At 42.3% G+C, this 72,089-nt stretch overlaps 1 protein-coding gene across 1 annotated transcript; it reads left to right on the top strand.

Annotated features, from left to right (window-relative positions):
- Window positions 1–19,518: 19,518 nt before the first annotated feature.
- On the top strand, window positions 19,519–63,125 carry PTCHD1 (patched domain containing 1). Its single transcript, XM_032803094.2, has 3 exons — window positions 19,519–20,153; window positions 34,708–35,368; window positions 61,435–63,125. Exons 1-3 carry the CDS (start codon window positions 19,734–19,736, stop codon window positions 63,087–63,089), a joined length of 2,736 nt encoding a protein of 911 aa, XP_032658985.1. The 5' UTR covers window positions 19,519–19,733; the 3' UTR covers window positions 63,090–63,125.
- The last annotated feature ends 8,964 nt before the right edge of the window (window positions 63,126–72,089 follow it).

Raw genomic sequence — 72,089 nt, 5'->3', positions numbered from 1 at the left:
GCCAGTTAAATCTTTCTCTCTTGTTTTCTATTATCTATTGCTTTCTTTAGCACATAACAGCAATCAGCTAATTATTCTGATCCTGTAAACCTTTATTTACATAAATCCCATTGATTTCAATGAGATTACTAATAGGAGAAATGGCTGTTCTTATGTGTAAAGGTTTCCCAGAGCAAGCTCTATAAAGTTTACCAGTAATATAGCATTACATTTTCTAATCACTGTAAAAGCATCAAGAAATTACCCTCACAACACTCCTGTAAAGTAACTCAGTAAATATTATCCAAGTATTAGAGATGGGGAAACAGATGCAAGATGCCCAAGATCACACAGTGAATCAGTAGCAGAACTAACTCTTAGCAGATTCTAGTTACCTGTCCCATGCTCACACCATTAGACCATGCTGCATCATTAAATGATCTATAAACTATGTGATGAAATACAAACACAGATCATTTGAAGATGGGAAGAAAAGCCTTCTAAGAAGCCAAAATATGCAATTCATTTATTCTTAATCTGAAAATCTCTCATATGATTGCAAAGTATATTGCCCCTATGACTTAATATGCACCATAGCCACAGGTGAAAGAATGTGACTGAAGGTGATGATTCTGAGTCAGAAATACATTGTCCTAAAACTGGGCATCTGTTGTTTATATTTACATAACTGGTTTTACTAACAACATTAGAGACACAAAACCAAAGCAATAGACTAAAGGGAAAACAAGCCAGGTAGTGAAAAAAACAAAGGTGGAGAGGCATGCTCACCATAAGGGAAAGCAACAAGCTATGCAGGCAGTATATAAATAGATTAACATACAAGTTATTCAGTCATTACCCAGTATCTAGATATTCAGCAGATGAGTATCTTAGAAATACTATAGAGGAGAAAACAGATTATATTTCTGTTTGTTAGTTATACACTCACCTACACAGGACTGCCTTCTGGTGATCAGGGGCCCCAACCCTACAAAGACATACCAACTGAAGTCATTGGGACTATGCAATGTGTATGAGTCTTTGCAGCATCAGGGCATAGGAAATTAACTGACCTACCAGTGGTATTCAATCAGGCATTGTCTAACACCAATTGTCCTGGTGTCAGCCAAGAATTAGCTTTCTTCTGATTGAAAGAGATTGTACTCTTGGAGCTGGGGAACTGTCCACCGTGCTGAAAAATAAGTCCACTATTAATCTTTGGATTTACATCCTTAAATATTAAACCAGATGCCAATTACTGTGTTTGCATATGGTGAATTTACATATTCAATGTGTCTATTTTATGTAAATAAAAATAAACAAATGAAATAGTCAAGATGTATGGACAGAGTTATTCTTTCCCTGCCAAAATACTGATGTCTGCATACTTTAAATATCTACAGAACGTCCTAGTTATAGTCTGTGGCACTGCACCCCATATTCTTTATAGTGATAATATTATGATAATGCCCTAGTTATGATGTATTTTATACAAGATAAGTCATGTGAGATGTCATCAAAAAGGTTATGATTTGCTGAATATGGTTATCCTATTTGTATGCATGTATCATTTTTGTATCTGAAGTTATGAATATTGACTATGTATCTATTTCAAATGTAGTTACACCTGGGTAACGCCCACTAAACAAGATGTTTTCAGTAGATGGCTGGTTGGGAAGGGCCTATCTGGGCAACGTGTCATTAAGAAAAAACAATAGGCCTTAGGAGAAGCTTATCTCCCCTCTGGTGAGCCTTCCTGTGAATGCTCCAAACAGCTTGTGAGTGATGGCAGCTATGACTGTACAAGGACATGTAATGAGACCACATGTCTATAGCCACCATCTTGGGTGTTAGTATTTTTCCACAGACTGGTCTGGGAACCAAGCTTTAAAACAAAGGGTTCCTGCCCTATGCAAAATCTATACAAGGCGGGGAGTGACATCATCTGGTATTCTTCGCTCCCCACCCAAGAAGACACTTGAGGAACAAAGACTGAACTGCGGGAAGTGCTGGACCCAGGCTAAAGGGATTTTTAGCCTGTGAATGAAACACCTGGGGATTCCAAGCTGTAAAGCGAGTGCAGCTTGCTCCTTAAGAATCTGCAGCCTGCTTGTATCATCTCTTAGAGTGAGAATCTGCTATTCATATCCAATTCATTTAGTATATTTAGTTAGCATTTTTTGTTTATTTGCTCGGTAATCTGCTTTGATCTGTTTACTATCACTTAAAATCTACCTTTTGTAGTTAATAAACTTATTTTTGCTTTATCTAAACCAGTATGGGGAATCATAATTCAGGGGCAAAAGGCTGTTGCATATTCCTCTCCACATTGAGGGAGGGGGTGAATTTAATGAGCTAACACTATACAGTTCTCTGTGCAGCGCAAGATAGTATAATTTTGGGTTCATACCCCAGAGAGGCTGCGTGCCTGAGGAGCTGGGAGTAGCTTTCCCATGCAGGAGCTGGTCAGAGAGCCTATTTGTAACTGCAGCTGAGTGTGTCACTATCTGTATGAAGGCTGATGAAAGTGCAGGCTGCAGGGCTTTGTAGCTTGTCACAGCAGTACAGAGGGAGAGGGAACCCAGGCTGGTGGGTCAGGGGGCTCAGTGGCACTCCAGTTCCAGGTGGCACCCGTCACATAGTCTACCCTGACTATAACTTGTTTGCCATTGTACTCTTAAACCAGACTAACTGAACATTTTAAACAATTAACTTTGATAGCTAGATGATGAAATCCTGTTTCCTCCAAATAACATGTACATGAATGCTGCCATATCCCGTCCCCTCCCCCCCCGTGTCTCTTTGGGTCACTTTTACATCTCAGATAGAAAAACTGTTTTCCTAACATTCACACAGGAATCAGGATTACCATTAGGATGTGAATTTTGTATTTGTGAACAAAGGACATTATCTCTAGACCTGTATCTTTCATAGTCATATAGCCTTTCATTTACATTAATATGTTTAAATCCATTCACAGCACCTTCATTAAAATTCATGTCCTTGATAAAATATTTGCATTCTGTATTTTCTAGTAACTTCCATCACCCACCTATCTGATTTTATGCTGTTTAATGTCAACTGGAGTGGTCCACCCTAAAGCCGGAGTTATTATGCAGTTGAGTCTGCTTGTTCTGTCTGTTAAAATGTAGTAGGAAAGCTGCAAGTTGACTCACCTTTTTATATTAGCTGTTCCCTTTCAGTACACTGGGATCATTAGGCTGCTTTTTAGAATACAAACATAATTCATCTTTCTGCAAAAAGGATACTTTATTTTCCCCATTGTATTTGGTGAAGGAAAGACCCTCCTAACAGATCCGAATCAGTACGGACATGGATGTCTATTGATAGCCTGTGTTCTAAAATAAACAGATTAATGGGCATAGTGAACAATCTGGACTGTCAAATGCAAGCTGTATGCGGTGAAGTCAAGAAATACAGTCAGAGTGGGATGCTGTGCTCCAACGATTTTCATGTAAGAGGTAAATCCAGATGTAATGTAACATTTGAAGAGCTCTGACTGGAGCTGAACTGTGTTTTCATGCAGCCTTGGCCAATGTGAGAGTAAGTGGAATCATTTTCCCCACTATACTGAGGCTTCATACTAACACAAAGCACCTCACCCACACACCTTTTTCTTTCTGTTTATACTAATGGTTCAATCAGGGGATCTCCAATCCAATTTTAGTATCATCATGGCCAGAAGCAGGCTAATGGAGCATTTCAGAGATGCCCATGAAACTGCATTTCTAGCAACCTAGGGCACTTTCCTTCTTTTATTACACTCCATAAAAGATAAGTCACCCAGGCTTTCTCTTAGCAATTGTCATGAATCAGCAAAGAGCTGCCAAAGAGTGACCATCAGGGAGCACCCAATAAGGAATCATGTGCCAGCTGTTAAAGTATATCTTAGTGATTTATGTTCTTTTTATATATCTACTTATGTGGAAGGAGGAAAATATCAGAGGGGTAGCCGTGTTAGTCTGGATCTGTAGCAAAGAGTCCTGTGGCACCTTATAGACTAACAGACATTTTGGAGCATGAGCTTTTCGTGGGTGAATACTCACTTCGTCGGATGCATATCTGGAAGGAGGGACAACCCAGGGAGAAGCATGGGGATTTGCATTTTATAGAACACACTGCAAAAGAAGATATTGTCAAGCAGTATTTAGCTTTGTGGATTGATTTAATTTTTGTTTATGCAAAAAGGGGAGCCAGTTAATGTGATTTCTCCCCAAAATGTAAACTTGCAAGTTCAGTTGGATTCTCTGTGTTCTATTACAGATGGCAGACCATCAATCTCTGAGGGAAGTAGGGAACACTTTGATGTAGATCCAGAATTGAAGCATTAGTTCATTCTTTAGCCCTTTTCTTCCATTATCTGTGATTAACATAAGGGGTTCACCTACCATAAATGAAAGACAGTATATGAAATTTTTCTTGCCAGCAGACCATTTCAGCAAGGGAAAGCAAAACTATGCCCTCCTCTAAACTGTGTCTGCCAGAAGTTAAGACGACCGACAATGAAATCTATGACTGCAAATCATGAGAGGTATAGATACTCCTCAGGAAGTGTGCAGTCTCCTTTTTATTTTGCAGGTCCATGAAGAAGCACATCCCTTAGAAAATCTCAGCCCTAATATTGTCATCCTAACTCCCTGAAGGGGACATTCTGCGGCATTCTGAACATCCTTAAAATTCTTCTCCCTTAATCAGATCCTTCATTGGATTTCTTTTTTTTTTTCCTGGTGTTATCACGAGGATAATAACAATCACTCTGTTTCAGTGTGGTGGTGGCACTTGCTGGTGGGTTTAAGAGAGATAGCTAGCCCCATAAAGTTGGCTCTGCTCCTTGCTGCCAGCTGAGAGAGACACAACAGATGGGAAAGAGAAAGCAAATGAAGAACAAAATTAAACAGTGTGATTAATTTTATTCAAAAAGAGAAAACATGTATTGCATCAAAACAAAGCTAAAAATGCAGCAATATCGATTTCCAGTGTAAGCAATTGCTGTAGTTGCCACAGAGATACTATGTGAACATGGATGAAAAATGGCGGAGGGGGGGTACTCAGCAAATAATCTGCCTATCAAAATGTGACCCACACTGTGAAGAAGTTTGAGATCCTCTGCTCTGTTTTATATGTTAATTGCAAGCTGTCTAAGACTAGAAGTGTGAACTTTCCTCATTCACCATCAGTAGGGTGTTACCTTTAGAGCCTTCTCTGCACAGTCAGTTTCTCAATTGACTTTTAAAAACATCAGCTCAGCTCACGAGTGCACAGCATAGTTCACTGAGGGGATGTAAAGATGGTCACTGTGCTTCTGTGCACCTGGGACCTCTGGAGCTAAATGCATGAGCCTCTACTGCAGGAACCAGCAACCTTTGGAATGCAGCCCATCAGGGTAATCTGCTGGCAGGCCACAAGATGTTTTGTTTATGTTGACTGTCTGCAGGCACAGTCCTCCCCCAGCTCCCAGTGGCCGCAGTTCGCCGTTCCCAGCCAATGGGAGTGGCGAAAAGCAGTGGCCAGCATGTCCCTGTGGCCTATGCCACTTCCCACAGCTCCCATGGGCCAGGAACAGTGAACCACAGCCACTGGAAGCTGCTGGGGGGGAGGGGGTGTGCCTGCGGACAGTCAACTTAAACAAAATGTCTTGCGGCCTCACAGCGGATTACTCTGATGGGCCACATGCCAAGGCTGCGGACCCCTGTTCTACCACATGAGCTAAAAATCATATGGCCCTTAGCTAAGGCTGTAGAGCAGACTCAATCTTTAAGTAGTCTCAGTGCCACTAGAGGGGCCCGAACACCACACACACAGGTGGTGTGTGGGTTACACTCCCACCATAAATGGGCCAGCCACATCTCAGTTTTGTCCCCCAGCACAAATTTGAGCACCTTCTTCATTAGTTCTTAGGTGTCATTTTCCTTCATATCCCCATATGGATGCTGGGCCAGATTTTCAGCTGGGTAAACTGATGTAGCTCCAGTGACTTTGATGGAACTGATTTATACCAGTTTAAGGCTCTGACCCTAAATCACAAAGGCTTAATCCCCCCAACATCACTTAAAATCTTCCTTTTCCTCTCAATTGTCATCACAAAAATCTTTAGTGTCATCCTCATCCTGGATTGCTGTAAACCCATTCTCTTCAGGCTCCAGCTGAAGCTCACATCACACAATTTGCTCAGTATCCTATTATAAAAATCACCTGTTTTTTCCTACGCTAAGACCACAGTCAGACACTCCTAAGCTGTCTGCACTGGCACCCTAAACCTAACAAAACAAATATAAGGTATTCAAATTACCTGCCACAGCCTTCCATACCTTTCCTTGTCACCTTTTATGTCCTTCCATGCCCTCTTTGCACAGCCAAAGATGCTATTGGGATGCTTTCCTTCATGTCTACCTCTTTTAGCTTAACAAAGAGAATATTATAAGGAGTGGCATGATCTCAGTTTACAAGTATTTACACGGGGAACTAAAATTTACTAATAAGGCTCTTCAACATAGCAGACAAAAATGTATGATACAATGGTTGGAGTTGAGGATAGACAAATTCAGACAAGAAATGAAGCACAATTTTTATTTTTAACACTGAGGGTAATTAACCATTGTGACAATTTACCAAGGGCTGAGGAGGATTCTACATTAGTGGCAATTATTAAAAGAAAGATTGGATGTTTTCTGAAATATATCCTTTAGTTCAAACAGGAATTAATTCAGAGAAGTTCTATGACCTGCGTTATCTAGTCTACGCTCTCAGATGAGCACAGTGGTCCCTTACGGCCTTAGAAACTGTGAATCTCCTTACAGCTATCTGTGCTCTGTTTTTAAATGGAACTCGCTCTTTATGAGCTAAATCTAACATGTTAGCAGATGAACCAAACTCCCAGGGTTCTCAGTAGATGAACCAAGTCCCAGACTAAATCCTTGCGTGTTGTCAAACAACGGATCATGTGAGTCCTTTTGCTTTGATCTGTAGACCCTTACAAAACATGTCCAGATGTGCAGGAATCCAAGAAATAGAATAACTATCTCATTAATCATAGAAGATGTGTAACAATAATGACTTGCTGAACAGATGCTCTTTTGTGATATCTCAGTTTACATACTCGATAAGCTAAAGACATCAACAAGTAGACAATGAGAATGAAAAGAGTAAGAAATTCCATAAACAAATATAGTATATACGGAGATAAATTTCTAAAAGATAGGTGGAACAGAGATGCAAAGCTGCTCCCTGGCTTGGTGCTGTATTAATCGATTCGTTACCTTTCTGTAGTACACTGATTAATCTTTGACTGATAATCTTTGATTAATAAAAATTAAGCCTGCTTACCTGACCTTATTACTAATAGAACTGAACCTTTATCTAACAAATGTCTTCCACATCTATGTTTTCTCAAACCTAACTCTTATCTGCCCAAAAGACATACACTGTAACCTCAAAAGGGAATGCACACGCATATTGTCCTCTCCCTCATTATGCATATTCCTAGCCCGTCCAGCCCACTGTGTTGTCATCTCTTCCTGTTGTTCTTTTCTTGATTATGTGTCTGGGGTATGAAACATTTTCTAGACATTTTGTGGAGGGAAATAATAAATAAATAGAAATCATATTCTTAAACTGCTCTAAAAATGATTTGTGATCTTAAAGTTGGTATTGTCTAATTCATGGGAAGCATATGTGCTCTGGGCAGCAACAAAGAGATAAAGGAAATCAGTCCAGATCTTAGAACATAAGAATGGCCACACTCGGTCAGACCAAAGGTCCATCTAGCCCAGTACCCTGTCTTCCAACAGTGGCCAATGCCAGGCCACAGACCAGAACAGAACCTGAACAGAACAGGCAATCAAGTGGTCCATCCCCTGTCGCTCATTCCCAGCTTCTGGCAAACAGAGGCTAGGGACACCATCCCTACCCATCCTGGCTAATAGCCATTGATGGAACTATCCTCCACGAACTTATCTAGTTCTTTTTTGAACCCTGTTATGGTCTGATTCTTCACAACATCCTCTGGCAAAGAGTTCCACAGGTTGACTGTGCATTGTGTGAAGAAATACTCCTCTTATTTGTTTTAAACCTGCTACTTATTAATTTCATTTGGTGACCCCCAGTTCTTGTGTTATGAGGAGTTATTAACACATCCTTATTTACTTTCCTGACACCTGTCTTGATTTTATAGAGCTCTATCATATCCCCCCTTAGTCATCTCCTTTCCACGCTGAAAAGTCCCAGTCCTATTAATCTCTCCTCATACAGCAGTCATTCCATACCCCTAATAATTTTTGTTGCCCTTTTCTGAATCTTTTCCAATTCCAATATATCTTTTTTGAGATGGGGTGACCACACCTGAATGCAGTATTCAAGATGTGGGCGTACCATGGATTTATATAGAGGCAATATGACATTTTCTGCCTTATTATCTATCCCTTTCTTAATGATTCCCAACATTGTGTTTGCTATTTTGACTGCCACTGCACACTGAGTGGAGATTTTTAGAGAACTAGCCACAATGATCCAAGATCTTTTTCTAACAGCTAATTTAGACCCCATAATTTTATACGTATAGTTGGGATTATGTTTTCCAATGTGCATTTCTTTGCATTTATCAACACTGAATTTCATCTGTCATTTTGTTGTCCAGTCACCCAGTGTTGTGACATCCTTTCATAGCTCTTTGCAGTCTGCCTTGGACTTAAGTATCTTGAGTAGTTTTGCATCATCTGGAAAAAGGGATAAAAAGTGAGGTGGCAAAATCTGCAGATCATTTATGAATGTGTTGAACAGGACTAGTCCCAGTATAGACCCCTGGGGGACACCATTATTTACATCTCTCCATTCTGAGAACTGACCATTTATTCCTACCCTTTGTTTGCTATCTTTTAAACAGTTACCAATACATGAGAGGACCTTCCCTCTTATCCCATGACAGCTTACCTTGCTTAAGAGCCTTTGGTGAGGGACCTTGTCAAAGGCTTTCTGAAAATCTAAGTACACTATATCCACTGATTCTCCCTGTTCCACATGCTTATTGACCCCCTCAGAGAATTCTAGTAGATTGGTGAGTCCTGATTTCCCTTTACAAAAACCATGTTGACTCTTCCCCAACAAATTATGTTCATTTATGTGTCTGACAGTTCTGTTCTTTACTATAGTTTCAACCAGTTTGCCTGGTACTGAAGTCAGGCTTACCAACCTGTAATTGTCAGGATCACCTCTGGAGCCCTTTTTAAAAATTGGCATCACATTAACTATCCTCCAGTCATTTGGTACAGAAGAAGATTTAAAGGCTAGGTTACAGACTACAGTTAGTAGTCCTGCAATTTCACACTGAAGTTCCTTCAGAACTCTTGGGTGAATACCACCATCTGGTCCTGGTGACTTATTATATTATAAACAGGGGTCAGCACCACCATGTTGTGCAACAGACACTTGACAAAATTACTGGACTTAGTTACAGGCATGCGGAGGGGAGCCTCTAGGCTGGAGCAGAGGGTTGGGAGAGGGGAAGGGCTCCGGCTGGGGGTGCAGGCTCCTAGGTGGGGCTGAGGATGAGAGGCTTGAGGTGCAAGAGGGTGCTCTGGGCTGGGTTCGAGGAATTTGGAGGGCAGGAGGGGGATCAGGGGTGCACACCCCATGCAGCACTTACCTCAAGAAGTTCCTGGATGCAGCAGCATGTCCCCTCTCCAGCTCCTATGCAGGGGCATGGCCAGACAGCTCTGCACATTGCCCTATCTGCAGCACCACCCCGCAGCTCCCATTGGCCATGGTTCCCGGCCAATGGGCTGGGAGCCACGGAGTCAGTGCTCAGGGAGGCAGGACAGAGGCAGCAAGCCTGAAGAGGCCCCTGGCCATGCCTCCGCCAGCAACAGCAGGGATGGGAAGCCATCCGAGGTGACCTTGAGCATTCCCCACAGACCTCAAAGTTTTTACCACAGACACATTGCTGACCGTTGTTTATCAATTATCTTCTTGCAAAGATAAGTGCTAGGCCTCAGCTAAGCGTAACTATCTATGAAAGGGCATTGCAGAGCCTCCAGCTGCTTGTGAACTGCTCTTCTCCTTTAGACCATAGCACACCTCAGTTGGAAAGTAGATGTTATGAACGGCTGTAGGAGTGTGTAAGGCCTCCGTCTATCTCAGAGGGAGGCCACGCCCCCTCACTACAAGTTCTCTGGAAGAGCACAATTCAGAGGGGAATTAGGATCGGGGTCTCCGCCACTTGGTGGGGTAACTCAGTATTGAGTCTAGGAACTCAAGTCCTCCAACCAGACAGGGCACCAGACACTTAGGGGACTGTAGCCTACAGTCTGGGTAAAGCAGCAGTGTTCATAAGCCAGGGATGGGCAAACTTTTTAGCCCGAGGGCCACACCTGGGTATGAAAATTGTATGGTGGGCCAGGAATGCTCACGAAATTGGGGTTGGGGTGCGAGAGGGGATGGGGGATCTGGCTGGGGATGCAAGCTCCAGGGTGAGGCCAGTAATGAGGAGTTCAGGGTGTGGAAGGGGGCTCCAGGCTGGGGCACAAAGGGATGCAGGGGGAGTGAAGGCTCCGGCTGAGGTTGCAGACTTTGGGGTGGGGCTGGGGATGAGGGGTTTCACAGATAGGAGGGTGCTCCAGGTTGGGACTGAGGATCAGAGGGCAGGAGGGGGATCAGGACTGGGGGTTGGGGCACAGCGGGGTGAGGGATCCAGCTGGGGGTTCAGGTTCTGGGGTGGGGCTGGGGATGAGGGGTTTGGGAGGTAGGAGGGTGCTCCAGGCTGGGACTGAGGGGGATCAGAGAGCGGGAGGGGGATCAGGGCTAGGCAGGGCCATCCCTAGACATTGTGGTGCCCTACACAGCCGCCCTACCCCCATGGGGGGCAGGAGTGGCTGTCCCCAGGCCTCCGCAAGGTCTGTCAGGGGCAGGAGCAGGCTTGGGGGGAAAGGGGGCAAGCCACCCCCTCAGCACAAGCCAGTGGAGAGGGTTAGAGCCAGGTTGCTCCACCTCCTGCTGCCTGGTGATTGCAGGGCAGGCCCAACCCTGCACTCACAGGGCGACGGAAGTGGAGTGACCTGGCCCCAGCCTGCTCCACTCTGCTCCTCTGGCTCCCAGCTTTGCCCAGTAATGAAGTCAGGCTTACCAACCTGTAATTGTCAGCAGCATTTTTCAAGCTACATTATATATGACACCTATGTGTGTGCATGTCCACGTGTCCACCATGTGTCTCCTGGTAGCGAAATATGGCGTAATTTCCCTGCACGAGGGAGAGATGAAATTTGAAGGGAAATGCCACCAGCATCGTGCAACTCTCTTTTCCAGAATGGCTCTCTATACAACATTGTGCAGAAGACATGGGGTGGCAGGACTGAGGCAAGAGTGGGAGGAGTGAGGAAGACGCCAGATCTGAATTCTTCTAACTCAGGGGTTCTCAAACTGGGGCTTAAGATCCCTCGGGGGTTGCGAGGTTATTACATAGCGGGTCGCAAGCTGTCAGCCTCCATCCCAAACCCCACTTTGCCTCCAGCATTTATAATGGTGCTGTGGCAAATTACCGGTATTGTTCTCTGGGTCTCGTGCTTTCTCTTCTCTGGGGGAGGTTCAGGGCGATATTGCTTGCCTCTGAACCAGTTCTTAATCACTCCCCTGGTGTCCTTGGAGGAGGGGAGTGGAGAGGGAGGGACCTGGGCCCGCCCTCTACTCCAGGTCCCAACCCAGGGGCCCTGGGGTTGTGGTGAACCACTTGACTAGCGGTTTCTTCCCCTGGGTTACTTCCCTCTCATACCCGTCAGCTTGTGAAGGGCTTCTCGCCTCTCTTCTATACAAGCCTGGTGCCCCTTACCTAGGGTTTCTGTTGGGCTTCCCAATCCACCGCAGCACTCCTCCAAACCTTCTATTTCTCTCTGGACAAACTCTTCTCTTCTGCACTCTGCACTCTGCTCCAATCCAACCTTTCTCCTTCAACTACCACACCCTGTCTGACTGAAGCAGGGGTTTATATCCCATGACTGGAGTCAGGTGCTCTAACTGAAGTCAGGTGCTCTAATTGGAGTCAGGTGCTCTAACTGGAGTCAGGTGCTCTAATTGGAGTCAGGTGCTCTAACTGAAGTCAGGTGCTCTAATTGGAGCCGGATGCTCTAATCGGCCTCTAATATTCTATTTAATCTAAAGCAAACCTTCCTCCCTTGGCAGGGAATAAGGCCCCCTGCTAACACTCTTATGCTGCCCTCTGGCCATGCTGTATCACAGTGCTAAATATATGTAAGCAGAGTCAGGATGAATTCTACCCTGACATCTGGTGGTGAATTGTCGTGAGTTGTGGGAAAGAGCTTCAGGGGCTGATCTTGTTTGCATAGGCACACCCACTCCATCTAGCATGAGCCCACAGATGCCCAAATGGTCACTTTGGCAGCTGTGGGATCCCCAGTTTCTCTGTTATTGGAGCAGGAAGAATAAAGTGTTGTTACCATGATTAGGTGAATCAAGGCCATTGGAACTGTTTTATGACAGAGGGACTCATCATCAACTAAGCAGCACTTGCTAGACAAGGGACATGGGTTCCAAAACCCAATGAATTGGGAGAGGCTGGGGGATAGGTATTTATACCTGATTATATGGGTCCCTTTGAGAGTCTAAAACACCACTTTCCTCTCCTTTTCTCTCCACTCTTGAATAGCAGAACTCGTTTTGATTCCTTTAAGAGTCTAGTTACAGGCTACTGTGTTGAATTCACTTTGGGCCAATAGTGCACCAGCACTGGGGCTCCCCTACTGCAAGCTGAAATCACTAAAAAGTGAAAATTACCAAGAGCTGAGATCACTGAGTGCTGTGTTAACTACTGGGGAGCCTGAAGATATCTTGCTAAGTGGCTGGCAGAGTGGAGCAGTTTGTGGGACAGTTGGAGGGGCCCACGGGACAGTGAGTGGAGTGAAGCAGTTCATGGGACGGCTGGAGCAGCTCACAGGACGACTGGTGGAGTGAAGAGGTTTGTGGTGAAGGCTGCAGCAGAACCCCACAAAGAGGCGGGGCAGTTGGCCTTGAACCACATAAGGTGCCCATTAACACCCTGTGCTCTCCTTCCCCGCCCTTTCCACCCAGGCTGTTGGGGTAAAACTCTGCAGATAAACTTTTGAACTCTGGGGCTGCACTGACCAGAGACAGAGACTTTTGGGTTGTTGGACTTTGGGGTGATTTTTGGGTTGCTGGATTCAAGAGATTTTTGGGGTGTTGGACTTTTGGGACCTTGGGGTGATCTTTTGGATTGTTGTACTTAAGACCCTGAGGGGAAAAGGATACTGCCAAACTTACTCGGAGGTGGGTCTTTTGCTCATGGTTTGTGTTATGAATCCTGTTTGTGGTGTTTCCCCAACATAATGCTGCATTGTTTCCCTCCTTTATTAAAAGGATTTTGCTACACTTAGACTCTGTGCTTGCGAGAGGGGAAGTATTGCCTCTTAGAGGTGCCTGGAGAGTGGTATGTAATTGTCCCAGGTCACTGGGTGCGGGCTTGATCCAGTTTTGCATTGCATTATTGAAACTGAACCCCTAGATACTGAACCCAGCCCTCGTTGCTGCCAACTCAGACGGGCAGAAGGGTTACATATATTTAAAAATGTTTTTGATTTATAAAGGGGAGCCCCACTCAGAGGCTTGCTATGTGAAAGGGGTCACCAGTACCAAACTTTGAGAACTACTGTTCTAATCTCTCTGGCCTAGTAAAGTGATTGTTTTAGGATTGGGGAGGCTGCTGCAGTTTGGAACTGGATTAGTGACCCTGGAACTAATTAGATTGGGAACTGGGCTGAGGATTTGGACCTTAAAGTCACATTACTGAGTGTTTGGAAGAACAAAGTAAAACCCAGATTTGTGAATCAGCAGTTTGATACTAATGAACGATACGATTATATAGCTACATCTAGGGGGACCAGATGTCCCGATTTCATAGGGACAGTCCCAGGGATGAAAGTAATTTAAAGGACTTACTGGTATGCCGGAGTCCTGAGCAGGGGCATGGCCTCAACCAGAAGAGGCAGGGCCTTTCAAGATTTAAAGGCCCTGGGACTCCAGCTGGGGCTGGGAGCCCAGGGCCCTTTAAATCACCCCAGACCTATCAGCTGCAGAGGCGGCAGGGAGCCCCAGGCCCTTTAATTCACTCCTGAGGCCTGGGGCTCTGGCCGCCGAGGAGCTCCAGGTCCTTTAAGTCACCGCAGGAGTCCTGCTGCCGCTACTCCGGGGCAGCAGGGCTCTGGCTGTGACTTAAAGGGTCCAGGGCTCCAGCCGCTTAGAGGAGCCCCAGGCCCATTAAAGTGCCGCCGCTGGGGCTCCGGCAGTCAAGCTCAGGCAGGGATTTAAAGGGCCTGGGGCTCCCCACAGCGGCTGGAGCCCTGGGACCTTTAAATCACCGCCGGGGAAGTTGGTCCAATCTGGCACGGCATACTGGCTCTTGCCGGTGTGTCCAGGGCCGGTGCTACCATTAAGGCGAACTAGGCGGTTGCCTAGGGCGCCAAGATTTGGGGGTGCCAAAAAGCGGTGTCCCCAATTTTATTTTTCACAGCAGTTCCTCCCTGAGCACATGGTCACTGCTCCACTTCTCCTGCCTCCCAGGCTTGCAGCACCAATCAGCTGTTTGGTGCCGCAAGCCTGGGAGGAGAATTAGAGCAGGGCAGCATGCTGGGGAGGATGCAGAGCAAAGGTGAGCTGGGGTGGGGAGGTGCTGCATGGCTCCCGGGGGGCAGGGGGAGGAAGCCTCAGGGCAGGGGGGAGCTGCTGCAGGGGTGGGGGCGCCTCAGGGTCGGGGGGGAGCTGCCGCAGGGCTGGGAGGGGGCGCAAGGTAGAAGTTTCGCCTAGGGCGCGAAACTTCCTTGCACCAACCCTGGGTGTGCCATACTGGACCAGACCGGCTTACTTTCACCTCTGACAGTCCCGATGTTTGGTTGGGTTTTTTATATGGGCTCCTATTACCCCTGTCCCAATTTTTCACACTTACTATCTGGTCACCCTAGCCACAGAAGCACATAATCACAACATTGTAACTCTAACAATTACAAAACCTGACAGAGACTAATACCAAAACATTATTATGTGTGCGTGGGCAAGGCCAGCCTCTGGGGTGGGGAGGAAGCGGTGCGCAGGGTTTGATTCCCACCTGACCTACTCAGGGCCAGCTAGGCTGATGGAAGCAGCAGGCAGGTGAGCAGCAGAGCTGGAGTGGGGGAGAGACCTGGGCTGCAGGCGGCAGTTGGACATCCGAGCCAGATGACTCCTCCGAAGCAGGAGGTCCTCTCTTCCCCCCTGCTCCACGTGTGCAGGCGCTGCTGTTCCTGCCCCCTCCCCTTTTCTCCCCAGAGCAGCCCTGGCCACTCAGACTGGGAGTAGGGTAACCAGATGACACAGGATGGGGCAGGGGGTAACAGGAGCCTATATTAGAAAAAGACCCAAAAATCGGGACTGTCCCTATAAAATCAGGACATCTGGTCTCCCTAACTGGGAGTGTCCTCCTTTCTGCTGGGGGGGGGGGGGCTGATGTCAGGGTGTCCCCTCACCCGTGCACCCAATTTCCACTGAGCTGAGGTGGACAGTGCGTGTGCTGCTGGCTCTAGAGCCGCTGGTGGCTGCTTGTGTCTGAACACAAGCCTTCAGGCTCCTGACCCTGAGTGCTTTCTTAAAGAGCCAGCACACTGCTACACTCAGGCACACACACATTCCCCTCAACACAACACACACTCTGTCACACACACACACTGACACATGCACACACACATTCCCTCTCTCTCCCCCCAACTCACACAACGTTAGGGCTCCCTACACTCAGGTCACTTCCTCACCTGGGCTTTGCTGAGGCATCAGCAGCTGCTGGTCTCCTGCACTCTCCTTATGCAGTCCAAGGGGTGCACGGGGCAGAGGAGCAGAGCTCCAGTGGGGGAACAAGCAGCAATGCCAGATGTTTTGTGCATCCAGTTTCCCCATGTGGGTGCAGGAGGGGGATGCAGGGGTTAGGGGCTCAGGAGGGAGATGCAGGGGGTAGAAGTGAAGGGGGTGCAGGGATTAGAGGTGCAGAAGGGGAGTGCAGGGATTGGGGTATAGGGGGCACAGTGCAGGGGTTAGGGGCACAGGAGGGGAATGCAGGAGGTAGGAGTGAAGGGGGCACCGTAAAGGGGTTAGGGATGCAGGCGGGAGGTGCAGGGATTAGGGGTGAAGGTGGCACAGTGCAGGGATAGGGAAGGTGGGGAGCCCATGGGGGACCAGGGCCAATAGGGAGCACCATGTGTCATAAGTAGATAGGTAAGGGTTAATGTTTCTTTTACCTGAGAAGGGTGAACAAAGGGAACCAAACACCTGACCAGAGGACCAATCAGAAAACTGGATTTTTTAAAAGTCAGGGCACGGGGAATTGGGGACTCAGGTCTTTTGTTTTTCCGGCTGTGGTGAGAGCATCTTTCCTTCTATCTCCAAGCTTCTTTCTAATCTCTGTTACCAAGTGTGAGTACAAAGGAAAGCAATAGTTGATATTGTAAGTTGTATTCACATGTGTGTAATTGCTGGAACAGGTTTAAATTGGCATTTTTTGAATCAGACTGTGTATTCTTCTTATAAGCCATATCCCTGTATTGATCTTTTAATGCAGTGTTTAGTTTATCTGTATTTTCTTTCTTTTTTTTTATATAAAGTTTTCTTTTTGGAACTTGTTGGATTTTCTTTTCCTAGTCAGGCAAGGGGATAGAAAGTTCTGTTCCAGGCATACTGTCTCTCTCCAGGACAGGCAAGGGGGGAGGGGAAGCATTACGTTCTGTGTTGAACTTTCCTATTGTCCCAGGGCAGGAACAAGCTACGGGGAAAGAGAGAGAGCATCAACTCTATTCTCTTGTGTTTAAGGTTTTTTTCTAGTTACGGCTACGGGGCAAAGGGGAGGGGTCAATCTCTTTGTGTGAGCTTAACTAGGTTGAATGCATCGCTCTGGCTAACCCAAGGAAAGGGGGGAAGCTGGGGGATGAGATAGGGAGACCCAGGGGCTCTGGGTCTTGGGGGGTTCCCCAGGGATAAGTTGGGGTGACTTGGAGGCTAATAGAAGCCAAAATCCTATTTGGTGGCAGCGATATCAGATCCAAGCTGGTAAAAGCTTGAGGAAGTTCATTGTAAGCACCCAGATTTTGGACGCTAAGGTCCAGATTTGAGACAGACATTTACCACACCATGTCCATGGGGGCAAGGGGCACCAAAATGCAAATTCATCCAGGGTCCGATAAAGTCTCAGTGGTTAGGGCAGTGATGGCTTGGGTGAAGCTATGAAAGACGGTTTAACTGTAACAGAAATAAACATATGTGGCTATCTGGGTATCCAAATATGAAAGCTTTAAACCAGCTGCTAATGTATTTCTGATTTTTTTATTGTTTTATATGGGTATAGTTACACCATTTATTCAGATTAGACTGTAGATGGAGCTAGGTATACGAATGTAATAGGTTATAATATTACACATTACTAGACAAAAAGTTGTTTTGATTTTTTCGAAAGAAAGAAAGAAAGAAAGAAAGAAAGAAAGAAAGAAACGCAGGTAGGCATTGGTAAGGTGCCCCTTCAACAAAATCATTAACATTTATAACAGGTAGCAGATTTTTGACAGAAGCAACAGAAAATCTGTTAGTGAAAGGAAGAAAAAAATAAGCCTTAAACACCCAACTCGAGTTAAAATCCAGTCATAAAAATATTGAAAGGAAACCTGAATCAAAATTTGAAAGTCACTCAAGAGAGACACTATTATAAATCTTAAATGACTCATCTGCTCACTACCCATACCGCACGCTATGTCATCTCCAAGGGAGAACCCCACCGTGACATCACTACACACCTACCAGTTAATCAGAGTAGTGGGGGAAGTGTCCAGGCACATGGGGATTTCCGTGTCAGTGCAGCTGCAACTTTTGATGGCACCCCCTGCATCCTTTGTATGCCTCACCCTCCCATTGTTGAAAATCCAGACGGGAATTTGATACCCTGCTGCGATTTGTACATTCCTTCGGCTCTGCGTCGCTTGCACCCAACCTCCTCCTCCCTCCCGATCCGCTGCTCAGCTCGCCCTCGCACACCTCGCTCCCAGACCCTTTCCCGCTGCCGGCTCGTCACGCTGCGTGTGGGGAAGGGGAGTTCTGCAGCAGCTCAGGGCAGAGGGCAGGGGAAGGGCACCAGCTTCAGCGGGGATTCACTTTGGCAATGGGCATGTGCAGACACTGTGCACATGCCCATTAGGGCCGTATGAGGCCGGGCGGATTCTGCTGTTCCACCGGCAAAGCCCTCGCACAACCGCATCCTGAGAGAGCGGCAGAGCCAGACGGGGGGAGACCCACGCTCGCACTCACACGCGGCCAGACAGGGCGGGTGGAGGAATCGCCTAGACGTTTCTGGCTCCTGCTTTCTCCAGCGAGCGACTCCCCCCGCTGCATGTGTTGGCCAAGCTAAAGGATCGCGTGATACCAATGAAATACACAAAACTGTATCTCTGTGCTGATCCTGTGTCGGAAACAATGGGACCCGCGGCCGCCGGCTTGGGGCCCAGCCCCCAAAACGTGCTGCTAAGTGGATTTTTCGAGAGGTGAGGCTGGAAACTTTCCGGAGGAGCGTGAATGTACCAGTGACATGCCTGGCTCCCTCCTTCCCTGAGCGCCTGAGGATTTTCTGATTGGCAGCTTGTCCCTCGGAGGCTCGCGGCGGCGCTGTCATGGGGCTGACATAAAGCGGTATCGTCAGGTCCTCTTCTTTCAAAGTGGGTGGGGGGGAGTCCTCTGCCTCCATTGACTACACAGTTCTTCTTAGTCGTTTTGATTGCAGCCGATCCGCTGTGACTTCTTCCAGCCAAGTTCCCCGCCCGGCGCGCCAGCTGCGGGAGGCGGTCAGCAATGCAGCCCACCCGCTCCCGCGGCGGCCCCCTCCGGCAGCCGGGACTTTAGGAGCCGCGGCTGAAGATGGGGCGAGGAGGCACCGCGGCCAGCCGCCGGCTGCCCTGAGGACTGACTGATCGTTTTCTGGGCGGGGGCAGGGGGGGAGGCAGGAAGGGGGCCGCCAGCTGACCAACTTGTGGTGGGAAAGCGAGGAAGGCAGCTGGCCCTGCGCCCCACGCGTGGCCACCTCCAGCCCCTCCGTGTCACGGGGCGCTGGTGTGATTCCCTCGCAAGCGGCGATTCCCTTCTTTAACCCAAGAGCGTGTGGCAGGGGGTGGGGGACATTCAGCACCACCCGGCTCACACAGGGGATCTACAACTGAGCAGCCGCAGCCCTCTCCCCGCCCCCCGCCAAGGATCCGGCGTGTGCTGTGCGGGGTGTGTGTGCGGGGGGCTGTTGTTGCTGCTGCGAGCACGCCTCCCCTAGCCGCCCCATGAGGGGGAGTGGGCGCTCCGCTCTCCTCGCTGCCTGCGCGGGCTTGGAGCCGAGGCGGCAATCAGCGGCCAGCCCCCGCCTCCCCGACAAACTCGGCTGTGCTCTGGCGGCAGACGCGGTGGGTTCGGGGCTTCTGGCGCTCGCCCGTGCTGCCCTTCGCCGCCCCAGCCCCGCTGCCCTTGGCTGTCTGCTCCCCGGAGCCGGCTGGCGGGGGCGAGTCAGACAATGAAGCGCTGGGAAACTCCTCTAGGGCACAGCCGCGTTCCGGGAGGGAAAGAGCCTTAGCAGCCCCCCCAGGGCACACACCCACCGAGCGCCTCGGCCGGATTTTTTTTTTTTTGCCCGGGTATATTTCAGGCTGGTGGGGCAGCTCCCGTCTGCCTGGGCTCCCCCGATGGTTTTGCCTCGGCTGCGGGAGAGCTTCAGATCGCACCTCGCCCTCCTGAGCTCCCTCTGCACTAGGATGTTGCGGCAGGTTTTGCACAGGGGGCTGAGGACGTCTTTTTCCAGACTCGGCCACTTCATTGCCAGTCACCCGGTGTTCTTCGCCTCCGCACCTGTGCTGATCTCGATTTTGCTGGGCGCCAGCTTCAGCAGGTACCAGATCGAGGACAGCGTGGAGTATCTCCTGGCCCCCAAACACAGCCTGGCCAAGATCGAGAGGAACCTGGTCAACAGCCTTTTCCCGGTCAACCGCTCCAAACACCGGCTCTACTCTGACCTGCAGACCCCTGGGAGGTACGGAAGGGTCATCATCACATCCTTCAGGAAGGCGAACATGCTGGACCAACATCATACTGATCTGATCTTAAAGGTAAACCTCTGCTGTATTCCCAGTTATTCACCTCCTCCGCACCTCATCTCTCTCTCCGTCCCACCCCTCTTCTTCTATCCAACTTCCCTACCCTCTCAATCTGTGTTATAATTCAGGCACAGTCCAGATACACATTTATTGCCTGTTGGGGTACACCCTACCTTCCATAGACACTGTGTGTCTTGTGAACACAGCTACTAAGTCACATCCCTGCAACAGTTGGGATGACTACTTATTTTAAAGGAGATGAGAAATCTCCCTTGTTTGTGGATGAAAGAACCTAGACAGAGGTGTGTATTTTTGTGAATAAGGGAGTCAGGGCATGTCGTTAAACAAGTTTTCCAGCACTCTTTATTATTCTTACAGTCATGCCTGTGAGTTAAGTTCGCTCTGAATTCAATAACTGGTTTTGAAGTTTGAGTACAAATCTGCAAACTGCTTGGGGGTGTGTGGGGTGGTGGTGGTTTGTATGGATTGCCAGGTATGGACTTCCTGTGACTTTTGGGTATAGAATAGCTTGAAACCTCCATTTCATGGTTCTTGGAACCTAATTACATACCAAATTGATTATTTGTAACTGGTAGTATTTCCTTCTCCACTCATCCTCACAAACCCTTTTTTTTTTTTTTAAAGAAAAAACAGCCTGGTTGTAAATTTGAGAAATTGTGCAGTTTGTGATGTACAGGATCAAGTTACATCAGGTTGCATCTTGTCATATCATGTATGTTTCATGGAATATGTAATCTGATGTAATGTGACATTTCATAGTACAATTTAGCCTAGCGTCAGAAATACAAATTTCTTTAATTTCCCTATCTGATCTAGACTTCAATAATTTTGAGTACGTTTTGGGGGGCAGGGAGGGAAAGTAGGATGGATGCAAGAATTGGGCCGCAGAAAGGTAGAGTTCCAGAAAGAATGAAGAATCTCTGGAACATTTGGAAATATTCAAGGTGTGGCTCTCAGAATCTACACACTTTTAGCAATAAACTGTAGGACTGCATATTAACATTGTTCCCCTGTGGAAAGCATAAAGACTGTCAACATTCTCTGTTTGCTGAATGTCAAACTGTCAAAACACACAAAAGATAATGTTAATGTGAACAGCAGAGAGTGTCTCTCCTAAAATGAGAAAATAAGTAAAAAAATATATTCTGACAGAATTCTAGGAGAGTTCACTCTTTTCACTAAACTAAATGTGTTTCAGTGAATTAATTTTTCTTATTTCAACTATAGTACTACTGCACTGATCCACCCAACTATTTAATATTTTTCCTTTTTGTTGTTGACATATCGACAAACAGCAGTCAGCAAGTAGATTTAATGAATGTAGTCTCAGTAAGTCTAGTAACATTTCAGTGGTAAATAAGAAAACTCCAGAGAAGACAATTTTCATTCCTTCATTTTCCAATTTTTCTGAACTGTATTTGCATCCAGGATGTGCATATTCATTCAGTCACAGATTAAAAATTACAATGGATTTTTCCCCTGAAATGCTATCTCTAGAGATCTGTAGTTTAATCAATAGACTAGTGACACACAAATAAACGTTACTCTGAATCTTTCCACAAGCAAACTTCTGCATTAGATTTATCATATAAGGGGCAAAGCTATAATTTAGAAAGTTCTGTCAGTTTTAAATGCTGCCTCTTTTTTTATAGCTGGAATGTGCCCACAAAATGATAATTTTTCGCTTATCGAAATCACGATTAACCACGCTATTGTCATTTTACTCCATTTACTTATTGTTAATCTGTCATCATCAAGCATATAAAATACATTTTTACAGAAAATACAAAATACGTTTGTTCTAATTATTGGTCTGTTTGTGGACAGACCCAGACACAGATAGCAGCCTAAAGATGGCTAAGGAGATTGGTTAGGAGCAGTGGGTCTGATCAAAATAGGAGGCGGAGCTCACAGCTCTCACTCTTATGTGGTCATGCGGCATTGCATCATCTTGTGGTAACAGGGCGCAGCAAGTGAAAGAGAATGAGAACTAGATGTAGGTTTTTATGCCGTACCTATCACCACTATATCTGAGCACCTTAAGGAACAAGAGCATAAATGTAATCTGAGGGGAGTTCATGTTTCCATGCAGTCCAAAGCCAGCCAAACCAAGTACTGTGACTACATACAGTGTGTATGGTGGCGAGGTGCTCACCCACCCGTTTTATAACCGCTGCCACATAGACATGATCAGGATAGAAAATGTGTTTAGCAACGTCTTGCATTTTAAAAGGTTAAGACATTTCAAAGAGAGAATTTGAACAAGTCACTGTGCATTGTCTTTCCTTCTGTAGAGAAGGGGAAGTTAGCCTAGCGACAGAGCTTGCTTTAGAGCAGTGGTTCTCAACCAGAGGTACGTGTGCCTCTAGGGGTACACAGATGTCTTCCGTACATCAACTCATCTAGATATTTGCCTGGTTTTACAACAGGTTACATAAAAAACACTAGTAAAGTCAGTGCAAACTAGAATTTCATACAGACAAATGAGAAAGTAAACAATTTTTCAGTAACAGTGTGCTGTGACACTTTTTTTTATTTTTATGTCTAATTTTATAAGCAAGTAGTTTTTAAGTGAGGTGAAAGTTGGGGTACTCAAGACTCCTGAAAGGGTTACAGTAGTCTGGAAAGATTGAGAGCCGCTGCTTTAGAAGAGACAGATAGGAGACTTCAGGATGGGACACCTTATCTTCTCAGATCAGTTACTGCTGCTCCAGCTACTGACTGGAGCACTGGGAATCGCAGAAACTCCCCAGCCAGGTACCAGCTGCTTCTGATGCATCTCCTCCAGATTCCCCTATGTGATCCGTCTTCATCTCACCAGCCAAGGAGACAGGAGAGATTCTTGGGGTGCTAGTGCTCCCCCACTCACAAAAGGAGAAGAGGGGAACTTTTCCCCTGGTTTTAGCAGAAGGATACGTGTGCTCCCATACAATCACCCTAGTAACGATATGAAGCATTTAGTCTGGTTGGAATCAGAATAAGGTTGATAGCACTAATAGTTACCATCTAACAGATTTTCGGTGGCCTATCTAAAATGGTTTGGTGGTCTGCGTCCAGTTCCCAGTGGACAGATGTCCACATAAGGGAAGAGGGGAAGGAGTAACTATCTTCACAATAAGCACTGAAGGACACCTTGTTGGCAATCTGGGAAATGAGGTATGAAATGAAGAATAGAATGGAGTCTGAACCACCCTGGCACTGGACAAGTTCAGACAATGTTGCCAAACCTAGAGATGCATCCCCTCCATCCCCATTGGGCATGTTGAGTGTTAGTGTGGTGCAGGTGCTGATGCCTCAGAGCCAAGTACTGCTGAATATAGAAGCTGCTATGCATTTACTAGCAGTTTTGTGATAACAGCTAGTGCATTCTAGAGAATCAGGCCATCTTGCCCTGTATTACAGCCTGGTTTGGACACAATGCTAATTACCCTTTTCCTATTTAAGAGGAAGCCTCCATCCACTGTTCTCCTAACTCCCTTCACAAATCACAAATCAGTCCTAAACACACTGCTTGTTGCCCCCCTGAACTAGCACAGAAATTACAAAGTAGCAACAAAATAGCTTTACAGGCCTGCAACATTCATGAATTGTCTCGTCCCTCTCACATCACATTGTGATACAGAAATAATGGTAGTAAGGCAGCACAGGAATTTTATACTTCCATTGCCTATGCTGTGCCTGTTCAATAGGGCATTGGCATCCTACATTGTCAGTCCAGATCCTTTTTCTTGCCAAAATTCACTATTTTGTGGAGAGGAGAGAGAAATATAATAAAAATATGACCAAAGATATTGTTTTCACATCTGCACCTCAACACGCACCTGCAAGAAAAAAAAATTATGTGGACATTTGGTCCAGGTAATCATCCAAAAGTTCAGAGATCGTATGCAAAACTTCTCCCATTCTCTTTAGTCTAGAAATGAAGCTGAAAATACTGCAAGGGCTTCTTCTATTTTAATATTTTATTTCCACTTGCAGAGGGAACCAGGAAAATTAAAGGCATACAAAATCTGCAAAAAACACTAGTCAGGCACTTTAAAAAAAAAAAGTTTGATTTAGATTCAGCTGGAGTTCGGGTCTTTTGTTTGAACCTCTTTGCTCAACCCTAGTCACAGTGAGCCCACTGTACTGCACATTGATTTTAATTTAATCTTTGTTTCTATTCTATCTCTATTATTACATTTATAAGAAACACTATAAGAATACAGTATTTTTGATAAATTTAAAGTGGCTTAAAGTTAAGGTAAAAGAGTAATAAACCCTAACATGCCTTATAGCAAAAAACGATTTTATATTCACAGTTGTGTATATACAGATATAGAAATGTTGACTTTTTGAGAACTACACTAACCTCACATTTTTAGCAGCAATGTTTATTTATCCCTTCTTTCACATAGCCTGCCATAGTGTGAGAGAGAGATATTTAAGTAAATATCTAGATATATGTGGAGGTAAAAATTGGGATAAAATATTTAATTCTGAAATTAATAGCTCCTACTTTTAATAAACAGGTTAACTGCAGGGGGTTTGTACCATTGTACTCCCCATTGTTATTTGATTGTTGTTTCTTAATAGGTTGTTACTTAATTATTTCATATGTCAGTAAACATCACATCTGCATATGGTAGATAATATTTTCTACAATTTCCTCATTCACATTCTGGATGAATAGTTTCTACAGATGGTGAAACTCATGGGGAAAATAATTCCATTACGCTCCCATGTCGGTGTTATCTATAATCATTATCTTATAGATATACTGCATATATAGGAAATCATTTTCAAAAGTCAATGGGGGCTGCTGGTTGCTCAGCACTTCTGAAAATAAGGCCGCTAGGATTTTGGAACATAATTTTAGGTACCCATTTTTGACATCTTAGCCACCTCTTAGCTGTAGTTAGTTACTTTTACTAACACAAACACATACAGGCATACAAGAAATATAGCCATATGACACTGCATAGGTATGTATATAGCAAATTTTAACTATTTTGCTCAAAAGTTGAAAAACAGTTCTAGCCATGGACAAACTGTAGTGAGTTGAAAATAAAGGGCCAAATCATGCCTTCAGGAAAAGGCTGCAGAAAGAAGGAAAGAATCCTAATGTAAGAGGAAAATGTACGAAAGCAGTAGAAGTGCAAGACATTTGTCATAACAATGTCATGAGGTCAAAATGTGCCTTATGCAAAAACAGAGTGGAATTAAGATATGCAGGTAAGATCCGGGCACAGCCAGGTGAGAAAGAAAAAGAAATAGGAACATGGTGCAAGAACAGCATGGAAATACAAGTGCAGAAACATCAATGTCAGCATTAACTTACAGTGACTTCTGAGTGTGAAAAGAACAACGAGTACTTGTGGCACCTTAGAGACTAACAAATTTGTTTGAGCATAAGCTTTGGTGGGACAAAACCCACTGCATCGGATGCATGCTGTGGAAAATACAGTAGGAAGATATATATACACAGAGGACATGAAAAAATGGGTGTTGCCTTACTAACTATAACGAGAATAATCAGTTAAGGTGAGCTATTATCAGCAGGAGAAAAAAAACTTTTGCAGTGATAATCAGGATGGCCCATTTCCAACAGTTGAGAAGAAAGTGTGAGTAACAGTAGGGGGGAAAAAATTAGCATGGGGAAATAGGTTTTACTTTGTATCAGAAGCAGATCTATCTGTGCTAGGAACCATAAAGTTCCTTTAATTCACAAAGACCACTAATTTACTCCCACACGTGTGCCCCAGTATCCCCTTCTCCTACCACTTAACAATAGCTCCTCCAACTACTCTTGGCCTTAAAGAGGTCCCCTCTGCATTTCTCCTTTGGCCCTTTTGATGATTTTCAACAGCAGCCACTTATCCCTTCCATGGGATGGCAAACATCATGGCACAACTTCAACAGCGTGATACCTCAGGAACAGAGTAGCTTCAAAGGCACAGAACTTTGAGTAATGCTCCTCTTCCAGCGGAGGAGATAACATGGACCAAAGTTTGAATTAAAATGATCGTTGATGACTTTACAGCTTTCCCAAACAGAAAGACAGTTTTATTTGGGCACTTGCCATATATGAAGGCACATACCAAGTTGCCAGCCTACCTTAATAATGACTCAAGAATTAGAATGAGAAGGGGGGGGGGGGACCTAAATCTTCCCATCTGAGTGTTAAAACTGCAGCATTTTATCTTAGCTGCAGCACAAATGTTCTTCTTTCAGATGCTCCAAACAGGAATCTACCTTGGATCTGCCCCATGTGCCTGTTGGAGCAACAGGATCTGAAACAAAATGAAGTGTGTTCAGCACAGTGTAGCACACATTCAAACTGAATTGTCATGACATTAGTTGAAATGAAGACCATATTGGGTACAAAAGCTTTTTTCCTTACATTAGAAAAGAAAATGATGCATAGCAGTCTCCTTAGATATGGAGCCACTAGGAAAATGGATGGAAATATGTATAGTGGAAAAGCACATATTCCTGCTAATACTCAGTTCTTAATGCAAATACTATTAACTTAAATAACTTCCTATATTTTGAAAATCACTGAAGGATTTTAATTACATTGAAAATTGTTTAGTAGTTTGGAACAAATATTCTGTTCCCCCCCATGTTTTGTGCAGATTACAAATACTGCTGGTGAAAACATGACTTGCACCTCTACCCCTATATAACGCTGTCTTCAGGAACCAAAAAATCTTACCGCATTATAGGTGAAACCGCGTTATAGTGAACTTGCTTTGATCTGCAGGAATGTGCAGCCCTCCCCCGCCCCCGAGCGTTATATCGGGGTGGAGGTGTATTTAATTAATTTTAATGTCTCATTCAGAGACTTTACAGTCTGGGTGAATATATGTAGTTCAGTTTCCCATACTATTTGTTTATTACATATTCTCAAGTTACAGGTGAATTGCCTTTTAGTCTTTAGTGTTTCCTTATGAACTGTTATGGTCTGTTGGTTTCATCCATCTGCTTTGTATGCAAGTTACAAATGCATGCTGGAAGTTCTTGTGCAAGACACTGCTTTCCATCGCAGTGGAATCGGGTTCTCAACCTGGGGGTCAGGACCCCTCAGGGGGGTCGTGAGGTCATTACATGGGGGGGTCACGAGCTGTCAACCTCCACCCCAAACCTCACTTGCCTCCAGCATTTATAATGGTGTTAAATATATTAAAAAGTGTGTTTAATTTATTGGGTGGTTGCACTCATAGGCTTGTGATGTGAAAGAGGTCACCAGTAAAGAAGTTTGAGACCTACTGGTGTACACGGTTACTCTAGACACACAAAAGGGAGGCTGAGAGCAGAATCTGGCCCATTGTGAAATGTTTATGGCACAGTTACACATCTTTCCCCTTCATCCTTCATGTGTTTATGTTTTTATAATGAAGAACTCGTATTTAAAACATTGCTAAAGATTCAGCATATCTCTCTGTCTATATTTCTGTCCATATTTGTACAATATGCAAGGTATTTCCCCCTGTAAATTAGGAGTGCTGTGTAAATATGTTCTCTCACTTAACTCAGATGGATGCATTCCTCTTTACTGGGACAATCTTCTGAAAATATTCAATCAAAAAGCACTATGCAAAAATAGATGGAGATCACAGAAGAACAGAATAACTTTACAGTAGTTCAGTAGAGGTTTTTTCCTCTTTTTCCTTTCCATTGGCACAAGTTATCCATAAAAATTACCAACAAAATAAACCAGACAAAGGCAACTTTAATTTAAAATGAAACTATAGGCTTAACTAGTATTGTCAGCCGCAAGCATTCAAAAAAATCATGAGATTGTAAACAATAATACATTTGGAGTTCTTTATTTGCCTTCTGGGTTTTAAGCTTTGCTCCACAGCCAGGAAAGTATACATTTTTTGGTTTTGTTTTTTTATGAAAGTTGAGATGATCAAATAATCAACATGACTTCAGGAGGTTGGGCTTTAAGAGAAACACCAATTATTGTGAGAATCACAATACAATTGCAGGAGTTGGCAACATATACGGTCATCTCCAATACTAACCATCAGATGCCCATTGATCCTGGCATTTAGAAACTAAACGAATTACAGTAAAAAATATATTTGTGATATGACATCGCAAAGATCAGACTCTCATAACAACATATGTCCCTATATTTGTCAAATTACTCATGTTATAGGAGGAAAATATATCCAACTAATTTTATTTAGCTAGTTATTTATCTATCATAGGTCAAGTGACACATAATCCAGTGTGGTGCCATGTATTGTCACCCATAAAATATTACACATCATATTTTTAAAACAAAAACAAATACATTTTTGAAACCCATATGCGGACAGCAAGCTGCAAGCATTGTGTGAATCAGATGAAGTACAGTTCACGCATTACCACTATCCAAATTATGTCTGGCTAGTTTTACACATGCTTAGTTTTAATAATGTGATTCCAGTAAAGTTAGAGTCTCTTTAATGGGAGTTGAATTAGGCCTTAACAGTCGAGTTGATTTTTGGTAACTCATTTGCCTGGAAGTAAATTTATACCAGCCTTAAAACCTGTAACAGATACAGAACTATCTGTGGTTCTTCAGCTGCTTTCCCTGTGCTGTTTAGCCTTAGATTTGATCACAGTACCATGTTGTATAGCGTGGTTTTATGGGATGTTTTGGAATGCATCATTTTGCAAATGAATCAGCAGTTGCAACCCTTTCATCTGGAATATAATTTGTTAACTTTAAAGGGATATTGCTTACTTGACTTTTTAAAATATATCTTTTGATAGAGCCCCATTTACATAGTATGTGCAGACTTCTATATCAGAAAGTTCCTTTTTTAAAAGGGAGGGGAGAGATTTTTCCTCTTTCTGAGTTGAAAAGCGTCTTCTGAATGGGCATAAGAGCAAAAACAAACTCTCCCCTTTCTCCTGAGCATACCCCTGACTACTGCCTCTTTGCTTTCAGTTCCAGCATTGCTGTCACTGATGCTACTGGTTAATGCCCTCTTGCAGTTCCTGGAGAATGACTTCACCATCATCAGAACAGTGAAACTGACTGTAGAGAAAGGTCTTTATTCTCAGTTTCTCCATTCCTGCACTTGAGGCAGATATGGGGGGATTGGGAGCCAAATGTAACTTTAAACTACCTTTACATTTCCCATATTTGGAGCTATGCAGGGACCTAGATGATCACAGTGGTCCCTTCTGGCCTTGGAATCTATGAATTTGTGCCCTGCCCAGCCCCTGCCTTAATGTAAGTTATAGCAGCCTTACATTCTATTTCCCTTTGACCATCTACAGGTCTTGGGGAACAGAAATGTGGGGGGACTGGGAATGTGAATTTCAGATGACAATGTCCCTTTAAGCAAGAAGACTAGAAGGGTGTCAATTACTATTAATTTGTGACAGGAGCACTTTCAGGTACAAGAGCAAAACCAGCATGCTATCATGGCTGAAGTGATGCTATACAGTTCTCATGCACAGTGCTTTGCTGCACCAGCTATATACTGGGTTCTGAAGTTACACTGTTAGTTAACTGAGAAACCTGTACGCCATGACGAACCAGCACTACTTGCCCTTTGAGGATCTGGGATAAAAAATATTTGTGCAGATTATATTCATATTACTTCAGTTCTCCCTTTCTATATATAAGACAATTAGGGATGGGAAAACTGATTAGGAATAAATAAGACTGTCTGACCCGTCCTTAGTCCAAGCTTCGAATGTCACATCTTTTTAAATCCTTATTGCTCACCATTAAACTACTTTGCAATGTCTAAATGTATGCTAATGCTGTCCCAGTTAAACAATAGTCACTACTGTTCGCTAAACTAAACACTTTTCCAAACGGATGTCATAATATACCGTGTTCAAATGAAGTTGTGTATAGTGTAATCATTTAAATTAATAGCACCTTTCAGCACAACACACTTTACATATTCTATATCCTACGAAACAAAGAGGTTGGATTTCTGCTCTAAATAAAAAATTCAATGCAAATCTGACAATCAGGTTCCTAAAATGCCTTCATATAAGGAGAGCCATGGAACTACAACTGTCTCTGGGGAAAAGGGCAGCAGCCAGCTGACACACAGGCTGATAGATCACTGTGGAGAGGGAGATATTCTATGAGGCTGCTGCACCAAACCAAACTCTTCCAGAGTGTTCCTTAGTATACACACACAAGCAAGAGTGGTTTAGTTTCTAAGATGTGTTCTGAAAACAGCACATGGAAAACTGCAGGGTGCTGAATTTATCTGCTTCCAGGATGAAAGTGTGAGTCAACCTTCTTTATGGCTGAAACAGTGCTCAGTGCATGTAGGAGGTGGGGAGGATATGAAGGGAAAGGTGGTTTTATACCACTTTTTCAGCCATCTCTGATTCTAGGCCAGGTAGGGGCCAATTTGGCTCGTGGCACAATTTAGAGCAGCTTCAGTGCTGCTCTAAATTGCACCATCTTGTAACAACCTTCAAGGTCCGTTATACTGTCCAGGGATTGCCAGAGCACAGTGCACTCTGGTTGCTCCCCTTCCTTCCCTGATGCATGCCTGACACAGTCCATATGCTGGCAGAGTAGGGAAGACCAATAGCCATCTCCAGGTTACTTGAGCCTTCTCCTATCCCATCTGTCTGGCTAAGCCAGCATTATAACCCATTTGCTCCGCCAGTACAGCAGAGAAAAGACTGTACTACATGATATGATCTGGTCTCTGAATCAGAAGTGATGGCCTCCAGGGAGCACGAGTATTTCAAATACCATGTTTAGCTACTAGGTTTTTAGTAAAGATAAACAGAATTGTTGGCAGTACAAATTATTTTCTAACCTAAATAAAAGAAGGTTTCAGACATATAAGGAAAGGAAATTCAGCAGAGTTGAGGCAGAATAGGTAAGTAGATACAGAGAGTAAATAACATATATTATTTTAAATTATATAATATATATATTATTTTAAAAGTTATATCATTGTTTAGGGGGTTAAATTGCAGCATCCTACTCTGTGCATCCTTCCACAAAGATATCAGTTGCTAATCTAATGCAGGCAGCAAATAATTCCATTTTTAAAAATCTTTCATTCTTGTCAGCTACACTTCTATAAATGGCATTTGTTTTTACAAACATAGTTGGTGAAATATATTTTCTGGCTGCTACCACAAAAACTCTAAACAGATACCATGAAGTTTAGGGATATATCCTTGAAATAACAGTTGCATTACTTTTCTAACAGAGCAGAAGCCTTTCAACTTGGGACAGTCTTAGAAGACATTCCCTCCTGCATTTTCCTGTGAAGTCTTCTATTTTGTTTTGCAGTACTGTTGTGCAAAAATCTTTAATCACAAATTCCTATTTGTAATCTCTCCATGAGGGAGAATTTAGCCTGCTCACTCTGGTTAACATTATGTCCTTCCAATCCTCTGAAGAGGTTTGTTGGTTCATTTCCTTTTCCCAACCTGGCCTCACATTGTCAATATTGCTCTATAACTTTACAGAAAATTAAAGCTACTCAAGTGCAAGTGAAACAAGCCACATAATTGCAAGACAAACAAGTTCAATGGACAGGAATTTTATATCTTCTTACACATATTGTCTGTATCATCATAAGAATTGAGACAATTTCAACTAGATTTGTCCCGGTAGTGGACTATGTAAGATAATTACAAGATAAATCAGATCGCTGGTAAAATAAATAATACAATGTATGCACATTTTTCAACAAATATGGTGAAATTCTGGCTACTCTGAAGTCAAGGGCTTCCAGTGACTTCCAGAGAGCCAGGATTTCACCCACGGTGTTTAGACAGCTAATCCATCTCCACCATCAGATCCCGCAAGCTCCATTGTTATTGTGGGTACCTTCTCTCATTTTCTTTTTCAATCACAGTTTTTCTTCTACAGAAAACATGTGTGCTAAATATTGCCTCAATTCAGTCCCTTCACTGTCTGTATAAACTGAGAATCTCCCACTCCCTCGGGATTCCGTGGATAGCAGCACATCTAATATAAAGAGGAAGGGATTTTTTTCTTCCCCAGGACAGTGCTCTCTGTCCTGCCAAGCAGCAGGTCAGATTATAATTACTCATCATTTAAAAAAAATTAGAGACATTTCTAATTCAGTCTGTCAACTCATCAGTAAATATGTGCTAATATCCCTGCTTTACAGAGGAGGAAACAAGAGACTTTCCCGACACCAAAGAATCATGAGAACCAAGATCTTTTGATTTACTGCCAAACACCTGCACCTTACAAGCAAGTCACTGAGCTTTTCCATATGTCAGTTTTCCTGCCTTTAAAGTTGACCTCATGAGAACACTTTGCACCTACAGAGGGCTTTTCTATGTACAGATCTCAAAAATGGCAAATGTGGTCAAGCAAGCATGAGTAGACAGCTTTTATAGGCTATACGCACACAAGCACTTAGACCGGATCCTTTTTTTTCTGAGAGGAACTGTACTTGAGTGAATGAGACATGGGTCTATAATCTGGTTCTGTTCACAGCTCTGCCACACATCAAGTGACCTGGTCAAGTTAAGTCAGCTTTGTGCTTCGATTAACCCATCTGAAAAATGTCAATAAAGATATTGTTGGCCTCATGCAAGGAGTCTTGTGACCCTTCACAAAACAGGGATTGGGAAGTATATTGACTTATTAAAACCAGTCAGCAAAAGGGATGGAAATTGAACTTGGGATATTCTGGCTACCCTACACTTCAAGAATCCAAGGGGCCCTTTGAACAGATTCCATTTTTCCCTGAAGCATTTTCACAGAAGTCTTGATCATTTCAGTAATTCAGGGGCCTATGGAGTATAGCACTTTGAGCTAGATCCCCAAGTGAGCCAGAGCAGTGCACCAGATGAGGAAGGGACTGACACCTTTCTACCTTTCTACCAAGCCAGCTCCTGGTGCAAGTTAGAGCAGCCTCAGCACTTTTCTAACTTGCACCAGCCGATGATGGCCCTCCAGGGATTGCTCCGAGAGCCAGGATTGTCAGAGTACGTGACATTCTAGCCCAGAGGTCGGCAACCTTTCAGAAGTGGTGTGCCCAGTCTTCATTTATTCACTCTAATGTAAGTTTTCACATGCCAGTAATACATTTTAATGTTTTTAGAAGGTCTGTTTCTCTAAGTCAATATTATAGAACTAAACTATTGCTGTATGTAAAGTAAATAAGGTTTTTAAAATGTTTAAGAAGCTTCATTTAAAATTAAATTAAAATGCAGAGCCCTCCCAGATTGGTGGCCAGGACCTGGGCAGTGTGAGTGCCACTGAAAATCAGCTCGCGTGCCATCTTCGGCACGCGTACCATAAGTTGCCTACCCCTGTTCTAGCCCAAGCCACTCCCACATCCTGTGTAAAGAGTGGCTATTGTATAGCTGACTTTTCATGGAATCTTGCCTCCTTAAGGCAGGTTTAACTACCCTTTACACCACTACAGCAGCACAAAGAGGACTTAACTGGTGCTGAGGATCTGGCTCTATAAGCTTATCAGGGAATCATATGCAAAATAAACAATATAGTTTGCAAAGAGTCCTAGCCAAGTTAAAACATTTTTTCACCAGAATACTGAATGGGCCTTCACTATACTTAAGGCTATTCCCCTGCCAAATTCCAACCTTCTAACTCCACCTGTTTTAGCTGGAAGCTGGTTCGAAAGAAGTCGCAAGATTTGGTTTTATTTTTCCCATGGGCACAATGCAATTTTTCCATTCTTTCAAAAATAACAGCCTTTTTTGTTCACATTTTCCAGAACAATTCACTTTTGGTCAGAGATTAACCATGGAAACTTTCAGCCTAAACAGGATGCTTCAGAAGGATACAAACACCTCTGAAAAGGAGCTGGGATACAACTGTAATGATAGCAAGCCCCAACCAGCAACTCCTAAAATAAAAAATTTTGCGAGCTAATATGTTCTTCCAGGAGGCTCTAACTTCCATTTTTAGCCTCCCTCATCATCTCAACTCTTTGCTGTAGTTTGGGTGGATAGGACTACCAATTAATGTCAGAACGCTTGGTCATGCTATCCTGACAATCCTGGCACTTAGGACATGCAGCTGTGATCTTTCTATTGTCCTGAGAGAGGGTTAACCCTCCCACTACCAATCAACAGGCCCTACTACACCTCACCCTAGTGGCACATTGAAATGACCTGTCATGTTGCTTTTCTGTACTGCATTCCTGATAGTTGTCTGACGCAGTGGTCATTTAGCAATCCTGATTATTATTACATTGCCATAATGTGGTTGGTCTGTAGCTGTCCCTTTTACTTTACTCGGAAACAAAGCATTCTCGTTTATTGGAATGATATTTTGTTTTGGGAGAGAGTGAACAGCAGGTGCACCTAGCATTTATAGAAGTCAAAACGTAATTGAGTTATGAGTAAAGGACGTTGGGGGGAAATATCAGTACTTTAGTGCATGTTTTGTATTTTTATAATGTGCTTACTATTAATATTGTAGTAATTAGAAATGTTTTTTTGCCAAGATTAAGTAGGAAATGGACTGAGATGGCAAAGCTGCTGTCATTCTACCTGCTATGGTGCACAATTAACTGATGAATAATGTGTGTGATTTTTCTCCCCCTTACAGTTGCACTCAGCTGTGACCAGGATCCAAGTACAAAGACCTGGTTTCAATTACACATTTGCCCATATATGTATCCTGAATAATGACAAGACTTGCATAGTGGATGACATAGTGCATGTACTGGAGGAGCTAAAGTCTGCTCGATCTTCTAATCAAACTAATTTTGTTATCACATATCCAATCACTCACTTAAAGGATGGCAGGGAAGTGTATAATGGGCACCAGCTTGGCGGGGTTACCGTGCACAGCAAAGATCGGGTGAAGTCTGCAGAAGCCATCCAGCTCACCTACTACTTGCAGACGATCAACTCTCTGAATGACATGGTAGCAGAAAAGTGGGAATCCATCTTTTGTGACACTGTCGAACTTTTCCAGAAATCCAACAGGAAAGTCAGAATGTATCCCTTCACTTCGTCTTCGCTGAGGGAGGATTTCCAGAAGACGAGCAGGGTATCAGAACGTTACCTGACCACAAGCCTAGTCCTTGTGGTCACTTTGGCCATACTCTGCTGTTCCATGCAGGATTGTGTCCGCAGCAAACCTTGGCTTGGCCTTTTAGGATTGTTAACGGTGAGCTTAGCCACCCTGACTGCAGCTGGAATCATCAATCTGACTGGTGGGAAATACAATTCCACCTTCCTGGGAATTCCCTTCATCATGTTAGGTAATTATCTCATTCTATTTTTTTGTGGAGGTTTCTGGTTCTTTGACGTATTTCATGGGCAGCAGAAAAGAAGCCAAGCATCACTGCATGAATCCCAGTACCCATTCATTGTGACACTGCAGTGTACTTATCTTCATCATGAATTCATCTGGTATTTGTAATAATAATGCTTATGGACATTAAAAAAAAACACTCCACAGGGACTTGGTTGTTCTGTAGCACCATTTGGTATGACATTCTGCTCATGTGATAGATAGAGACAATTTTGTGCTAGTGGAGTATGTTATCCAAGAGAGGGAAACCAACAGCAGCTTCTCTGTGGAAATTTGATGTTTTTGGTACTCAGCTTTATAAGGAAACCTTTGCACAGGTCCCTTTGGTGAAATTAAAATATCAGCTGCCTTGGTAAATAGAAGGGGCACTTTTCATTTACAGAACAATAACTGTACTCCCTGTGAGTACACACGCTTGTTTTATCATGGGCTTATGTTTTAATCAGTCTGTTTAGGCAATAAAGGCAGTAATAGGCAGTTTCTTTGTGGCATTTCACTTGAAAAATGAATTTGCCAAGGCAGTTTAAGTAGCAATATGCACTGCTAAGTTGCAGAGCTCTGACTCTTGCTGACCAGGCCAGCTCACACCATTCAGCAGCAAGCCTTGCAAATGACAAAGTACTGACAGACTATGAAGATTGTCCTGTGCAGACCTGGGGGTTGGTGGCATTACCACAGGGGTTTGTCTGTCTCTATTTTTATACTCCACTCACCCACCATAATTTTTTGGATATCAAGACAAAGAGAGTCAGATTGTACCTGATCTGAAGTCAGTGGAAAGACTTTTATTGACTTCAGGGGTCTTTTGATTAGGCACATTTTGGGGAAACTTGGCACTAAATCAAAGCAGGCAGAGGACTTCACTAGTGAACGTAAAAAGATAGCTGGAAAGCTCATTCTGTTTGCTTTTGCGTTTTGTTCATGAATGGTAGAAAAGCTTTGTACACTGCAGGTGTCTGATATGTCCTTTTTTTCGCAATATTATTCATTTGTGAAGAATACCTCATGCATTGATTTAATAAGTTTTCCCAGCTGAAAATTAGTGTGCAGTACTACACATTTTCAGCACATGTGAATCTCCAATTACTAAGTCACATCGTGTAGTGATGTTACATATTTCAGTAGGTTTGTTTTATATTCAAAACTAGACCCACTATGATGTGCATATAATATACTTCTGCTCCTGCCATGTTTAATTAAAAGGATGTTACATTTTATAAAGCAGCCATTTAGGTAGAGAATATACGTAGTGGAAAGTAAGTAAACAGAAAGCAGACCCTCAAATGTCACATCAGAGGCAGCATGTAATTCTGATTTTCAAATCACAACCAAAAAATTACAATAAAATGTAACATGATCAAAAGGAAATATCTTGCAGGAATTTTCAGTCACAGGGAGGCTAGCCATCTGCCCTGTTTTCTTATATTTGACTTTATGTAATCTAAAAATGCCTTGATCAAACTAAGGAGATTATGCAAAATATCCTGTTTTTCTGTGTGTGTTATAAAGAGAATATTCACTGCAGAAATTAAATCTAAAAGTTCATCCATAGAAATGAAAGTATTTTGCATGGAGTGACTTTGAAATATAAACTGTTAGCTAGATTAAGGGATCAAAACTTACTCTGCTTGAAGACAGCCTTTTACATTATTAATTCATTGGCAATGAATGTGCTGCGATCTACACGTCTTATGGGGTTGGGGGGGGCGCAGAGTTAACTATGGTTAGTTTGCATGCAGTGTTTTTGTAGTCGAGTTGGTCGCAGGATATTTGAGAGATAAGGTGGGTGAGCTAATATAGTTTAACTCTAGATCTCCTTTGATTGCCAAACGCTATAGACCAAAATTATTTTTTAATTCAAGTGTATTACTGTTTTTAGGAGTGATTTTCTAGCAAGTAATTAAACTTTAAATAACTGTCAGAACCCAATAGCCCATTTCACTTGAATCCTCCATATGCTTTGCATGGATTAATATAAACTCCTGAAAATCAGACATGGACATGAAGGACAGATGTACATTTTTTAATGAGAACTGGTTTAATCAAGTGGACAATTGAAAACACAATTTTTTTTCTTCTGACAGCAAAGTGAAGCAGGACATAGAAAGATTCTGCACAGATTTCAACAAATATTTCACATATATACATTTAAAAAATAAAGCCTCTCATTAGATAACTGAAAGCTAGAGGTGCAATCTAACATTGATTGTAGTGAATGGAGATACTTTCATTTAACTTCAACAAGGACTAGATCAGACCCTAGATTTACTGACCTTCAGAGAATATAGGATTTCTAGTCTGTGGTTTAGTGTGGTATCTACTACTTACCCATGTTTTCTTAGCTGAACATGGGCTCCCATAGTAACACAGTGACCGAAATTGCTAGCATGATCTTGGGATGCATAAACAGGGAAATCTCAAGTAGGAAGTAGAGAGATTATTTTACCTATGTATTTGGCACTGGTGGAATACTGTGTCTAGTTCTGGTGCCCACAATTCAAGAAAGATGTTGAGAAATTAGAGAGGGTTTCAGAGAGCCACGAGAATGATTAAAGGATTACAAAACGTGCCTTATAGTGATAGACTGAAAGAGCTCAATCAATTTAGCTGAACGAAGAGAAAGAGGGCTAAAGGGTGACTTGATTACAGTCTCAAAGTATCTACATGGAGAAAAACTATTTAATAATGGGCTCTTCAGTCTAGCAGAGAAAGGTGTAACATGAACCCAGTGACTGGAAATTGAAACTAGAGAAATTCAGACTGGAAATAAGGTGCAATTTTTTAAAACAGTGAGGAAATTAACCATTGGAACAATTTACCAAGGGTCATGGTGTATTCTCCATCACTGACAGTTTTTAAATCAAGACTGGATATTTTTCTAAAAGATCTACTCTAAGAATTATTTTGGGGAAGTTCTATGGCCTTCTGTGATATACAGAAGGTCAGACTAGATGATCACAGTGGTCCCTTCTGGCTTTGGAATCTATGAATCCATGATCTCATGACTACAAGCAAAAAGTTGACAGAAAAAAAATACTTATTCCTGATTTAAATCCTGATCTTACACAGATGCCACTATGCCACCACTGTGATCAACTACAGCTGGTCAAATAATATTTCTCAAATAATGTATTCATAACATTTCACAATATTTGTCCAGTTATTCACCTAATGTTTTTAGATGATTTTCCCAGTTACATACAGCCACACTGATAATTCAGGTTTCAGAGTGGTAACCATGTTAGTCTGTATCAGCAAAAGCAACGAGAAATCCTTGTGGCATCTTTGAGACTATCAAATTTATTGGGGCATAAGCTTTTGTGGGCTATAACCCACTTCATCAGAGGCGTGGAGTGGAAAATACAGTAGGCACGTATAAAAATACAGCACATGAAAAGATGGAAGTTGCCTTCTAAGGTGCCACAAGGATTCCTTGTTGTTTTTACTGATAATTCAGGCAGTATATTTGCAAAACAAAGTATTAAATTAATTGTGTACTATTTTTAATAGATTATTGACAGATCCTCCTCTTAATTATTTACCTCATGTCAGCCTCAACCCCCTCCAACAGTGAACAATTTGTAGTGCAAAAAAGGTAGCTTCAGTTTCTGTATTTATTGAATTCTTTGCCTCACTAAGTCTTAATTGTGGTGATGGCTTTTATGTTGTGGACAGGCTTCTTTACCACAATTAGGATTCATCAGTTGCTTATTAAAACAAAGCAGAAATCAAATAAAGTCATTGAAACTAACAGGCTTCTGAGATATGCTATTCAGTGAGATTCAGCACTGGTCAGAAGTACAGCAGGAGCCTCTCCGCCTGGTCCCAAAAGGGCAAGGTTCTACTCTCACCATATACGAATGAGGTTTCAGGAACAGGGAGGACAGAAAGAGCTGCAAAGAATGGAATCTTATACAGCACTGATGAGGTGCTGTCTCAGCCATTGAGCTAAATATGGGAATTTTTGCAATAATCTTTGTTTTCACTGTGAACATTTTGCACAGCTCTTAGATAAATGACTGCTTCTTGGAGCAACCAATCCTGGAACCCATAAGAGTAGAGGCAATTCTTGATTTAGTCCTAAGTGGAGCACAGGATCAGGTCCAAGAGGTGAATATAGCTGGACCACTTGGTAATAGTGTCATAATATAATTAAATTTAACATCCCTGTGGCGGGAGAAACATCACAGCAGCCCAACACTGTAGCATTTAATTTCAGAAAGGGGAACTACACAAAAATGAGGAGGTTAGTTAAACAGAAGTTAAAAGATAAAGCACCAAAAGTGAAATCCCTGCAAGCTTCATGGAAACTTTTTAAAGACACCATAATAGAGGCTCAACCTAAATGTATACCCCAAATTAAAAAACATAGTAAGAAAATCAAAAAAGAGCCACTGTGTGCTAAACAACAAAGTAAAAGAAGCAGTGAGAGGCAAAAAGGCATCCTTTAAAAAGTAGAAGTTAAATTCTAGTGAAGAAAATAGAAAGGAGCATAAACTCTGGCAAATGAAGTATAAAAATATAATTAGGAAGGCCAAAAAAGAATTTGAAGTACAGCTAGCCAAGGACTCAAAAAGTAATACCAAAAAAATATTTAAGTACATCAGAAGCAGGAAGCCTGCTAAACAACCAGTGGAGCCACTGGACGATCGAGATGCTAAGGGAGCACTCAAGGACGATAAGGCCATTGCAGAGATACTAAATGAATTCTTTGCATCAGTCTTCACGGTTGAGTATGTGATGGAGATTCCCAAACCTGAGCCATTTTTTTTTTTGGTTGACAAATCTGAGGAACTGTCCCAGATTGAGGTGTCATTAGAGGAGGTTTTAGAACAAATTGATAAACTAAACAGCAATAAGTCACCAGAACCAGATGGTGGTATTCACCCAAGAGTTCTGAAGGAACTCAAACGTGAAATTGCAGGACTACTAACTGTAGTCTGTAACCTATCATTTAAATCAGCTTCTGTACCAAATGATTGGAGGATAGCTAATGTGACACCAATTTTTAAAAAGGGCTCCAGAGGTGACCACAGCAATTAGAGGGCTGTAAGCCTGACTTCAGTACCAGGCAAACTGGTTGAAACTATAGTAAAGAACAAAATTGTCAGACACATAGAGGAACTTATTTTGATGGAGAATAGACAACATGGTATTTGTAAAGGGAACTCATGCCTCACCAATCTACTATAATTCTTTGAGGGGGTCTACAAGCATGTGGACAAGGAGGATCCAGTGGATATAGTGTACTTAGATTTTAAGAAAGTCTTTTACAAGGTCCCTCACCAGGCTCTTAAGCAGAGTAAGAAGTCATGGGATAGGAGGGAAGATCCTCTCATGGATTGGTAACTGGTTAAAAGATAAGAAACAAAAGGTAGAAATAAATGGCCAGTTTTCAGAATGGAGAGAGGTAAATAGTGGTGTCCCCCAGGGGTCTGTACTGTGCCCAGTCCTATTTAACATATTCGTGAATGATCTGAAAGAAGGGGTAAACAGTGAGGTGGCAAAATTTGCAGATGATGCAAAAGTATTCAAGATAGTTAAGTCCCAGGCAAACTGCAAAGAGCTACAAGAGGATCTCAGAACTGGGTGACTGGACAAAAAAATGACAGATGAAATTCAGTGTTGATAAATGCAAAGTAATGCACATTGGAAAACATAATCCAACTATACATATAAAATTATGGGGTCTAAATTAGCTGTTAGAAAAAGATCTTGGATCATTGTGGCTAGTTCTCTAAAAATCTCCACTCAATGTGCAGTGGCAGTCAAAATAGCAAACACAATGTTGGGAATCATTAAGAAAGGGATAGATAATAAGGCAGAAAATGTCATATTGCCTCTATATAAATCCATGGTACGCCCACATCTTGAGTACTGCATTCAGGTGTGGTCACTCCATCTCAAAAAAGATATATTGGAATTGGAAAAGATTCAAAAAAGGGCAACAAAAATTATTAGGGGTATGGAATGGCTGCTGTATGAGGAGAGATTAATAGGACTGGGACTTTTCAGCTTGGAAAAGAGACGACTAAGTGGGGATATGCTAGAGGTCTATAAAATCATGACTGGTGTGGAGAAAGTAAATAAGGAAGTGTTACCTACTCCTTCTCATAACACAAGAACTAGGGGCCACCAAATGAAATTAATAGGCAGCAGGTTTAAAACAAACAAAATGAAATATTTTTTTACACAATGCACAGTGAACCTGTGGAACTCCTTTCCAGAGGATGTTGTGAAGGCCAAGATTATAACAGGGTTCAAAAAAGAACTAGATAAATTCATGGAGGATAGTTACATCAATGGCTATTAGTCAGGATGGGTAGGGATGATGTCTCTAGCCTCTGCCAGAAGCTGTGAATGAGCGACAGGGGAGGGATCACTTGATTACCTGTTCCGTTCATTCCCTCTGGGACACCTGGCATTGGCCACTGTCGGAAGACAGAATACAGGGCTAGATGGACCTTTGGTCTGACCCAGTATGGCCATTCTTATGTTCTTAAAGGTGTTCCTTGCAAAAAAAAATTCTTTTAAAAAAAAGTCAATGAACCAAATTCTGATCTGTTACATCTGTGGAACCCCAGTGGCTTACATGACTTGTCTCAATGTAAGTGGGAGCACAATATCACTGAATAATTTAAACATTATGGCCCCAAATCATCAGCACACTTAAGTATGGGCTTTAATGCTTTGATAAACAGGAATAAAAATATTTAAATGCTTAAAGTTAGATAGTTGAATAATACTTTGCTAAATCAGGGCCTATACACTTTTAAACTCCAGAAGTACGTAATGACAAATCAAATTCTTCATTATTATGTTAAACAAATTATATAGGTGGGCATGAATTACAAAACAGAGATCCAGATTTCGATTCACCATAGCTTCCTCAACCAAAGTTTTGGGGTGTTTGTTATCTGGACCCAGGCCAAAATGTTGTATCGAAATACCGTGGCTCACCATATCTAGTAAGTGTCATTTAATGATTTCTGATCCTTAAAAATATATCCACTTCCTCAGAAGCACTGTGTGTTACATATCAAACCATTTAAAAATAAGCTGTGCTCATGAGACAGTTGACATGTTATATCATATAGCTGTAATGACACATTGATCTTAGACAACTGAAATGAAATTTTCAGTGTTGGTCTTTCTATTTCAAAAAGGCAGTCTGTTATTCCTTTAGAAAAACTATACAGTTTGTTCAAGAAGATTCAGCTCTTTTAAATGACCCCATTCACTGAAAGAAGCATCCATGTAAAATAATTGTGGGATGTCAGACATTGCCAAATATGGGGAGAGATGCAGTAAATGTTCCACTGGCTTATATTTAGCTTCTGATTTAAAAGTGTACTAACGCATTAAAATATGCATGGAAAAAACGGTTCATCAGAAATAAAAATGGCCTGAACTTTCAGCCATCTGTAAACTGATCAAACTTTTTGCTCAGTTTGATAAAATACAGATAAGTTCAGTGCCAACACTCACAGTCCTCTACAATCCTCTTTACTTTTTCAAAACATTGTTTGCAGCCTCAGCAAGTTGAGGAATCTCTGCTGAGCCAGCAGCAATCTTCAAAATATGCAACCTCTCAAACCTCCTTAGGTTCAGAGGAGAAGGTAGTTCACATGGCAATTAAAGGCCTAAAATGTGAAATTTTAGCAGAGTGACAAGACAGAACCCATAAAACAAAATGTCAGGTCAGACACCCTTTTCTTGAATTTCAGCCAGATAAGGTTTGGACTAAAGGAGAGGGAGCTGGAAAGTCTGTGGGTTTATTGACATCTGAAAGAAGCAGATAGAGATGGGACAAGGGGCTATATGAAGTCAAGAAAAGAAAGATGGGGAATTATGTTGATGGGAAGGGAAATGTTGGGTTTAAAAAGCAGGGAGGAATTGGCTGTGTTTGAAGGAGAGAGGGACAAGGACAGAATGTGAAAAAGAAAAATGGAAATGAAAGGAACTCCAAAGGTCTAAAGATGCTCAAGCCTGTGTGTAGCTAAACAAAACCAGGGAGACTATGGAGTGGCAAGAAAAATATGAAGAGCAGTGGAGCATAGCTTAAAATACCAAGTGCAATTTCCTGCACTTTGGAAGATTTTAGACTAAGATTTGAACAAGTACAGATGCCCCCTGACTTATGCAATTGTTCTGTTCCAGAAAGCCTTGCATAACTTGAATTTTGTGTAAGTCAGAAATGTATACCCGTACATTACACAAAAATTTCCGCAACTCAAAAATCCTATTTCTGGCTTATAGAAATTTTTCTGTAAGTGCGAATTTGTGTAAGACGGGTCTTGCATAACCCGGAGAGCGTCTGTAGTCTACCTGCCATTTCTTTGGAACTCTAAAGTAAACTACTAGTGGTGAACTGCATTCTGTTAAAATGTAACCATGCTCAAAAATATCCCAGACTCTAAAAGCACTCATCATATTCTCCATCAGACACAAAACATATTAATATATTCTTTTAAAAACCTCTGTCAGCATTAGTTTTACATACAGAAACATTAGTGTCCCATACCAAGTTCCTGAACAGCGCTCCCAAATTTCCTTCATTCCACATTTAAAGGTACAATACACACAAATGTTTGACTTTGTAGAGTATTTTGCCACCAATCTTTGTCATAAATTAATAAAAATGAGAAGCTTACTGTGTCTCCCTTGTTTTTATTCTTTTCACTCAGCTTTCTTTCCTTCTCTATCAACCTGTCTCTCTTCCTTCTCTGTTTCTCCTAAGCAGAACTTTATCTCCCCTCTCCATGTGTATCTCACCAAGTTTCTGTCCCTCCACCTCTTCCCCTTCCATCTCATTCATTCCTGTTCTCACTTTCCCACAATCTTCACTCCCACATCCCTTTATCCTTCTGAGGTTTGTTTTCCTTTGCTTCCACTCTGTTCTCTGTATCCTGTTTACTGTCCCTCCATGTTCTGTCTTCCAGCTCCCACTTCAACCTTATATTCTGATTTCTCTCCATAAGCTTCCCTCATCATTTTTGCTGTTTTTCCCAGCCTTTGCTTAGGCTCCCATCTCTTTCTTGACTTCACCTTCCATTTCTTTTCCATTCTTCACCAGCTCAGTCATCTGCCCCCAATCTAACTTCAACAAACCCCAGCCTCAACAATCCATCCTCTGCCCCCTAAACTTCTAAAATTGCTACTCTGCCCACAATCCAACCCTTTCCCCTCATCTCCCCAGTGAATACTCTGGCCCTGAACAGTTCTTTGCTCCATCTTCTTCCCCCACTACATCTCTGAATACATATCTGCCTCCTCAGACCCCAATCAGTTCCCCAGTCTGTCCTTTGCCCAACCCATCCCATCCCTGCTTAACCCCAATGCCTCTTCTGCCCACATCTTCATCAATATCCATCCTCTGAACCCCTCAGTCCCTCCTCTGCCTTCCAAGCCAATCTGATCCAGCTGCTTTCTGTCTCCAATTGATTTTTCTGCTTCTCTCACCTCCCTGCTCCCTAATGGATTCTCTACCTACCCCAATCATATTCCTCTTCCAATCCATCTTTTTCCCCTCAATCACTGTAACAAATTCTGTGCCCTCCAATCCATCTTCCACAATCCCTCTCCATCACTCCTGAAGCAATATTTCTAGTCCTTTGATTAGATAAGCATAAATCCCCCCCCTCACAGCCATGCCCATTCAACCTATTCTTTATCTCCAGACAAATTCATCCTCTACCCCACACCCACTGGCAACTGATCACCCATCTTCCCCAAACAGCTGCTGCTCTCCTTCCCTCCATTCCGCCTACCAACTGATCTTCTGCCTTCAGTCCAGTGAGGAAAGCAAATGCAAAGGAGGCACTAACATTTGAAAAGAATGTATTTAAAAATACAAATAGTTCCCAAACATTTTATGCCATGTTCTCCCAGCTCTCTTCAAGTGCAAAGAAAATACGTAGCTAACAAACTATAGTGAGATCCATGGCAAATATTAGTGTAGCAAGAACTGTGTTTTCCCCTATAAAAGGTCAGGAAGCAAGAGTACATTGTACATTGATACAAACCCTGGTCCCAAGTGAAACATGTCAGAGATGGCTCAGTGTGCTGAGTTAGCATGGGTATAGGCATCAGTTTAGGAATACAGTCTTTGAGGCAAAATTAAACATTGTCAGAAACTACCTGGTTTTGATCTCCTGGTGTTTTTCCCATGTTTCATGAAAAAATTTTCCATGTCCATGAAAAAATGTAATCAAAGTTGGGCATGAAACTTTGTTTTAGAAATAGCTTTCTAGAATCTGAACATTTTGAGGAAGTTTTGTGATGCATTTTGAATTTTAAGCTGGGCTGGTCCCTGGGCAGAAAGTGAGGTTACATGGCATATATTAATGTTTGCTGATTGGCTGAGCCTGTCTCGTGTGCTCAAGAGGGTCAGCAGCTCCCATTGGCCCAGAGCAGCGAACCATGGCCAGTGGGAGCCACGATCAGCCAGACCTGCGGACGCTGCAGGTAAACTAACCGGCCCAACCCGCCAGGGGCTTTCCCTAAACAAGCGGTGTCTCAAGTTTGGGAAACACTCCAGTCATAACATCAGTTTCATGATCCTGTTATAAATAATTTTCAAACATAAAATGAGACACCAAATTTGCATGGAATATAAATCATTTGGACCTAAAGTGAATGACATTTCTCAAAATGAGAGACAACTGTGAGGTATGTATAGGCCTGACATCTTCGGGCAATCAGACTTCTTCCATGAAGAGGACACACGAAGTGCTGGGAGGGATAAAGGAAGAGAGTCTGTGACTAGGCCTGTTGGGGCAAGGGTGATTATGTAGGGACAGAGGTCCATGGTGGCTTCGGGGAGTTGTCTGTAAGTTTGGACATTTCAGCTAAGTATCCAAGCTGATCTCTAAACCTGAGGTTTCCTCATCACTAAATTTACTCTGTCTCCTGTTTTTATGAAGTTTTTCAATGTTAAGGGCAGTTTACTGTATTGTTTTCTATGTTAATCTGTTCTGTTCTATTCATTATCCTAGATGCAGGGCAAAAATTATTTAAAGGGATAAAATTAGTGCATTATTGAATTATATTGGTTTCAGTGTTATGAGGCAGATGGGGAAATTGAAAGAGTTTAAGATGCTCCATATTTCAGTAGACCATGGATCCAAAAAAGAAAAAACATAACCCAGAACCAAGGATGTTTTGGCTTCTGAATTCAGATCCAAAACCTGATGCCTAAGATTTTGCCCAAACTAAAATACACCCAGCCTCATTCCATTCTTAGGTATTCCTGTGTGCCATATCCAAAGAGTGGTATTTAGCTGTTCTGTTACACACAAAAATTATTTTTACATAGGCAGGTTGAGATGTCCTCAGTTTTCTTTTTGATTGCTGTTGCTTCAGTTTTATATATTTCATGTAAGGTCTGTCAAGAAAACTCATTTTATTCTCTATGGAGAAGGTCAGCTCACAGTATCTTCTACTTTTGCCTAACACTGTTATTTTATTTAACTTTCATTTGCTAATCTCCAGTACTTTGAATCTCAGTGGGTAGAATAGAAGGAAAAATCGGTAATGCTTTGCATATGGTGACATGACACCAGTGGGAAGCTGTCTGGGAGGTCTGTCTTACTTTGTGCCTGCTGCCCTATGCCAGTTGCTGGCATTCACGTTGGAAGCTCTTCTCTCTTGATTAAACATGGTTCAGTGCCCCTGAATGCTAAGGAAACTTTTTCTGCATGCTTTTGCTGTGTGTCTGGAGTGCCAGGGTCCCCTTATGTTTCCTAGCGCAATGGTTAAAGTCTCTGACATTCTATGCAACTCACCCCATTCCTCATGCAAGGTAAAGTATCCCTAGATATTCTATGGTCCAAACCCCTGCACCATCCTCCATCCTCTGCAGCCACAGTATACTCCTCTCTTCCTCTCTGTATCCATAACAGGTGTGTGGTTAACCAAACAGAATGTTTCTCTTTCTGTTCCTTTCAAGCTCTCTCCTTAGCTAAGAACTCAGCCACAGTACTGTGTGTTGGAGGGAGTTTGCACATTTTTCACACATTTCAATGTGAAAGACCACATTTTCGAGGACACAAATGGCAATTACGCCCCAACTCCTATTGAAAATCAACTTCAGTTAGACCCCTAACTGTCTTTTGTGCCCTTGAAGAACTCCCCTCTATCAGTCCAAAAGTTGATTTTGAAGCGTAGACCAATATTTATTAGTGATCAGCAAATCTCCAAAAACTTTAAGCACAGATTCAGTTCAGAGGAGCACATAAAACATTTGGATCGTCATACATAAATAAATAACCAGACAACTAAAAACATATAGCTAAACAGCAGCACAGTACTTATATTCAAATATTTTTCAATGTGCTAAAAGAAACATATGATCTGACATTTCCACCTCAGCCAGTGCTCTCTCAGAGTGAGTGGAGTAATCCACAAGTTGAAATAGAATTAACATCCTGACATTTAAACACCAAAACAAACCTTTGACATGGGACTACATTGGATTATTTTCTTAAGACAAATATTTGAACTGTAGGAAAAAGTGGCTGTCAAATGGTTTTCTGCTACCAGATTAAATATTCAATTTAAATAAAAACAGATTTTGAACCATATTTTGCCTTGCTTATCTCTGCTTCTCAAAATAAACTTGTCTCTCAGATGTTTTTCTATTTATAAAATGTGCTGACATTTTGCTGTCATAATAACAAATACAAACATTGCATCGGATCAGTATCCAAAAATGAAAGCTCCAAAAGAAACTATTCCAACCCACATCAAAAATAACATCCTCCGAACCCCCAGTCTACTCAATCAGGTCTCTTGACTCTATTGAAGTCAATGGGACTACACAAAGGGCATAAAGCTAGCCATGTGCAAATGTCTTTGCTGGATCAGGGTCATAATACCTATACAATCACCACATGTGGAGCTTTTGTCCATTTATTTTAATTGGGTTTGGTATGCTGCATCATACACTGATTGGGAAACATAATATATGGATAGAGATTTTTTTAGAAGTGGACATGATTAAAATATGTTGTGTTCAAAGTTTAATGACTAAAACATAAATTAGAATCCATCAAATTATATTTTTCTGCTGTTATTGCTCATGATCATGTTAAAACTAGGAAGAGAGATTGTGACTAGATCACTGAAAGAAAAGAACTAGTTAAATTAAAGGAGGATTGTTCCATCGATGGCTATTAGCCAAGATGGTCAGGGATGTAATGTCATGCTCAGGCAGCCTAAACCTCTGACTGCCAGAAAGTGGGAGGAGAAGATAGGGTGGATCTAGGGTGACCAGAGGTCCCAATGTTATAGGGACAGTCCCGATTTTGGGGTCTTTTTCATATATAGGCTCCTATTACCTCTCAACCCCTGTCCTGATTTTTCACACTTGCTGTCTGGTCACCCTAGGTGGATCTTGCCAAAGTTGCCCAGTTCTCTACACTCCCCCTGAAGCTCTGGTACTGGCCGCTGGACACTGGGCTAGATGGACCAATGGTCTGACACAGGATGGCTATTCTTATTTCAGTCCAGTACTTTACACCTATTTCTCCTGTTCCATATTCCTTATATAGATCAGGGTAGAGAGACAATAGATATGAAGTATATTAGCTTATGTGCATGTGTTTGTACATACTAAGGACTTACGCCTAGACAGTAATTTTGGTTTGAATGGTACTACAGATAACATTGTTTGTTCTCTTTATACATGTTCCTGAAGTGTATGTCCATCGTTATTTGTTTGTCATGATTAAATACTATTGTTTATATTATAGTAATTTATATAAATATTTTGGTTTTTATCTTTAAAAAGATAACACCACTCACCCTGGTTTATTATTCTGTGATAGAGAATATTGGGGAAGAGTTGTATTTGCTAGAGCCCCTCTTTGTGCAAGTTTGGGAGAGTATAAATCAAAAAGGGCATGGCCTGACCGCCCTAGAACAGAAAGTTGGCCCTATGCCACCTTTCCAAACAGGTGCATTCTTCAGAAACATAGGGTGGGTGAAATATTCTGTGTCTGATGTGGAACATCCAAATGACTGAGGATAAAATTCACCCTTGGGCAGAGGGCCCACACAAGTCCTGTTCACCACCTAAATGCTGTATCAAGTATTTTGAGGGCTTGTGTGGGTCCTAAGTGATACGTTAGGCATGTGCTGGTGAATTTCACTATGAATGCGTAAGATAAAGTAATGTATCAAGCAGTTTGACTAATGGCACATGCATGTCTGTTCCAAAGATCCAAATACTATAAGGTGAGTGCACAACTGGTTGAAAGACCATTCTCAAAGAGTAGTTCTCTCTCACTGTCATACTGAGAGGGCATATCTAGTGGGACCCCTGTGGGTCAGTCCAGGGTCCGGTATTATTCAATATTTTCATTTATGACTTGGATAATGGAGTGCAGAGTATGTTTATAAAAATTGTGGATGATGCCAAGCTGGCAGGGGCTGCAAGCACTTTGGAGGACAGGATTAGAATTAAAAATGACCTTAAACTGGAGAATTGGTCTGAAATCAACAAGATGAAATACAATAAAGACAAGTGCAAAGTACTTCACTTAGGAAGGAAAAAAATCAAATGCACAACTACAAAATGAGGAATAACTGGCTAGGCAGTAATACTGCTAGAAGGGAGGGGAGGCTACAAAGGATCAAAACTGAATATGAGTCAACAATGTGATGCAGTTGCGAAAAAAGCTAATATTCTGGGGTGTATTAACAGGACTTGTCCCACTCTACTCAGTACCAGTGAAGCCACAGTTGAAGTATATATGGGATATGGGCATATCTGGGTTTGTGATTATGATGATAAAAAAGTCAAGTTATGAGCTTCTATCAGGAAGGCAGCCATGTTTCAGACTTGGACAGCAGATAAGGTAATATATGGTTTGCTGCCATCTGCAGTGTGGACACAAATGTTGAAGAGTGCTACCTAGGCTAGTAAATTGTTACAAACTCAGTAAAAAATGATAGTGTAAATTAACTTTGGCTCTAGTTCAATCAGCTTCTTTGAATTTCATTTTTCTGATCAGAAAGATTTGATCTAAACTGTATGCTCACTCTTTGCTCTATAGGCATGTTCATGAAAATTTTGCAACTGCTATTCACTAGCGTGTTTTAATTTCAAACTATATTTGTAGGGAGAGGTCACATCCGGCAAGTCACATAACATTTTTATTTTGTCATTGATTGGCTGTTCTTAACCCTGGTCATCAGGAAGATCAGCAGTGGCCATTTCACTTAGCTTCACAGAGGGTGGAGCTGGGTTTTAGGTAAGCTGTCTGATCCAGCTGGAAAAATTATGGAGGGAATCATCCCAAGCTCTTTGTCTAACTCTGGAAGGCACTTATGTAGCTGAGCAGAGCACAGAGTTATTTTTAATGCCATCAGCTAGTGGAATCTAGAGTGTCTTCATTACATCATATACTATTACTGTTATAGTTTTGTAAAAGAAAATTCCCTGGGCCTGATTCGGATATCCCTTGTGCTGGTTTTACATAGGTTGGCTCTTTTGATTTCAGTGGAATTACTTCGGATTTACATGGATGTAAGTGAGATCAGAATTAGGCCACCTGAATCCATGGGCAGCAGTTTCCCACACGTGGATAAACCTTGCTTCAATGTCCATATCTAGTCCCTGTAACTGACTATCCTAGGAAGACAGTAGCCTAGATTAGCTTATCATTATTCTTAGTCCCATCAATTGGTGAAAATCATGTGTATTGTTATGGCATTTAACCTCATTAATGCAGAGGTCAGTCATGATTAGTGTTTTGTGTACAAGTGTGCTAAGATGGGGCAAATAAAACTAATTATCCATAAAATCATGGGTGGAGTTTGGGGGGCAGGGTGGGGCATTGCACCCCCAAAATTGCAAGCTTTGGACAGATAGGCAGCCTGAGTGTGCAGTGTAATGAGTTCTGCAGAGGAGACAGGAGACTTCTCCCGGCTTGGGACCCTGTGAGGCAGAGAGTCAGAATTTTGCTTATAAACAGTATCAGAGGGGTAGCGGTGTTAGTCTGTATCCACAAAAACAACGAAGAGTCCAGTGGCACCTTAAAGACTAACAGATTTATTTGGGCATAAGCTTTTGTGGGTAAAAAACCCACTTCTTCAGGTGCATGGAGTGAAAATTAAAGATACAGGCATAGATATATTGGCACATGAAGAGAAGGGAGTTACTTTACAAGTGGAGAACCAGTGCTGACAAGGCCAATTCAGTCAGGGTGAATGTGGTCCACTCCCAATAATTGATGAAGAGGTGTCAATAGCAAGAGAAGGAAGATTGCTTTTGTAGTGAGCCAGCCATGCCCAGTCCCTATTCAAGACCAAATTAATGGTGTTAAGTTTGCAAATGAATTGTAGCTCTGCAGTTTCTCAGTGAAGTCTGTTTTTGAACTTTTTTTGTTGAAGGATGGCTACTTTTAACTCTGTTATTGAATGTCAAGGGAAATTGAAGTGTTCTCCTATTGGCTTTTGTATGTTGCCATTCGTGATGTCTGATTTGTGTCCATTTATTGTATTACATAGAGACTGTCTGGTTTGGCCAATGTACATGGTAGAGGGGCCTTGCTGGCACGTGAGGGCATATATCACATTGATAAATGTGCAGGTGAATGAATCCCTGATGGTGTGGCTCATGTGGTTGGGTCCTATGATCGTGTCGCTAGAGTAGATATGGGGATAGAGTAGGCAATGGGGGTTGTTATGGGATTGGTTCCTGGGTTAGTGTTTCTGTGGTGAAGTGTGTAGTTGCTGGTGAGTATTTGCCTCAGTTTGCGGAGCTGTATGTAAGCGAGGACTAGCCTGTCTCCCAGGGTCTGTGAGAGTGAGGGATCGTTCTCCAGGATAGGTTGTAGCTCATTGATGATGTGCTGGAGAGGTTTTAGCTGGGGGCTGTATGTGATGGCCAATGATGTTCTGTTATTTTCCTTGTTGGACTTGTCCTGTAGTACGTGACTTCCGGGTATCCATCTCGCTCTGTCAATCTGTTTCCTCACTTCTCCAGGTGGGTATTGTAGTTTTAAGAATGCTTGATGAAGCTTGTGTAGGTGTTTGTCTCTGTCTGAGGGATTGGAGCAAATGCGGTTGTATCTCAGGGTTTGGCTGTAGACAATGGATTGTGTGATGTGTCCTGAATGAAGCTGGAGAAATGTGGTAAGTATATTGGTCAGTAAGTTTCCAGTATAGGGTCAGTGGGTTTCCAGTATAGCCAGAGGGAGAACACTTCAATTTCCCTGGACTCCCAATAACAGATTTAAAAGTAGACATCCTTCAACAAAAAAACTTCAGAAACAGACTTCAAAGAGAAACTGCAGAGCTACAATTCATTTGTAAACTTAACATCATTAATTTGGTCTTGAACATGGACTGGGAGTGGCTGGTTCCCTACCAAAGCAATTTTCCCTCTTGGTATTGACATCTCCTCATCAATTATTGAGTGGACCACATCCATCCTGACTGAATTGGCCTTGTCAACACTGGTTCTCCACTTGTAATGTAACTCCCTTCTCTGCGTGTGCCAGATATGACTGTATCTGTAATGTTCACTCCATACATCTGAAGAAGTGAGTTTTTTACCCACAAAAGCTTATGCCCAAATAAATCTGTTAGTCTTTAATGTGCTGCCAGACTCCTCATTGTTTATAAACATAGTGATTAACAGGTAATTAAGATAAGAAAGGGCTGTTAGGGTGTTTCCTAAAGTTAAATGATCTGTTCCAAGCTTGGTGAACTGCAAAAAGTAAGAAGCCTACATGATAGAAAGTAATTATAGATTTTTCTACAATTATTTCAGTTGTTGGATTCAAGAGGTAGTAACAAAGTTACTAATTTTTTTTTTGGAAGATAACTGATTTTGTAGACAAAGGAAATTCAGTAGATATAATCTATCTGGATGTCAGTAAGGCATTTGATACAGTTCCACATGAGAAATTATTAGTTAAATTGTAGAAGATGGGGATTAATATGAGAACTGAAAGGTGGATAAGGAACTGGTTGAAAGGGAGACTACAATGGGTCATACTGAAAGGTGAACTGTCAAGCTGGAGGGAGGTTACTAGTGGAGTTCCTCATCAGTCTTGGGACCAATCTTATTTAACATTTTTATTACTGACCTTGGCACAAAAAGTGGGAGTGTGCTAATAAAATTTGCGAATGACACAAAATTGGGAGGTATTGCCAATATGAAGGAGGACCAGAATATCATACAAGAAGGTCTGGATGACCTTGTAAACTGGAGTAGTAGAAATGGGATGATACTTAATAGTGCAAAGTGAAAGGTCATGCATTTAAGGACTAACAACAAGAATTTTAGCTATAAGCAGAGGACTTATCAGTTTGAAATGACAGAGGAGGAGAAAGACCTGGGTGTATTTGTTGATCACAGGATGACTATCAGCTGTCAGTGTGATGCGGCCATGAAAAAGGCTAACATGATCCTGGGGTGCATCAGGTGAGGTATTTCCAGTAGAGACAGGGAAGGCACTGGTGAGACTTCATCTGGAGTACTGTGTATATAAGGCACTGGTGAGACTTCATCTGGAGTACTGTGTACAATTCTGGTCTCCCATGTTTAGAAAGATGAATTCAAACTGGAACAGGTGCAGAGAAGGATGATCTGAGGAATGGAAAATGAACCTTATAAGAGGAGACTCAAAGAGCTCATTACATTACAATTTTAAACCTAACCAGTGTCCCATAAGTGACTTGCAACGAGATGCCAGAACATGTTAGTATTAGAACTGAGTAGGTCTAATATAAATTTAATTTTCTTCCTCAATATAGGAGTCCTGTCCTGTCAGATAATTTCTAAGTTATTATCTGCAAAAAAAATTAGAGTTTTCAGTTTCCTAAGTAGCCCCTGGAACCACAGTTAAAGTTTCCCTCCCTCCCCCCAAAAATGTGAAATGGTGCCCTGTGGGCTGGCACAGAAATCTCCTTCCCCTCCCCCCGCCCATGCGTGGCCCTGTTGGCTTGACTGGAGAAGCCCTCCCAAATATAGAAGTCAAACTGCACCTATGCATAAAATGCTGCCATGTGTAACAGACAGCCATGGAAGAGTGGAACTTCCTCCTCCATCTTTGGTGGGGTGTCCCACATTCCAAGAAAAGTAAACAAACACACTTGAAACCAAAAGGTAAAACACAGTGCAGTTTCACACCACAACATACTGCTATACTGTATCTATGTGCACGTAAAACTAAGGCTATGTCTACACTAGCATTTTTGTTGGCAAAACTTTTGTCAGGCAGGGGTGTGAAAAAACTCCCACCGACTGACAAAAGTTTTATCAACAAAAGCACCGGTGTGGACAGCGCTATGTCTGCAGGAGACACTTTCCTGCCAACATAGCTACCACTGCTTGTTAGGGGTTGTTTAATTACACCAGCTGGTGAGCTCTCTGCTGCCAGCATAGAGTGGCTACATGGGAGACCTTACAGTAGTACAGCAGTGCCGCTGTAAGGTCCGTAGTGCAGACATAGTCTTGTGAAAAGGGAACTAATGTTTGATTCCCAGTCTCTCACCCTGTTTTCCGTTACTGAAAAATTCTATTCAGTTTTTCCTTTAAATACATCCATTTAATCTTTTTATGGGGGCGGTGAGAAAACCCACATAATTTTTGTATGAAATTAAAGAGAACACACTGCATTCTTTAAAGACAGAAAATCTAACAGCAGCTGTCATTTTAGGCTGGCAGGGTTGCCTAGTGGATAGAGCACTGGACTGGGACTCAGGAGACCTGCCGCAGGGCAACTCATTTCACGTCCCTGTGCCTCAACCTCTGTGTCTGTAAAATGAGGATAATGATACTGACCTCCGTGATAAAGTACTTTGAGAGCTACTGATGAAAAGTGCCATGTAAGAGCACTTTTATTATTTTATTTTTTAAAGACAAAGAAGGGTGAAACGCAGTCTGTAAAAACCCCAGGCTGCTGCAGAAAGTACAGTCGAAATAACTACAGCCTGAATTCACAGAAGGGCTTAAGCACTGCAACACAGACATGCATACACACTCTCCCCCTCCGCCATTTTGTGTGGCGTTAGGTGTACTCAGACCACACCTACTGGATGGGGTCCCATTACGTGAGATAGGTGAGGCAACACCTGTCTTAACCTGATTTGAGGATCACACTGGAGCTTAGGGGTGAGACACATATTCTGGTTCTTGCCTGAGGCAGAAATTTAGGCACTTAGGGAACCTTTACAGCAGACATGTACGCACCAAGTGAGTTTAGGTGGCAGCTGAGCAGGGGTTTTGTGGATTGCAGTAGTACCTAAATCAGGGGTTTAGACGCTTAAGTCTCTCTGTGACTCTGGGCCTACTCTATGGGCTGCTTTAATCAGAATTTCTGTAATGGATCTTGAGCAACAGCAAACATGACAAAGGGGAATCCCCTGCGTCCCAAAGGACTAGCTCTTTAGGGCAACAAGAGGATTTTTGCCTGGTTTTTCTCCAGTTCTATTATTAGTTATTTGTATTATTGGACTGCCTAAGAGCTCCAATCACAGACCAGGACCCCATGTGCTAGGTGCTGTACAAACACAGAACAGATAGTCCCTCACTCTCGTTTTTCCAATACCTCATGGTCATTCCTCCAACAACCTCATTTGCCCCTTCAGATCACACTCCCCAGCCTCCACAGCTCTCTCTTGGCTTTATCTCTACTCATCGTCCTGTTACTTGTGCCAGCTAGTGCCGCCAGGCCCTGCACCATCATGTCTCACTTTTCCTCTCCACCCAGAGTGAATAAATATTTGAAAGCCTATTCACAGCTCATTTATTATTGCTTTTTACACAAAAGATTGGTTAAAAAGAGTTGTGGATAGTGACAAACTGGTATAAACAGAAAAGGGGACTCTGCCGGATGATACAGGTAAAGTCACCCCGCCAAGCAACAAAAACAATACCTTTTGATCTAAGTGACCAATCACAGGGCACACACAGTGATCTATGAATAGTAAGTAAGTGTTTGTAGTGAAGAGTTTGCTAATAACCCATTGGCTAAATGTGTTCACACATTATTTACTGAACAATTGTGAAAAACAAATCAGTACAAATAATGTATTGGATAACTAGATAGCAGGAAAAGGGTTAAAATAACAGGATTATTTATTTGCAAGGAATGATCTGATCACCTCTAGCTGATGGTTTGTAGGACAGACATCATAACATTGAGAGAGAGAGGGACAATAGAGTCAAATATAAATGGGCAGATGGTGGTTAAAAATGGAGAACATGAAATCAGCATAACCATAGAAGGAAAGCAAAATTCTTACAAAATGCCTCCATACACAAGATAACAAGGGCTAATCTCTAAAATACTGTGCCTAATTAGCATATGAAATTAGGGTCTGCTCCTTTCCACGGATTTCAGTGGGCACTGCATCAGGCCCTGAGTGTGACTGCATGTAAAAACTGTGACTTTGGGCTAGACAATTAAGGACACCTTTGCAGACTTGCAATTTTGAAAATTAGGCCGTCAGTACCCTTCACAAATATTGTACATGATACAGAGCATGGTCAAGAAATACACAAAATTCAAACAGAAAATACCAATCCATAATGTACGGACAAAAAAGACAAAAAAAGTAACCCATAAAATAGGATGATATGCAAGGCAATCATTTTTTTCAGTTAGCTTTCTAGATTATCTGCATTTGAGCCTCTCATTTACTTTAATAGTTTTATTAATCCAGTTCCTTTTCAAGTTATGCTCCACAATTAGGTAATAGCAAAGTAAAAAAGTATCCCAAAGTGTTATATTATTAAAATGTGTCCTTGTAGTAAGTGGCAGTCAGAAGCATAGGTGCAGAAAGTAGGAGTGTGTGGGGTACTGCAGTATCCCCAGATTTTATGCGGGGCCACCGGCCCCATGCCCAGGGCTCCACTCCCCGGCTTGGGTCCTGGGGGCCAGCCCTGCGGCCCGCTCCCCAGCCACTAGCTCCACACATAAAACCTGGGGGTGCTTCCCATGCCTCTGCTCTGTTCCCAGCCGTCCGCCTGCACTCTGCTGGCCCCACTGCCCGGCTGCTGGCTCTGTGCCAGGCGCTCTGCTCCCCAACCACTGGTTCTGTGTCCAGCCACACCCCCTACTCTCAGGCCTCCACTCCCAGGGCCCTGCACCCGGCCAGGGCTCTGCTCTTGGCCCCACTCGTGGGGTTCCAGCTACTGACTCCTGCCCGGGGATCCATTCCTGCCCCCACGCCCGCCTTCAGCTGTGGCCTCGGCCACCTCACCCCTGTCCAGGTCCCCCCTCCCGGAGACACAGCCCTGCTCCCAGACTCAGCTTGGGGGCGGGCGGCACGGACCGGAGTAAGGGGGCTGGCTTGCAGCACACCCACTACTAAAAATGTTCCAGCACCACTGATCAGAAGTCAATGTGATCAGACATGTCTATTATCCAAAACGTACAAACAAAAATCATTTTTAACTATATCTAAATTTTGTTGTAGTGTAAGGACTAAAGCCTCCCAAATTAATGCTTCTATTTGAAATTGTTATGCAAGGCCTTATTACTGATGAAGCCTTTTTTTTAAAATGTGTTCAAACTAAAGCTCATGGTGAAAGTAATTTGTAATGTGATGCTGTGTGGAATAGTCAGACATGCCCGTCTGCAGGACTTATGGGAACCATAAAGAGATTAAACCTCTCATTCCTTGCTTTGGCAAGTGATCTCTTACTTTTAAATAAAGGTCAATCTGTCTTTACAAAGAACGCAGGGAAAGCAAGTCTTAATAGTTTTCCCTGCCGAACCTAGAACATAACTATTTAAAACATAATTAACAACGGGGTGTCAGTCGCTGATTGTACTTTTTCCTTTTTCTATGTCTGGGAAGTTTTGGCATCCCCAATTAGTTTTAATAGGGGGCACTGTACTAGCTATCAAATTGACAGTCTTGACCTGCGCTCTAGAAGCAGCTGTAAAACAATATTTGGACAAATTAAGATAAATGCCTCATTGGAAACATGACTAATGTTACTACAAAATGGATATTCATGTTTTATGCCATGATGTAGGGTTTTTTTTAAATCTGGTATGCATGAGGTCAAGCACTTTGTTACTGTGAATAACAGATACTGGAGAGAAAAGACACTAGTTACATTAACTCATTTTAGTTCCATATTTCAAATTTCTCTTTTGTTTAAAAGTATCTGTGACTAGTGAGTTCACTGTTTTCCATTATTACCAGAATGAACAGCCATGCCATCAGCTCAAAACTCAGATATACTAATTCCTGCATCAAGGCCAGGGTTATTATTCTCAGTTTGGGGGATATTCTGATTAGACAGGGGTATCAAACATGCAGCCCCCAGGCCAGATCTAGCCAATGTGCCATATGTATGTGGCCTTCATGACACACAAATGCTCAAGAATTGATTTTTTTTTTTAAGAAAATTTTCAGCACTAATGGCAGCAGAGATAACCTTCCAAATGTGAACCAAATGTAATTGATGTAAAGGTGTCTGCCTGAGTTTGCAGACAGTATGAAACAATAGTGCAGAGATTGAATGCCCCTGATCCTAAGTCAATGATTACAGTCCAATTTACACTTTCATGCCCTCATTAAATATGTTTTAATCACTGAATATTGTTAGTGGAAGGAATGAGGATGACGATGAGAGCAAAGCAAGCCTACTGGGTTGGGAATTGGACATTACTGAAGAAAAAGAAATGCAGAGGAAAAAGCAGAGTAGACTCATGAAGGCAGAGATGGGGGAGAAACACAGAAAAAGCAGGAAGGGAAAGGAAGAAAAACAAAGGGGAGATATAGTAGCTGGCCCAAAGATGGGAGGACATATCACTGAATGACAAATGCAACAAGAAGAAGAAATCATAACTAACTAAATTTTTAGGCCCAAATTCACAAAGAGAGTTAGGCATGAGTCACCTAAGCTAGCCAATGGCTATCCTAAACCCCACTCCTTTCAGAGTCAGGCACCTAAGATGCTTGACTCTAGGAAAGAGGATCCCAGTTCATGGCTCACCAGTGAGACAAACACTTCCCTGCAGCCTGGACTTAGCACCTAAGTCAGTTTCTGAGAGAATGAGTTAGATCCTGCCTCACTCCGTACAAAAGAGCCAGAGAAGGTGCTGTCACCACCACCCATCTTAGAACCTCTAGTTGAGTGGTTAGAGCACTCACCAGGGATGTGGGAGACCCACGTTCAATTCACTCCCCTCTGATCCCTGGGGAATTGCAGGCTGTAACCACTGAGCTATGAGATATTCTGACGTGGGAATCTCTCCTGTTGAAGCTGTTCCACTGTAGATAAACACTTAAAGAGTCATTGGGTGAGGAAGTGTGAACATGGTTCTTCAGGTTAGTGTTTAGAGCACTCACCTGGCAGTGCGAGACCCAGTCCCCCTGCTGCAGTGAATCCCATCCTTAGTTCGTACATAAAAACCATATTTTTCATTTGATCTCTGTGTAGGGTGACCAGATGTCCCAATTTTATAGGAACAGTCCCGATTTGGGGGTCTTTTTCTTATATAGGTGCCTATTACACCCCATCCTCTGTCCCAATTTTTCACATTTGCTGTCTGGTCACCCTGTCTCTGTGCAAACTTCAGACTGAAAGCAATGGGCATTCCACTGTGAGAAGTATACAGTCCAGAATATACACCCAGGCCCAGGCCCATAATTAGTTTAGAATTTAGCCTGGGGGACTCAAGGAGTTGGTAAAGGGGTGCAAAGATATTGACAAATGATCTAAGCCTAGGACTAATGTCTCAGAAATCCTGAGTCTAAACATTGGCGCCCCTTGTAAAGTCACTGTATTTCGGTTTTCCTATTTCAAATCAGTTTAGTACTTACCCGCCTCTCAGGAGTGTACTTTTAGGATTGATTAGGTATCAATCAGCTGTCATTTTACAAACTTCAACTTATTTCGAAACGTTATTTTTACAGAACTTTTCTCTTCTACAATACATCAAGTTGTGTCTCATAACTGTTCCCATCTGATAGCTCTTTAGTGATGTATGTGAAATGAGTCTGTGTTCGCAGTATGGTTCTGCTGCAAGTGAGCAAGTAAACCATCATCACAATTGATACCTTTGTTGACAGGTCACAACAGAGAGACCAAGGATTTAATGGCATATAGGACAAAAGAACCAGAGACACAGGGAAAGCCATGCATGTTGCCTATCCTATATTTGTTCAGTTCAGCTCTTTCATGAACACTATATTTATTTTAAGAGGTAATTAAATAAATTACAACATTTAGGGATTGGTGAAAAATTAAATGGATCTGCATTTAGTTGTACAAACTGTGTAAGTATACACATTAAAGTATGAAAAATAAAGCAGCATGTAGTTTTGTACATATAAGTTTATTATAATCCACATTCATTCTGCCTTTCTGCTTTTGTAAAATTTATTCACGCTTTTTTGTTTGCTACATTTCTGTGATTTATCTTTTTTTCTAGACAGAGGATGTGGCAAGGGACTGGGAAAATCTGTGAAACTCAAAACTCAACTCAGATACAACATTCCTTCACTTTATTTTTTTCTAGTTTTTCAGCAAGAAGACCAAATAATGCTCAAGCTCTTCTGGTTCCTAATCGCTTGTTCTATTCACTAGTCAGATCCCACCACCTGAAAACATTACAAATATACTGAATTTCAAAGCATCCTCCATCTCAGACACTCCTGAAAACTAAAACCAATGGCTGAGAAAAACAAATGTTTTACCTGGTTACCATCAATCCAGTAACACTGATGTGTGGAAACTCTAGTGAACTCTTTACAAAGACATTAGGCTTCCACATGTTGACCCTTACCAAAAATACATGATGAAGATACTTGGGTTTGCTAACTGCTTTTCTCATGATTAATGTGCTTCTGCAATTTACAAAATCTTAATATTTTATATTCCACAAGATCTTTGCTACTTAAATTAATGGCGGCCAATTATAACTCCTTTGTGCCTTTTAGCATGTCCATGTTAAAAAAATTTCATGTTGTTTTGCCCTTCCTGACTAAAAAGATACAGTCCTTAAACACTTGCTTTGTTCTTTATTCTAGGTCATGGGTTATATGGGACTTTTGAAATGTTGTCCTCCTGGAGGAAAACTAGAGAAGACCAACATGTTAAAGAGAGAACTGCAGCTGTGTTTGCAGACGCCATGCTCTCCTTTTCTCTCACCACTGCCATGTACCTGGTCACTTTTGGAATAGGTGCCAGCCCCTTCACTAACATTGAAGCAGCAAGGATTTTCTGCTGCAATTCCTGTATCGCAATTTTCTTCAACTACCTCTACGTACTCTCCTTTTATGGTTCCATCCTGGTATTTACTGGCTACATAGAAAACAACTACCAGCATAGTATCTTCTGCAGAAAGGTACCAAAGCCAGAGGTATTGCAAGAGAAGCCTGCATGGTATAGGTTTCTTCTGACAGCCAAATTCAGTGAGGACACAACCGATTCAGAGGAAACAAATACTTATGAAAGTCATCTTTTGGTGTGTTTCCTCAAACGCTATTACTGTGACTGGATAACAAACACTTACGTCAAGCCTTTTGTAGTTCTCTTTTACCTTATTTATATTTCCTTTGCCTTAATGGGCTACCTGCAGGTCAATGAAGGGTCAGACCTTAGTAACATCGTAGCAACCGCGACACGAACCATTGAATACACTACTGCCCAGCAAAAGTATTTCAGTAACTACAGCCCAGTCATTGGGTTTTATATCTATGAGTCAATAGAATATTGGAACACAAGCGTTCAAGAAGATGTGCTAGAGTATACTAAAGGGTTTGTGAGGATATCTTGGTTTGAGAGCTATTTAAATTATCTTAGGAAACTCAACATATCTACTGGATTGCCCAAAAAGAATTTTACTGACATGTTGAGGAACTCTTTCCTGAAAACCCCCCAGTATGCCCATTTTTCAGAGGATATCATCTTTTCCAAGAAATACAACAACGAAGTTGATGTAGTAGCTTCAAGAATGTTCTTGGTGGCTAAGACAATGGAAACCAAGAGAGAAGAACTCTATGATCTCCTGGAAACCTTGAGGAAACTCTCTCTCACATCCAAGGTGAAATTCATCGTTTTCAATCCATCATTCGTGTACATGGATCGTTACACCTCATCGCTGGGAGCCCCCTTACAAAATTCCTGCATCAGTGCTTTATTTCTGCTCTTCTTCTCAGCATTCCTGGTGGCAGACTCTCTAATCAATGTCTGGCTCACTCTAACTGTTGCCTCAGTCGAATTTGGAGTCATAGGTTTCATGACCTTGTGGAAAGTGGAACTGGACTGTATTTCTGTGTTGTGCTTAATTTATGGGATTAATTATACAATTGACAATTGTGCGCCACTGTTATCAACCTTTATCCTGGGCAAAGATTTCACAAGAACTAAATGGGTAAAAAATGCCCTAGAAGTGCACGGGGTAGCTATTTTACAGAGCTACCTCTGCTATATTGTTGGTCTGATTCCTCTTGCAGCTGTGCCTTCAAATCTGACCCGTACACTGTTCAGGTGCTTGTTTTTAATAGCATTAGTCACCTTCTTTCACTGCTTTGCCATTTTACCTGTGCTACTGACTTTTGTGCCACCATCCAAGAAAAAAAGGAAAGAGAAGAAGAATCCTGAAAATCGTGAGGAAATAGAGTGTGTCGAAATGGTGGATATGGATAGTACCCGAGTGGTTGACCAAATTACAACAGTTTGACTTGTTTGTTTGTTGTCTTTTCACAGTAGGTCTTATTGAGAGAAAAGAGATCATTATTGACTAAATATTGGATTTTTGATTTTTCTTTTCCTAAACTAAAACCAAGAATAGCCAAAACGGTCAGGGTGGGGAAAAAAAGGGGAAATTGTACATTAATTGGCCTCCATAACGAAGGTATTATTAGTGAAAGAATTTATACACACACAAAGAGTGTGAATTTTAGTCATTTGTGGTAAGATCTAAGAAGGGACGATGGGTTACTAAGCACTGTTCTGCCCTCTCTATACTGCAGATACAGCTATTATTATTGCTGAGCCCAAGCAAATTGAAAGGTCAACTGTCAAGGCTGAAGTAACGCTCAGTGTTCATCCGGAGGTAAAGGCTTTACAAACTTTCTGCACAGCAATAATTCAGCTCAATGAGTCAGCTCTGATAGGTTTTAGCCATCACATTGAACTTTTCTTTTCTCTTTTCCTAGAATGAAAACATTCATGCAAGTTTCTATAACAGAAAGCAAATTTAACTAGGGAAGAAGGCTGTATGCAGCAACCAGACACTTTCAGAACAAATTTGTGTTACAAGTAATTTTTTTTTCTAAAAATACAGTTATTTTAAAATGTAATTCATCTCCAAGAACATTTTTAAAGTCATGTTTTTTGTAGCTGTTCCTTTTTAAAAAAACAAAAACAAAAAATGTCAGTGACTGTGGTATGCTAGAAGATGTACAATTCTATTTTATGAATGTCTTGCTATTATTTAAACAAGGGATCTGCTTTACCAACCGTAGTTTTGTTAGAACTGTACTAACATATGCCAATGGCTCTAACAGCAGATAAAAGATGGTGTACTGAATATTTCAGCACCAAAATCCATGAAACAAGCCTCTAATACCTAATGTCACCAAGGAAAAGTGAATGTTAGGGCTCCTTTAATAAGAGTCTCTTTCAGGCCATTCACTAGTAATGCACACTAAGAGGATTAATGGATAGTTTTACATAATGTATAACTTAATCCCTCAATCTTCCTAGCATGGCTGTAAAGCAATAGCCTTCACAGTTATGGGCTCTTCCAGAAGACAGCAGACCACAACGTGAGTTATATATTACAGTGCAATGGTGGGACCACACTAACAGTGTCATGTTTAACTGTCTCCTCAAAGAGCCTGTATCAAAGGGGCCTATTGAAAACACCACATTATTTTTTTTTATATTACTGAATCTTTTTGGAGCATTATGTTCTAAATCAATAATTATGTCAGCATCTGTGATGGGGAGTAACGTGGATAAAGAAACATCCTCACCCCCACCCCCACCCCCACTTAAGAACCACAGAACATTGTTGTGAGGTTTTATACCAACCAGTTAGACACCTCTTCTGGGAACATAGACCAATTGACTTGGTTTTGCTAGAGCAGTCTAAACTAGTCAACTAAAACCCATTAACATGCAGCTGGCTTTTGTGTGAGATGTTCTAGTGACTATTCTCTGTTAACATCTGTCTAGAAAGTAAAAGTACTTGAAAGTATTTCAATAACTGGGAAAATGTTCACTTAACTCATGGGTTATGGAACTCAAACTGATGTTTTCTGGTGCTGTGTGGCTTGAGTGCTTTGGTTTCAGGAAGCTGCATGTGTTACACAATGATTAGTGCATCCGTTGTAATGAATTGGTGATTTGCCCATCACTGCATAGTACCGTTCTTGAGCACTAATTCAAAATGGCTCCCATTAGACCTGTGTGAAATCCTCAGATTCCATTTTGTGAATTTTAATTTTCAAAGAGATATTTCTTACAACTTTTTGCTTAGCCAAAAATTCATACCTTTTACCCTGAAGCAAAGTTTGATGACTATGTAGGAGCAACTGGAAGCTCTAATGTAACTTCATTCTCGGCAGAAAAACTGTCAGACATCCTCAGGCTTGTAGAAAGACAACAGAACCTGGGAATGGGTGGAAAGGTACTTTGATGAGCGCTAGATAGCCTCTTTAAGGACATGTTGTTTGTTTGGGGGGTTTGTTTTGTTTGTTTTTGATATGTTCTTGAGACTCAAGCCTTGGCCTATAGCTTCCAGCCAGATGGGGGATGGAGAGAGATTTGGGAGCATAGAAAATCAGCTCTGTTTTAGTAAAAATTCAAGTCTTTTCATGTGATTGTCTACTCTAAAGTGTGATTCTTGTCTACCTGTTTCACTTCCACTTTCATTTTTTTCCACAAAACTCTAAGCACACTGTTGCTTTTTGTGAGCTGCACTTTGAGAGTCCTTTGAAAGATCCAATTTTTCATATCTGTTTCTGAGCTTGATGTAAGTCTTTTAATTAGGTCCCCAGATGCACATTTATTTCAAATTTTATGTGACAGTCATTATTGTCATCCAAATAACACTCAATTACCCTTCACTGAACTGTTCAACAGATAGATAAATACCTATTTATTGAAGTTTAAAAGCTAATGTAACTACCAGTAGATTTACTAACATCCACTATTATAAAACTCTTTACATTTAAGTTAAATGAATAGCTGGGACTGTCTTTAAGTGCTCCTGAGGGAAGAGATGGGTATTCAAGCTTGTAGCTTCATAGGTCTCTCATTAAATCTAAGTAAAATGAGGCCTTTTGATATCGCCAGGAAAGAACGTTAAAAAAAGCTTAGAACACCTACTCTTTTGTCCCAAAATCTGCTGGAGAGAGGGTGTTGACACAAAGTGGTATTCCCCTCAGCCCCACGGAAACCCCACGAAAACTCCATGTAATGAGGTTTAGGGGTACACACATGTGGGGCTTTGCCTTGATTTATCAGAGATTGGGAAGGTCAGGGAAGAGCTACTTCTGCAGCATCACTTCCTCAGGGAGACCCAGAAGAATTTTCACACATACATACATCCTGACCCTTCTACTTCTATTCCCCATCTTCAGAAAAAAGCTAGGCGCAGTCAGGGAGCCAGCATGATTCCTTAGGATGCTCCAGGCCAAAGGCAGGCTATATTCACCACAGTATTGATTAAAATTTGTATAATTTAGGCTCATATACCAACCTAGAGCTGGTTAATCCTGCACAGGAGATTACCCTTCATAAACAACTACAAAACATCCCCAAGTGCCTGTAAAATTCTGCTCACCCTGTTTTAGAGAGCTATCTTAGGGTACGTCTACACTACGGGATTATTCCAATTTTACATAAACCAGTTTTGTAAAACAGATTGTATAAAGTCGAGTGCACGCGGCCACACTAAGCACATTAATTCGGCAGTGTGCTTCCATGGTCCGAGGCTAGCGTCGATTTCTGGAGCGTTGCACTGTGGTAGCTATTCTGTAGCTATCCTATAGTTCCCGCAGTCTTCCCCACCCTTGAATTCTGGGTTGAGAGCCCAGTGCCTGATGGGACCAAAAATCCATTGTTCAAAGGGTGTTTCTGGTAAATATCACTCAATTCCTTTCCTCCGGGAAAACAACGCAGACAATCATTCCAACCCTTTTTTCCCTGGGATGCCCTGGAGACACCATAGCACAGCAACAGGAGCCCGTTCAGCTTTTTCTTTTAATGTCACATAATGTGTAACTGAATGTGCACAGAGCGTTACTGCAGCGCTACACAGCAGCATTCATTGTGTTTTGCTGATAGCAGAAGACGGTTATCAGTGTTTGTACTGTCTGCTTGCCATTGTAAATTGGCGAAGATAACGTTTATCTGTCTCATTCTGTACTGGTCTGCTGCTATCACTCGGTGCCCTTGGCTTGAGGTCGCCGGGGGGCAGAAGGCAAAAACTGGAATGACTCCCTGAGTTAATCTCTCCTTTTATGGTTTCTAAATAATAGAGTCAGTCTGCCTAGAATATGGGGAAGTGTATTAGCGAGCCAGTAATCAGAGAGCACAGCTGCTCCGTGTTCAGATCCTGCAGAAATGATGAGCTACATGCCATTCACAGGGGTGCACCCTGCAACAACCCCACTGTTGCTTCCTCCTCCCCAACCTTCCTGGCTTTACCGTGGCAGTGTCCCCCATTTGTGTCATGAAGTAAATAAAGGAATCAGGAATAAGGAACCCGGCTTGTTAGTAAGATAAAATGAGGGGAGGCAGCCTCCCGGTGCTATGACAGTCCAGGCAGTATAGAATCTTTTTCCTTTACACAGGAAAGGAAGGGGCTGATGGAGCTCAGCCCCCAGGTTGCTATGATGAGGACGGTACCAAGCTGTTCTGTACCATCTAGTGGGAATGGACCAGGAATCATTCCTATTTTTACCCAGTCGCCCCCAGCCGAGCCGTCACCTGAGGCCAGCCAGGAGACTCACGGGCTGATGGTGACAATGGATATCAGTCATATTGTATTTATCTTGCCACCAGGAAGGGAGAGAAGCAGATAGTGCTCTTCACTGCTGCAGAATCGTGTCTAACCACCAGCATTCCAGTAGACAAAGGGTGACATTGAAAAAGTCAAGAAAACGATTGCTTTGCCCTTTTTCTTTCCACTGGTGGGGGGAGGGATTAAATTGACGAGCTATACCTGAACCATTGCTGGACCAATGTGTTTGACATCAGGCATGGGAGCTCAGCAAGAATCAAATGTTTTTGGAGACTGCGTGGACTGTGGGATAGCTGGAGTCCTCAGTACCCCCTCCCTCCCTCCATGAGATCATTTGATTCTTTGGCTTTCTGTACGCTTGTACGCAGGCACTGTGTTAGACCTGGAGATTTTTTTCAAACGCTTTGGCATTCATCTTCTGTTAATGGAGCTGCTGATAGAAACAGATTTTGTCTCCCCTACAGCGATTAGATTTAGTCTCTCCTGTACGGTCCATGCTGGAGCTCTTTTTGGATTTGAGACTGCATCGCCACCCGTGCTGATCAGAGCTCCACGCTGGGCAAACAGGAAATGTAATTCAAAAGTTCGCAGGGCTTTTCCTGTTTATCTGGCCACTGCATCCAAGTTCAGATTGCTGTCCAGAGTGGTCACAGTGGTGCACTGTGGAATACCGCCCGGAGGCCAATACCATTGATTTGCAGTCACACTAACCCTAATCCGATATGGTAATACCGATTTTAGCGCTACTCCTCTCGTTGGGGAGGAGTACAGAAACCAGTTTAAAGACCCCTTTATAGCGATATAAAGGGCCTCGTAATGTGGATGGGTACGCAGTTAAATCGGTTTAATGCTGCTAAAATCGGTTTAAACGCGTAGTGTAGACCAGGCCTTAGTTTAAGCAACCAGTTTTTGTCACACCCTTGAGTGATCCCTTGCCACAGGTTTCACTGTGTTTTTAACTGCGGTACAGAAGATCCCTTTTCCATGGGGGGGAAGTTCAGTCAGTGTCTAACACTGTGTTACTGTCAGGCACTGACTGAAAGTTATCTGAGGATAATAAAATATTATTCCAACTTTTTATTTTAAATGGATCTATATATAATTACCATTCCATTCAGAACATAAGTTACAAACATTAAAAATTCCATTTAATACATTATTGTTCAGAGCAAATTTCTGATAATGGACAAGCATGTTAAACAAAAAAAATGCAAATGACCGTCAAGTTCAGTCTAGTTTTCTTGCAAGATTATTCCCTATGGCGGCTTAACATGAGTTCATTTTTCAGTTTACAAGTATTCCATTCTGGGAAAACACTGAGAGAGAAAAACTGGAACATCTGGAATAATTTCTTGGTAAACAGAAATCGGCGAGAGTAGAATTTTCTGACCAAAGCTTTATCAGAGAATTTTCTAGTTAGATTAAAATTAGAACTGTGAAAGCTGAGGAAAACCTGTCTGGCAAGGAACAGCTCCTTTTCCAAAAACAAACAAGCACAGTTAGGTCAGTTTTATGAGCCCAAAGGGAGAGTAAAAAACGACAGAGTCCTGTGGCACCTTATAAACTAACAGAAGCATTGGAGCATGAGCTTTTGTGGGTGAATACATCTGACAAAGTGGGTATTCACCCACGAAAGCTCATGCTCTAATACATCTGTTAGTCTATAAGGTGCCACAGGACTCCTTGTTGCTTTTTACAGATCCAGATTACAAATCCAGATTTTACAGATCCGACTAACATGGCTACCCCTCTGATAAAGAGAGAGTGCATCACTGAAGCAGCTTGATATATCTATAAAACATACCAGCATTTGCTTCACATCTGAGAGCCTTCCTGATCCAGGGCTGAATTCAGACAAAATGGACAAAGACGTAGCAAGCTGTAAAGTGACCGTTTGTATTTTTAAATGCTGTTCTGGATTCACTCTCCTCCTTCCTGCCAGTTGCCACAATCTACCCCAACCAAAAATTTGATTTCCTTCATTTAAAAAAAATAAAAGTTAAAGCAACCTAACAGTCCCAACCTGACAGTCCCTGTTAAGAATGATGCCCACATCCTTAAACAAGAGAGAAGCAAAGCCCTCTGTTAAGGCTGAGTTCTACAAAGAGAAAAACTCTAGTTATTTCCAGCTTCTAGATGTTAACAGATACATGGTTTCCTGTTTCTTAAAGTTTGAAAGTAGATAAAATTACTATGAGCCAAACCTTCCCACAGTGGGCATTGTATACAATTCTCCTTCATGGGGATGTGGGGACTGGAAGCAGAGGGCACGGATAAAGAGTCCAGGCTCCCTCTGCACAACGGAAGTGCTCCAGCTATTCTAGTGTGGATAGATTTTGGAGACCAGGCTGAGGTTCACACTCAGGAAAGAGTAAGACGTGCTCCTTGCGTTAGTGGCTGCTGCAGGACCCCAACGGTAAGCCCCCCTCCACTTTCTTAAAGACTTTGCATAGTGGAGAGGATTTGTCCCCAAATATTTCCTGTACAGTATTACTAGATATCAATACTTAATAGTAAGTATCAAATGATACTATTATCTCCAAACAAGATATATTTTTCCCCCTTTTTCTTTTTATAAATATTTAAATTTAGTAATAAATATTTCTAGTGATAAAGTTATCTACATTTCAGTGTTCTTAAATTAGGAACAGTATCTATTCATTTCAATTTCAGTAATGAAAACTGACTACCCACTTTGGCTTTGGTGAAGCGGACTGGTAGCATCAGCAGGAAACTAACAACTAATCCACCTACCATAGGTGTATGTATAGGCCCTGATCCTGCATTCACCCCCACTCTGCACTGGCACTGAGGTTGACCCTCCTGACTCGGCTTGCAGAACGAGGGCCTTAGGTTTAAATTCTGGCAGAGCACTGCACATAGGAACCCCCCATGAAATTCACTCACCACAGGGGAAGTGCAGGGCAGAACTTTTCTGATCCTATTCTTGCTAGAGCCCTGGTAGAGGCTGCTCGGCAAGCCTTGCCTACCTGCAGATGCAGAGAGGTGCTCCTGCCTGCTACACTGAATCACAGGGCATGGCTCACATATTTTTGCAGATATGCCCCCTTATCCAGCAGTGGCACCCAGACATGCACACACATACATAGCCCTACATAGTTTAGTCACGCTTCTAGCTGTTGCTACACAAATGATGGGTGCACAATAATGATGCTTTTGCAAGCATGTATTGTGTGGCCTTTTGGGAGGCACATATTTCTTAGACTTGCATTTGTCTCTGATAGTCTGCCTTCTAAAAATCTTCACAACCATTTGTTTGGGGGGAAAACAGATACAACAAATTCTAGGTCATTTTGAATTTTCCAGCTCCAAGATATTCAAAAGTCTTAATCCATGTGGTAAATTAATGGCTTACAAAATTTCGGGTGATTTTTGGTTACTATTTTTGTATTAATTTAGGGAAAAAATTGTATAACAAATCTCAATGTACAGCCAATGCCTAAAATAAAATCTCTCCCTCTCTCTTGCTCTCTCTGCTTCCTGTGCTCCCAAAATGCTGCAGAATCATATTCTGTCCCCTAATTAAGAAACTGATTTATCTGGCCAAATCTTAAAGCTGTGCACTATGTTCTTCATGAGGACCAGGTGAAGAAGGAATCTTCCCACAAGGCTGCACAGTAACAGTAGAATTACTGAGTTCTGGTGGCCATAGCGGATCTGCCTCTGTCTCTGTCTCTCACACACACACGCGCGCACGCACACACACACACACACACACTTTTCCTCCATTGGCCTCTTCATGCTATAGGTAGGACCCTACCAAATTAATGGCCATGAAAAACACATCACAGACCATGAAATCTGGTCTTTTCTGTGTTTTTACCCTATACTATACAGATTTCACGTGGGGGAAACCAGTGTTTCTCAAGTTGGTCGGTTTTGACCAAAAGGGAGTTGCAGGGGGGTCACAAGGTTAATTTAGGGGGGTATTGTCACCCTTACTTCTGAGCTGCTTCAGAGCTAGGGTCCTGGCCAGCAGCTGCTGCACTCCAGCTGCCCAGCTCTGAAGGCAGCGCTGTCGCCAGCAGCAGCACAGAAGTAAGGGTAGCAGTATCGCAACCCTCGCTACAAAACCCTGTGACCCCCCCTGCAACTCTTTTTTGGGACAGGAGCTCTACAATCACAACACCATGATATTTCAGATTTAAATAGCTGAAATCATGAAATGTATTATTTTTAAAATCCTATGACTGGAAAATTGACCAAAATGGACCATGAATTTCAGGCCCTACCTATAAGAGGCCCTCACAGTACATAGCCCAACAGCAGCACTGGGACATTCACTCTCTACACAGGGTCCCCACAACTCGGTACAATGGAACAAAGACAACTCCACAGCAAGCAGGTCCCTCCATGTTCATAGGATTAGCTCTTTAAATATAAACAATCATATTATTCCTTTGTCTTAGCCACTTCCCACAGCAGAAATCCAGCCCAACCCCAATTAATCAATTATTTAAAATAAAAATCTGGAGATAGTTGCAATTTGTTTGAGTGGCTCAAAATGCAGCGTTATCTTGATGGCCTGAACAATGGTCCCACCCTTATTGCCGAAAGAACTGCTCTTAAAATCTTCCTTACCAACATCCCCAGACCCGAGATACACACTCCTCCTGACGTTTGATAACACTGAGGACATTGAGGCAGATCCCTGTCCATTCACAGCTGTGAATTCTTCCTGTG

This window comes from Chelonoidis abingdonii, chromosome 1 (genome assembly GCF_003597395.2).
Source record: "Chelonoidis abingdonii isolate Lonesome George chromosome 1, CheloAbing_2.0, whole genome shotgun sequence".
Taxonomy (NCBI): Eukaryota; Metazoa; Chordata; order Testudines; family Testudinidae; genus Chelonoidis; species Chelonoidis abingdonii.
The sequence above is the reverse complement of the archived record's forward strand: the minus strand, read 5'-3'. Positions and strand labels throughout refer to the sequence as shown.

Excerpts from the sequence above, each read along its gene's own strand:
- PTCHD1 (XM_032803094.2), top strand. The coding sequence starts at position 19,734 with ATGGTTTTGCCTCGGCTGCGGGAGAGCTTCAGATCGCACCTCGCCCTC. Across the intron at positions 20,154-34,707 it reads ATACTGATCTGATCTTAAAG|TTGCACTCAGCTGTGACCAG; the intron begins GTAAACCTCTGC and ends TCCCCCTTACAG. Across the intron at positions 35,369-61,434 it reads AATTCCCTTCATCATGTTAG|GTCATGGGTTATATGGGACT; the intron begins GTAATTATCTCA and ends TCTTTATTCTAG.